This window comes from Polyodon spathula, chromosome 1, assembly GCF_017654505.1.
Source record: "Polyodon spathula isolate WHYD16114869_AA chromosome 1, ASM1765450v1, whole genome shotgun sequence".
Classification (NCBI taxonomy): domain Eukaryota; kingdom Metazoa; phylum Chordata; class Actinopteri; order Acipenseriformes; family Polyodontidae; genus Polyodon; species Polyodon spathula.
In genome coordinates, this window is record NC_054534.1 from 109,005,475 (window position 1) to 109,077,563 (window position 72,089).

The 72,089-nt window shown below is 41.8% G+C and overlaps 1 protein-coding gene across 2 annotated transcripts; it reads left to right on the forward strand.

The window, feature by feature from the left end:
- The first annotated feature begins 23,539 nt into the window (after positions 1 to 23,539).
- On the forward strand, positions 23,540 to 58,400 carry LOC121313251 (cytochrome P450 26B1-like). Of its 2 annotated transcripts, none has more exons than XM_041245716.1 (7): positions 23,540 to 23,598; positions 24,596 to 24,835; positions 43,495 to 43,719; positions 49,453 to 49,728; positions 53,120 to 53,275; positions 57,138 to 57,419; positions 57,836 to 58,400. In XM_041245716.1, exons 2-7 carry the CDS (start codon positions 24,632 to 24,634, stop codon positions 58,226 to 58,228), a joined length of 1,536 nt encoding a protein of 511 aa, XP_041101650.1. In that variant the 5' UTR covers positions 23,540 to 23,598; positions 24,596 to 24,631; the 3' UTR covers positions 58,229 to 58,400. The 2 variants fall into 2 exon arrangements, with proteins under 2 accessions (XP_041101650.1, XP_041101567.1); XM_041245633.1 differs by lacking the exon at positions 23,540 to 23,598 and adding an exon at positions 24,359 to 24,391 and having other exon boundaries at positions 24,599 to 24,835.
- Positions 58,401 to 72,089: the final 13,689 nt, after the last annotated feature.

Here is a 72,089-nt window from a genome sequence, read left to right on the forward strand (position 1 = left end):
CTGATTACAGACTATTAGAAAAGATCAAGCCTACAGTACTTACAAAGTGGTCAGATAGTCACAGCAACATTTAATCTAGCTTGTGTGACTGGTAAGCTCAAATATATAAAATATCAGTAAAATGAAAACAATTTTACAGCATAAAACTAGCAAGTTCTGTAACTGTCCAGATCTCTATTTTAACTGCTCCCTCCTGATACAAAGTTATTTATTGCTAGTTTTATAGTTCCTTAACTCTTCTCAGCAAATTAGCTTGACATTCTGTATTTCTAACAAAAACCCTGAATGTGGCTATGTTTGCAGAAGAGATTGTAACATTTTGTACATTGTCAGAAACCGTAACTCATTACTTCAAACACTACTATCCTAAGAAAGGGGACTAATCTGTAAGAAAGGGGACTTTTTCTTGTCAACACTAGTAAGTGCCATGCTGGGACTGTTCACTAAGGAATTAGAATCTTCCTTTACTTTGCAAGACCAATACAATATGCAATTCTAAAGCTCATTCATTGGTAAGAATGTAAAAACATAAGAAAATGTATAAAGAGGAGCCATTTGACCCTTCATTGCTCATCCGGTTCCTAGTAGTTGATTGATCACAAAACTGTGATCTTACATAAAGGATCTCAATGACTCAGCATCAACTACATGACAAGCAACCCATGCCGTACCCTCACCATTTGCAATGCCCTCTGATCATGGTTTCTGTTCTGCCTTTAATGGATTGGCAAGGGTAAATTTTGTTAATTCTTTTTGTAATTTTATACTTCAACCAAGTCCCCCCTAATTCTTCTTAAATTCCCTCAACCCAAAAATGATTTATTTAAGTCTTGGGATAAGTCTTTAGTGCTGGATTGTCAGCTTTACTTTAAGTTCCCCCATGAAGTGTAACCTTGCTTACAAGGAGTCAAGTCTTGGGTGGGGAAATGCAGGGAGGCAGGCTACTGTGTTGCAGTGAAGCAGAAGAGAGTCCACACGCTTGGACAGCCACAGCAAACATTCTGACGTGGTAATGAAGATCAATGAGGGGGTCTTTCCCAGACTTGCCTCTCTCTGCAGCCTTACTCTCCTTATTGATGGGATTGGGGTGAAAGGCTAAAGAAACAAAGCACTGGTTTAGCCCAAGTCTGCAAGGTGTAAAAGGATTTTCTTTTAAAAGAGCCGCCGCCGCACCAGAAGAATATGAAGAAGCCTGCTGCCTTGCTGTGCTTGAAACAAAGCCACTGATGAACACTTTCCAACTCGGAGGCTTTCTCCATCCTCTTACCATCCATCATCCAGCCATGGGGGAGGCAGGTTAGGGAGAGGGGCGGCAGGGGGAGCCTTTGTAAATGCAAATGGCACTTCCATTGCAACAAAGCAGGGAGCTTCTATTAGTGTCAGGCAGAATGGAGAGGGGTTATCATAATGCCATCTGTCTTGCTTTCTCTTAAGTGAATAAGGTATTCAATTATCCAGAATATTTACTCATTTCCAATGTGCTGCCCGGCCCTGATTTAATTGGGCTGTTGTTGAGAATATCTATCATTATCTATCATTCCTGCATCTATCTGTCTAGATATTTATTTAGTTGTCTGTCTGTCTATATCTCTAGTATCTGTGTCATGCTGTATGTATATGTTGGTGGGTTGAAGACTTATGCCTGAAATAAAAGTTTCAAATTCTACTTTAAATCTGTGCTTGATTGATGATAAGGTTTAGATATGATTTAGAAAGAAATGTCAGGTAATGGCCTTAAACTTGAATTCTGTTTATTCTTTTATTAAATAAGAAAGCACAAAGAGGAAATCATTTGACATTTGCTGCCTGCCTACCTGTCTGCATTGCCAATCTGTCCGTCTGTCTCCATATTTATTCCAAGACTTTCTGTCTTGGTAGATAAAAATGCTGAATCTTTGATTAATTATAATATGATGTCCCATTAATAATAAATATACTTTGAGACAACTAGTGCCAATTGGGGCAAACTGTGAGTACATTTAATATTTTATGTATTGAGGCTACCAAATCAAGACTTCCACTCATGTTCGAAGCCTCGTTCCAGGGCTCCAAAGCATTCAAATAAAATTCCTGTTGTATTGAAAACTTTAGCTTGTGCTAACGTTTGACACTGTATGCATTTGATTAGGCCACGTTATGTTTTAGGAAATGACTCATTAAACATAAGACCATAAAAAAAATTCTGAACGAAAGGAAACCATATGACCCATCAGTTCCTGGTTGACCTCAAAACTTCTATTTACTTAAAAACTCTGGACAGCTAAGCCATTGCAGACCATCAGTACTCTCTTTGTGAAGAAGCCTCTCCTACCCTCTGTCCCAGGTCTGTTTCCTCTTGATTTCCAACAGTGTCCTCTGGATCTGCTTTTTCTGCTGCGTTTCAAGTACTGGCAAAGGTTAACGAAGTCACCCCACTACCTCAATATTTATACCTCGTTCCTTTAATCTTACTAAACAACTTTAAATAAAAGTGTCAAGATTGCATAAAGTGTGAGTTAAAAACTTTGAGAGAAATTATTTTCATAAACCAGTTATCATTGTTCCAGTGCATGGGGGTGGACAGCTGGCCTCTTCACAGTATTGCTTCAATCAGGAAAATCCTGCCCACTGAGTCAGTAGCTGAGATCTGGCTCTCCTGCTAAAACAAGATACCTGTCCAAGTGTTGTTACCATTAGGATTAGTTTGGTGCATTGAAAAGAAAATCACCCTGTGATTCATCTTACAGATAGCTCTGCTTGTATTCCTTTCGTCTTGTAGTTGGTAACAATCACAATTAACACTGAAGCAGATGCATAAACATTCAGCCAACATCGACAATGCAACTTTCATGGCCTGCTCACCAATCATATCTGTAACTACTGCAAAATCACAAAAAAACATAATCCCTTTATAATCCCTTTATAATCCCTTTATATTCCCTTTATAATCCCTTTATATTCCCTTTATAATCCCTTTATAGTCGATTCAAATGGGATTGTTAATTAGTTACTTATGTTGTAATACTCTGACAAAGTTTCAGCTTTCTCAAATCTTCCCAATGTCTTCCAGTGAAATGTTTCAGCTTTCTCAAGTCTTCCCAATGTCTTCCAGTGAAATGTTTCAACTTTCTCAGTCTTCCCAATGTCTTCCAGTGAAATGTTTCAACTTTCTCAAAGTCTTCCCAATGTCTTCCAGTGAAACATTTCAACTTTCTCAAAGTCTTCCCAATGTCTTCCAGTGAAACGTTTCAACTTTCTCAGTCTTCCCGCGAAACGTTTCAACTTTCTCAATGTCTTCCAGTGAAACATTTCAAATTTCTCAGTCTTCCCAATGTCTTCCAGTGAAACGTTTCAACTTTCTCAGTCTTCCCAATGTCTTCCAGTGAAACGTTTCAACTTTCTCAGTCTTCCCGCGAAACGTTTCAACTTTCTCAATGTCTTCCAGTGAAATGTTTCAACTTTCTCAGTCTTCCCAATGTCTTCCAGTGAAACATTTCAACTTTCTCAGTCTTCCTGCAAAACGTTTCAACTTTCTCAATGTCTTCCAGTGAAATGTTTCAACTTTCTCAAAATCTTCCCAATGTCTTCCAATTAAACTTTTCAACTTTCTCAATGTCTTCCAGTGAAACATTTCAAATTTCTCAGTCTTCCCAATGTCTTCCAGTGAAAGGTTGTTTTTTTTTTTACTGCATGTATTACATGTTCTCTCATTGCACATTTTATAATTACATTCTCTTTCTAATGAAGAAAATAAAAACATGTTTTACATCTCAACTTTGATTGAAATGTGCGCTGACGTTAACGCTGAAGAGACTTGTCAGTAAACAGAGATAATAGCTCAATTAATACTGCATATTTTACATGGCTGTGTTTGCTTAGGCTAAGTGGCGGCATGATTCACATAGTTCTCAATGAGCTAATTCTAAAAGGGGCTCTTAAAGTTAGAGTAATGAGTAAATGAGTATGTGTCGGCCAGTTTTTCTCATAACTGCTGCCATATGTTCAATATTAGAAGTAATCCCCTTTCATATAATCCGGAGCCCTACCAATACAATAAAAATGCTTTTCTCATAATTGTTTTTGTTAGATGCTAGTTCAGTGATGGGGTTGATCTCATTTTCAAACAGTTCTATTGCATTAAAATGTCCAATAATATTGCACTATACGTTTTCGTGATTTATTAGAACACTGTGTGGGTGATGTAAAGCATGGCTTGCTGTAGATCACATGTTACAGCTTGGAGCAAAGCTACAGAGTTGATGGATGTTGTTACAATAATAATGTTAGCATCAAGATCTCGTAACTCACTCACTCTGTTATGACTAACTGTCTCTAAGTTTTAAAACTGTGTGTCCTGTACAGTGGGAATGTACTGGTAATCTTATGAGAGAAAATGTGTTGGCAGTGTTAAACCAGTTTGCTAGAGGTGACTTTAGCATGAGTAGAGTTGCTAAGACAAATTAGACTTAGAATGATTGAGATGATAAAGCATGTGCAAGAATGTATGAGCAAGGTGGAACTATGGTAAACAGTAACCTTGTAACAGAGGGAAGTTTGTGGTTGGCTGCACTTAAATGGAGTAACAGCTGAATAACTAATTGCTATTATAATTAGTAAGATAGATGAGCTACTAGAGTATAAATATCATGCGTAGAGGTGACACAGACAGAGAAGCTCCCAATACCTGCAGATCATCAGTGTAAATACCAGACACAGAGGAGACACAGACAGAGCTCCCAATACCTGCAGATCATCAGTGTAAATACCAGACACAGAGGAGACACAGACAGAGCTCCCAATACCTGCAGATCATCAGTGTAAATACCAAACACAGAGGAGACACAGACAGAGCTCCCAATACCTGCAGATCATCAGTGTAAATACCAGACACAGAGGAGACACAGACAGAGAAGCTCCCAATACCTGCAGATCATCAGTGTAAATACCAGACACAGAGGAGACACAGACAGAGAAGCTCCCAATACCTGCAGATCATCAGTGTAAATACCAGACACAGGGGAGACACAGACAGAGCTCCCAATACCTGCAGATCATCAGTGTAAATACCAGACACAGAGGAGACACAGACAGAGCTCCCAATACCTGCAGATCATCAGTGTAAATACCAGACACAGAGGAGACACAGACAGAGCTCCCAATACCTGCAGATCATCAGTGTAAATACCAGACACAGAGGAGACACAGACAGAGCTCCCAATACCTGCAGATCATCAGTGTAAATACCAGACACAGAGGAGACACAGACAGAGAAGATCCCAATACCTGCAGATCATCAGTGTAAATACCAGACACAGAGGAGACACAGACAGAGCTCTCAATATCTGCAGATCATCAGTGTAAATACCAGACACAGAGGAGACACAGACAGAGCTCCCAATACCTGCAGATCATCAGTGTAAATACCAGACACAGAGGAGACACAGACAGAGAAGCTCTCAATACCTGCAGATCATTGGAGTCATCACTGTAGCAGCTGAGGCTGCTTCCAGGGGTTCAGGTAATCTGATCAATTGCTTATTGTGAGGTTTAAAAAAAAAAAAACTACTTTATTACTCTGTAAGGATGAGACCACACCATGCTTCCAATTTTAACAAGTTCCAAAGACGCACATTACATTCTACATTGAACGTTGTTTAGATACCTACCCTGCAATGACAGTGTGAGTGTCCATCACGGTTAATGATGGACACTCACACTTACAGTAAATAATTCATACCTACCTGTACTGATTCAGTGCCCTGCATATTACCTATTGCTGGGGGCAGGGTTATAAACATGGTAACTGGAATTTTCCCAATGGCGTTTTAGTCTTTGCCTGGTTAGGTGCGTTTTAGGTGGAGTGTTTGCGGTTTGGATGTCAGACTAGACTTGGCTCAACTGAAATGTTTGTGTCAAGTCAATCAAAGTTGGAAAGGTTCCCATCACACATTCTCGGATTTAAGTGTTATTTATTTTCGTGTTTTCTTTCTAATGTATGTTATGAATCAGGAAGTAGATCAGGGGCTGCATTTCAAAAGGCTGAATCACACTGGAAGCTTACTGCCAGGCATACTGTCTGTAGCTGATATTGAGCAATTGGAATAATACCCTTGCATTCTTGTAAAAGACACTCAAAGCACCTCCTAGATAGGTTTACTACCCACAGCATGCAACATTTTCATGTGGCTTTGCTTCACTTTGCATGCATGTGTTGATTTAATTTCTTGCGAAAGAGGAACCACATCCCCTCCAGTTGCTCAGCTGCCTGAAGAATATGATGGACTGGGTATAACTAAATCATGGCTCTAAAGGTCAGAGTGAAAATAAATAACACCAGATTTGTAATTGAATGTTGCTGTCACACAAACCAGGCTTGATGGATATCCCCAAAAGAGAATGGCATTGGTATCAGTGTAAGTGTCTCGCTGGAGCAGCAGTTTCATAGTTAAGTGACAGGTTGGTAATCCAGCCATCTGTGGACTCGTTATGGAGGCATGGCAACCACAAAGTTTTCATTTCCTCAAACAAAAGAATGTGTGATGATTATAGAGAGAGAGGGAGGGAGGGAGGAAGCATCGTGAAATTATTAAATCTTAACGATATACATACAGTGTATGTGTGTGTGTGTGTGTGTGTGTGTGTGTGTGTGTGTGTGTATATATATATATATATATATATATATATATATATATATATATATATATATATATACTTTACAAAAAATAAACATAGCATGATGACCTACAATGTGTAGTTTTAAAAGAAATACAATTTGATAATGTATAATACAGAAGAATAAAGGAAAATAAATGGATACTCTGCCACGGTGTATAAAAATGTAAATAGAAAGGAATAGTAGATCGTTACATCAGTATATGGTATAAATGACATCACAAGCATATTAATATATTTAAGTGTGGTTACTATGCCATCGAAAGCCTGTAAGTACCTCCATCATTTGTTTTCAAACATACTTTCCCCTGATAATGTTGGCTCTTTTGAACAAAAACTATATATAAGATATTAGATCTTAAACGTGTTCCAGCCAATGAAATCTTTAGTTACCCCAAGATTTTAAAATCTTAAAAGGAGTGACAGTTAGCCCTAGTATCTCAGCAAACTGACCAGGACCTGAGGACACAGTTTTTAAATTAAGTGGGTACAGACATAGGACAGAGGACAGGAGAGTAGTGTGGGATGGGTTATCTATTATTCGTGCATCTATCTGTCTGCATATCTGTTTAGTTGGCTGTCTTTCTACATGTTTTATCAGACTTTATATCTTCCTGTATGTATATTATTTTGACGTTTGCTCAAAATAAAAGTTTAAAATTGGTTGATGATATGGTTTGGAGATGCTAAATCCCTGGGATCCTTTAAGATCTGACTTGACAGAATTTTGGGATCAAATCAGAAACTAGGAACTATATAAGCATTGATGGAGCCGAATAGCCCACCCTCTCATTGATACATATCCTTATATTCTTCTGTATACATGACATTCCCATCTGCTAGTAGTGTCTACTTATCATATGTGGCAACAGTAGACATGATTTGTATTATTAGTTCCTGATGACACTGTTGCCCAGAGTAAAACAATGAACAACACACAGAGATAAATCTAAAAACAGGAGGAGATCAATGAAATAAGTTTTTTATTGATCTGCTGCTAAAAGATTTTCATGCAGCATCCTAATATACCTGAGCAGCTCTCTGTAAGCTATAGCCTGCACCTGGCTGGATGATAGTAATGGATTGTAATATATTGATTTTATCCGCTGTAAACCACTGAACATTAGGGTTTGATTTCACTGGCAGGGCTTCTGGGAAGGGTTAGCGTTACTTGGGTTATATGTAAATAATAAGGCCAAGCCTACATTCCTATTGTCTGTAAATAATACTGACTAATGTCTTTTGGAGTGAGCCCTTTGAATTCTACCAAGAAGCAGGGTGCAGAGGGTTTTGCAAACGATGCTGTGTCTCAATGAAATGTAAGCATGCATTGTGTATTATTGTCAAGCTATTTTAAGATTTTGCTGATAGAGGACCTTGAGCCAGTAATGACCACAATGGCCTAAATTGCTATGTAATGCACACATATTATGGATATCATAAAGAGCCAATATTAGTTAATATGGACTTAGAGTATGTTACACCAATGACTTTTCAGCATTGTGAGAGCGAGATCGTGGATGGTGCAACAATGAATCATGAAAAACTGCCTCATTGGAAAACCTTGAGGTGATGAATATAGGGTTTTTTTTTCCCTTTCCAGCCTAGAATGTATTTTGTGTGCAGCCACCTTGATGCTTCCAGATAGAAAGTCATGCTGCAATAATAACCCTTGATACATTGATAGCTTAGTGGACTTGTCTGTTAAAGGAAAATAAGTGAGCCACGAGGAGCCTACATGAACAACCCACAGGAAAAGACCATAAAGAGTGTGGACAGGTCCGAAGGAAGGCCTAGGCAAACTAGACAGCCACCTAGGGCAACAAATTTAGGGGGTGGCAAAAAAACTAAAAATGAAAGCAAGGAATCTACATTATGTGTGAAGCACCGTTCCAGTGACTATTAGCACTAGGGTAACTGGCAAGGCACTCAGTCTATTATCCATTTAAACAGGCATGTAGGGTTATTTAATTGATCCGTGATAAGCCTTGTGTGTGTCTCAATTACAGCTGAGAAATGTATTAATAATAGTGATAAACTTGCGTAGGCTGTATTTCGTGTTTGTGTATTTGCTGCTCATGCAGACGGGGTTGCTGCATTCATGTTTAATAATAGCCTACGAGCTTACCCTGAAGAAAAGATAAAAAAAGATATGCATCGGGATAAGAACATAAGAACATAAGAACATAAGAAAGTTTACAAACGAGAGGAGGCCATTCGGTTGTTAGTAGCTTATTGATCCCAAAATCTCATCAAGCAGCTTCTTGAAGGATCCCAGGGTGTCAGCTTCAACAACATTACTGGGGAGTTGATTCCAGACCCTCACAATTCTCTGTGTAAAAAAGTGTCTCCTATTTTCTGTTCTGAATGCCCCTTTTTCTAAACTCCATTTGTGACCCCTGGTCCTTGTTTCTTTTTTCAGGCTGAAAAAGTCCCTTGCGTCGACACTGTCAATACCTTTTAGAATTTTGAATGCTTGAATTAGGTCGCCACGTAGTCTTCTTTGTTCAAGACTGAACAGATTCAATTCTTTTAGCCTGTCTGCATATGACATGCCTTTTAAGCCCGGAATAATTCTGGTCGCTCTTCTTTGCACTCTTTCTAGAGCAGCAATATCTTTTTTATAGCGAGGTGACCAGAACTGCACACAATATTCAAGATGAGGTCTTACAAGTGCATTGTACAGTTTTAACATTACTTCCCTTGATTTAAATTCAACACTTTTCACAATGTATCCGAGTATCTTGTTAGCCTTTTTTATAGCTTCCCCACATTGCCTAGATGAAGACATTTCTGAGTCAACAAAAACTCCTAGGTCTTTTTCATAGATTCCTTCTCCAATTTCAATATCTCCCATATGATATTTATAATGTACATTTTTATTTCCTGCGTGCAGTACCTTACACTTTTCTCTATTAAATGTCATTTGGCATGTATCTGCCCAGTTCTGAATCTTGTCTAGATCATTTTGAATGACCTTTGCTGCTGCAACAGTGTTTGCCACTCCTCCTACTTTTGTAGTATGCAAAAGTTGTTTAATTGCAGTGCTGCGTGTAATTAGACTGACAGTATTGGGGAAGGTACTAATTATTATTATTATTATTATTATTATTATTTTTATTATGTATTTATTTGGCAGATGCATTTACAGGTGTTACAGGGCGTGACATCATCTGTGTTGCTTTTTCTGCAGTTTTTGCACAAGTTTGTATTTTCAAAAACCATGGCTCATTAGGAGTGTGTTTGCTTGACAGTACTGTGGCAGTGGTGTGTAGTGTGTTTGCTTGACAGTACTGTAGCAGTGGTGTGTAGTGTGCTTGCTTGACAGTACTGTGGCAGTGGTGTGTAGTGTGTTTGCTTGACAGTACTGTGGCAGTGGTGTGTAGTGTGTTTGTTTGACAGTACTGTGGCAGTGGTGTGTAGTGTGCTTGCTTGACAGTACTGTGGCAGTGGTGTGTAGTGTGTTTGCTTGACAGTACTGTGGCAGTGGTGTGTAGTGTGTTTGCTTGACAGTACTGTGGCAGTGGTGTGTAGTGTGTTTGCTTGACAGTACTGTGGCAGTGGTGTGTAGTGTGCTTGCTTGACAGTACTGTGGCAGTGGTGTGTAGTGTGTTTGCTTGACAGTACTGTGGCAGTGGTGTGTAGTGTGTTTGCTTGACAGTACTGTGGCAGTGGTGTGTAGTGTGTTTGCTTGACAGTACTGTGGCAGTGGTGTGTAGTGTGTTTGTTTGACAGTACTGTGGCAGTGGTGTGTAGTGTGCTTGCTTGACAGTACTGTGGCAGTGGTGTGTAATGTGTTTGCTTGACAGTACTGTGGCAGTGGTGTGTAGTGTGTTTGCTTGACAGTACTGTGGCAGTGGTGTGTAGTGTGCTTGCTTGACAGTACTGTGGCAGTGGTGTGTAGTGTGCTTGCTTGACAGTACTGTGGCAGTGGTGTGTAGTGTGTTTGCTTGACAGTACTGTGGCAGTGGTGTGTAGTGTGCTTGCTTGACAGTACTGTGGCAGTGGTGTGTAGTGTGTTTGCTTGACAGTACTGTGGCAGTGGTGTGTAGTGTGCTTGCTTGACAGTACTGTGGCAGTGGTGTGTAGTGTGTTTGCTTGACAGTACTGTGGCAGTGGTGTGTAGTGTGTTTGCTTGACAGTACTGTGGCAGTGGTGTGTAGTGTGTTTGTTTGACAGTACTGTGGCAGTGGTGTGTATTGTGTTTGTTTGACAGTACTGTGGCAGTGGTGTGTAGTGTGCTTGCTTGACAGTACTGTGGCAGTGGTGTGTAGTGTGTTTGCTTGACAGTACTGTGGCAGTGGTGTGTAGTGTGTTTGTTTGACAGTACTGTGGCAGTGGTGTGTAGTGTGCTTGCTTGACAGTACTGTGGCAGTGGTGTGTAGTGTGCTTGCTTGACAGTACTGTGGCAGTGGTGTGTAGTGTGTTTGCTTGACAGTACTGTGGCAGTGGTGTGTAGTGTGTTTGCTTGACAGTACTGTGGCAGTGGTGTGTAGTGTGTTTGCTTGACAGTACTGTGGCAGTGGTGTGTAGTGTGTTTGTTTGACAGTACTGTGGCAGTGGTGTGTAGTGTGTTTGTTTGACAGTACTGTGGCAGTGGTGTGTAGTGTGCTTGCTTGACAGTACTGTGGCAGTGGTGTGTATTGTGTTTGTTTGACAGTACTGTGGCAGTGGTGTGTAGTGGCTTCTCAGCGGAGGTAATGAAGACACTACTAGGAATTATTTTTGCCTCTTAAAAGTGTCATTTAATACTTGCTCTTTCGTTTGCTCTTTCCTTCACACTCCCCAGCAACAACCTGTGCTTATATAAGATCATGGTTAATGCTCATTGGATGAGGTTACAGTGACTCATTTACATAATCCCCCACCATTCACACAGCACAGCAATCACGCAGGGGATGGCACAACAGGCGGCAAAGAAATTCAGAAACAATAACAGGCAGAAGCAGCTCATACACACACAACATTAAAATAACAGCTGTGAAAATAAACAGACCTACCCACAGAAACGATAATCCCATTCCCCCTGCAAGTTCAACACAGACCACACAAAGTCCCACACCTCGGTCTCGTCTGACCCGATGCTTCCATATTGTCAAGTAAATTCTGTTTTCCCCTTAGATAAACGTGTTTCCCAGCACATTAGATTGTTTCATGGCACATGTTAACGTTAAGTTGTGATCCATAATGTGGGCTGAGTAGAAAATTATCTGCTTAGCTTATTCTAACATTAATATCTGCCCCACAAACTACCATTTTAAAACGGTGGACTATTTCCCAATATTCCCTATATTCTGTAGAATAGTTATTACGCAAAAAAAGTGAATTTGCAATATCAAATGAATGTTAATGCTTTTGCCCAAACATACATTTTCAAGCAGTACATTTAGTTTCATATTAGTTTAAAATGATGTCGTTATTGAAGTCATTTCAAAATCCCATATACCGTGGGAAACCCAGTTTAAAATGTGTGCATGGTCCTTACAATCAAAACAGAAAGCAGGATATGTAGCAGCTAGCACACAGAGGGATTGGCCAATACCTGCTGAGTCAAAACCCTATTGACCTTAAAAATGAAATAAAATACTCATTACCTGACTCATACAAGGGTGCGATGTTAGGCTTTGCTTAGGACGGCAAGTTGCCTGGCCCCGCCCTGGGTGTGCACATCCAACTTCAGTTTATTGTCTTCTGTTTAAAGTCTTACTGTCTGCAAAAACAAGTGTGGTAGACCCATCAAATTGGTAATGTGAATAATTCATTCAGTTTAAAAATACTTTTTTTGGTTTTCTTTAGTTTTTTACACAGATGCATTTTCATAAAGTAATAACATGCACTTGACACTTTTTGTAGCTGAAAAAGCAAATGAAAACTGAAATTGTACTTTAAACACTTCAAATAAAACAAACATGGAAATAACGTTGTAAAATGAAGGGGAGAAAAACTCACTGTTTTGTTCTCGTTAATTACATTCCACATAACAGAAAGTCGCAACAAAAATATATAATTTTGTAGCGAACCTCAGTTCCCGCAGGCAGGCTGCTCACACAGGGAGAGGCAATCCACACACAGGCGGAGGGTGGGCGCGAACCCGGGACCTCTCACACTGAAGCATAGTGCAGATACCGCTGTACAAAAGAGACGGCTCCTTTGCAAGGCGCGTATATCGGGCTTATGTCTTCTTATGTGATTACGTCACCTACCAGCCCTGCTGCTGCCTTCCCCTGTGCACGCTACACTCTCCCCTGCCAGCCTCAAGTTCGCTCCAGACTTACTCACCAGGCTACAGTCTGACGAGTGCATGCCGGGATACCTGTGTCCACTTCTGACACCAATGTAGCGCTCTCGGTTCCCACAGGCAGGCACATCACATCACCCGGGACCTCTCGCACTGAAGCATAGCGCCGATACCGCTGTACAAAAGAGCCCGCCCTCAGCCTGTGTGTGGATTGCCTCGCCTTGTGTGATGTGCCTACCTGCAGGAACTGAGAGCGATACAATATTTTAAAAGTTTCAATTTTTTTTTTAATTGTTTCTTTAAGTATGCATTTTATGTTTATTTTTATAAATCTCTTTTTAATTTGGTGGCCCCTTATTTTTATTTCTGTGTTAAATGTATTGTAGCGAACCTCAGTTCCCAGCTGACAGGCGCATCACACAGGGTGAAGCAATCCACACACAGACGGAGGGCAGGTGTGAACCCTGCCACAGTCGTCTCCCGAGGGTCCGCTGCAGCCATTGCCTCCCAAGGGTCTGCTGCTGCTATCGCTTTCCAAGGGACTGCTGTGGCCATCACCTTCCTCGCACCGCCCAAGGATGCCTGCCTCACACTGCCCAAGGATGCCTGCCTCACACTGCCCAAGGATGCCTGCCTCACACTGCTCAAGGATGCCTGCCTCACACTGCCCAAGGATGCCTGCCTCACACTGCCCAAGGATGTCTGCCTCACACCGCCCAAGGATGCCACGTCCTCATCGCCTGGGGCTACCTGGTGCTCTGCATCACCTGAAGCTGCCTGGTGCTCCACATCGCCTGGGGCTGCCTGGTGTGCCGCATGGCCAGATGCAGTGAGGGCCTGGACTACCTGCTGGAGGTGCTGGGCCGGATCCAGGCTGCCATCTGATGAGGCTAGAGGTTTCACTTCCTGAGCCACACCTGGAGTTGAGGACAGGACTTTGAGCCAGGGGAACTCATGTGGGTGCACTGCCCTAAGAGGAAGAAAGGGAGGGGCCCCAAACTGGATAGCCACTCGGAGGGGCCATGTAAGGTGCTGGCATGTTTCTTTGATGTGGTGTACCAGGTCCAGATGTGACACAGGGGGCAACAGGTCACCTTACATCAGGACTGGTTGGCGCCCTAACGACCAATCAGCCACGACACAGGCCTTTATCTGCCGTGGTGCAAATCCCTCCTATGACCTTGCTGAGGGAAGTAAGAGGGAGAGGGAGAAGATAGATGACTACTTGGCCGAGAGACATGTCCAGAGGAGGCGGCTACAGTTCAGTGTCTGTCTGTCTGAGTGTGTGTGTGTGTGTGTGTGTGTTTTGATCCCTCCCCCATCCTTCTGCCTAACCTGTGCTCTTTTCCCCTCTATCATGTATTTTAAATAAATACGGGCTGCTACATCCCGTTTTCTACAACCACACTGCATCTGTCTGATTCCATTGGGACCTTATCCAGAGAAAAATATATCTTAATGAGAGGAATGTACCGCCTATATAGCAAATAAAGCCTTTTACAGCTGTGGCCAAAAGTTTTGCATAACCTCGTCAGTTCCATGTCAGAATGCCTGGACCTCTCTCCACTTGACCTTGTTCCTCAGGTTGCAGGACTGCCAGGCACAGTTGCTTGCCTGGTCCCTTACTCCGCTCCCCCTGGAGCTGCAGACGTCATGTCATGGGTGTCAGACATTACATGCTCCCCCCTTCCATTGCCCTATTGGTTTTGAGGGTGGGTGGTTATGTTTTAGGGGGGGAGGTGGCAGTGGTATGGCCGGTGTCTTGAAAAGACAAGGGAGAGGATGTGTAGCAGGGCAAACCCTGATAGTGTAAAAATGTTTGTTTTGTGGCAGAGACAGGGTGACAAGCCTCCCTGCCAAGATAATTGTTTTTGTTTAATTTAATTGATTTAATTGTATTATTGTTTGATTTAATTGTTATTTGTTAACTGTTTTTGCAGTTGGCCTTGTTATTGTAAGTTGAAGCCACTTGCCAGGTATAAAAGGAGAGCATCCAGTCTGTTCAAGGCTGCTGCTGTGTGCATTTATGTAAAAGTGTTTATATGTTTTGCATGTCAGGTAAACAGCTTGGCTCTCCTGCATGTTAGTCAGGGACCTGCAAAAGTGTTTAGTTATCTCTTCAAAGTGGAGCTAGGTTTTTGTTTGTTTTGTTTGATTTATTTGTATGTGGCAGGATGGCGAGTGGATAGAGGACCAGAGACAGTCTGTAGTTCAAAAAAATAATTATTTTATTATAAATACACAAAAATAAAAGGGCACAAGGGCCAAAACAAAGCAATTTAAACACTTTTAAAAAGAAAGACAAAAAGCAAAACTAACAAAAATAACAATTTCCAGGCTGGGCAATGCCTTCACTGGATTTATCAAAATTCAAAAATCACACACCAAAAACCACCAACCTGCTTCCTCAGCTCCCTCCTCCCCAATGAGAAGCAGAGGCCTCCTTTCATGTCAGGTGGCTGGGCGCTGATTGATCGTTAATTAACCTAATCAACCCCAGCCACCTGAACATAATAAACCCAGGCAGGTAGGGGAAATTAACCCCATCCCTGCCAATTTAAAAAGGGCAGAGCTGTGCTCTGCCACACACCTCCCCCCCATATACAACGTACACCGGCCGTAATCATCCTTGGCATCCTTGGGCCATATCTCCTCCCTCTCTGGCTCTGGGAGCGGCCGCTCCTCCTCCCTCTCTGGCTCTGGGAGCGACGGCAGCTCCTCCTCCCTCTCTGGCTCTGGGAGCGACGGCAGCTCCTCCTCCCTCTCTGGCTCTGGGAGCGGCGGCTCCTCCTCCCTCTCTGGCTCTGGGAGACGGCGGCTCCTCCTCCCTCTCTGGCTCTGGGAGGGCGGCTCCTCCTCCCTCTCTGGCTCTGGGAGCGGCGGCTCCTCCTCCCTCTCTGGCTCTGGGAGCGGCGGCTCCTCCTCCCTCTCTGGCTCTGGGAGCGGCGGCTCCTCCTCCTCCCTCTCTGGCTCTGGGAGCGGCGGCTCCTCCTCCCTCTCTGGCTCTGGGAGCGACGGTCGCTCCTCCTCCCTCTCTGGCTCTGGGAGCGGCGGCTCCTCCTCCCTCTCTGGCTCTGGGAGCGGCGGCTCCTCCTCCCTCTCTGGCTCTGGGAGCGGCGGCTCCTCCTCCCTCTCTGGCTCTGGGAGCAGCGGCAGCTCCTCCCTCTCTGGCTCTGGGAGCGGCGGCTCCTCCTCCCTCTCTGGCTCTCGGGAAGGCAGCTCACCCCTCTTTATTGGAGTGACCGGGGCATCTCCCATGTCTACCGCCAGGTAATTAACCACCATGAGGGCAACCTCTGGGAAGGACGCTGGGTGGTGTTGTTCCTCCCACTGTTCCCACCTCTCCCCATCTCGACGCCACAGCGTGTTAACTATGGGGAGATCGTGGACGAGGTCTGCCTCAGGGTGCATCAACCAGTCCCAGATCTCCTGGGACGGTGGTGAAGGTGGTGGTGCTGGAGGTAGTGGGGTGGCCCCTGATGCCCGGGGTGAACACTACACCTCTTCCTGGGCCTGGTTGTAGGGGCATCCTGCCCAGTTGTGGCCATCCTCCTCACACCATCCACACCAGTTTGCCAGTGGCACATCTGGGCAGGACCGCCAACGATGGTCCTCCTTCCGGCACCAGGAACACCAGGGGAAGAGGCTGGCCGGGTCCTCCAGCGGTGGCTGCAGCAGCTTACATTTCTTCAGCTGATGTTTGTCCTGCCTTTGCCGCTGTCTGCTCTTCTTTCCCATGTTTTTAAAAAAATAATAATTATCCCAAAAATTTAAAAAAAAATAAAAAAATACTGCTCTGAGCCTCTAGGTGGCGCTATTCCACTCTGACACCAAATGTGGCAGGCTGGCAAGTGGATAGAGGCCCAGAGACAGTCTGTAGTTCAAAAAAATAATTATTTTATTATAAATACACAAAAATAAAAGGGCACAAGGGCCAAAACAAAGTGATTTAAACACAAAAAGAAAGACAAAAAGCAAAACTAACAAAAATAACAATTTCCAGGCTGGGCAATGCCTTCACTGGATTTATCAAAATTCAAAAAATCACACACAAAAAATCACACACCAAAAACCACCAACCTGCTGGTTGTCAGGTGGCTGGGCACTGATTGATCGTTAATTAACCTAATCAACTAATCAACCCCAGCCACCTGAACATAATAAACCCAGGCAGGTAGGGGAAATTAACCTCATCCCTGCCAATTTAAAAAGGGCAGAGCTTTGCTCTGCCACATTGTGTAATAAAAATGTGCAGAAATTAAGTCTCTGGCTCACTTTTTTTATAGAGGCACGAACCCAAGTAAGGCCATTCATGCTGTCTATCCTGTCTATCTATTTCTCTATCTTGTCTGTCTTGTCCGTCTGTCTGTCTGTCTGTCTGTCGTTTAGTAAATACTAGTTCTTCCAGAGAATGGAAAGTCAAAGGAAAGGAGAAAGTAATCACTGAGTAAGGGACGCTTTCCTCATAACAGCGGGGGATTTTAAAACAATAAACAACACAGCAGCAATTTCGTCCAAAGCAAACATGTAGACATGCACTCGACTTGTCAGTTTTTTATTGAATGCCATGGTGATTTATACTGTATGAAGTGTCACACTCTCTATGATATTTCGTGGGTTTTTTGGGATGTGGATAGTGAAGGCATTCTGGTTTAAGAAATAACTTCAGAACTTGGATTTGCTTGAACTCTCGTTCAATAAAAGTGAGAGCTGTTTTACCTGCCTATTAAGCAAAACACATTTGTTCATATATTTTTTTTGCATGTTGTGTTGAATCCCTTGTTGAAAAAATGCCAGCTGTTTTCATAAATATCTGTATTACAATTTTAAATAACATACATGCAATATTATAATACAAACATATTCTCAAATATTTATCTTTAACATTCATGCATGTACAAATCCAACCCTACATCCCACACCCAGACTTTCAGTGATGATAATTATTACATAATAGGATTACTAGGATAATAAGTCACTGTAGTAAGCCAACAGTAATCTATATATAAATATATTTTTGTAATTCATTTAGAAATAGGCCCCACATTTTAATGAATGAATTATTTTTTTCTTTATCTGTCTGGTAGACTCTCTCCTGCTGTACTACACATAGCGCTGTATGTTTCCACACATAATGGAACATAACGGAACAAATGTTTCTTTTATATCTTCAAAATAGTGATTCTTCTTCTTGGCCTAAATGGCTGTATCTTACCAGAGGAGATATAAATACATACATTACAGAAAAGTAAGCTGTATAAATATTGTTATTAAACTTTATATTATTATTATTATTATTATTATTATTATTATTATTATTATTATTATTATTATTATTATTATTAGTCATTCTAAAAATAGAAATATTGAGTGTTTAATGGTTATCTAAGAAAAGTAAAAAAATAAAATAAAATACAAATAAATAGGAAAATAAAATATTGTCTGCAAGCAACTTTGGCCTGCAAACAGTGTGAGCGTATGAATGTTTAATGATTCAGCACAAAGTTGATGTGCCAGTCAGTCCGATTTTAATACCACATTTATTTACTGACTGGCCTGTTATTTATTTTGTGAACCCCTTTTTTGCGTATAGTTATTTTGTATTTGTTTTATTTATTTGGCAATGTCTAAAACAATTAAAACCCCTAAATGAAATGTGTTTAAAACAATTAAAAACCCTAAACGAAATGTGTTTAAAATATAATGCAGAGCTCAAGTATGGGACATTTGGTTTTAAAGAGAGATGGGGTTCATTTAAACATGCCAATGACAGTTTTTTAATGTTTAATCTTTTATATCTTCATTTGATATTCATTTACACCTTCCACAAACAGAATGCTTACCTTATCTACAGTAACTGCTTAGTCTACTGGATGTGTGCGCTGCCAACAGCCCGAGATACACTTAGAAAGCCAACAACCACACTTGGATTCTGTTTAATATTTTGTCATATAGAAAATCAATGTTGTGGATTATCTTGCTAAATAATCGAAACCCTAGACATGGCTTTGTTTGTGTTGGCATAATCCATAACTCATCACTTCCTCGCAATAATTATTAGTTCAGCAAATGTGTTCAAACATGCCAGATGTTATTTATTTATTTATTTATTGTTTTGTTGCATAGATTTTGGGATCAATAAGCTACTAACAACCAAATGTGCAAGATGGGCTGAATGGCCTCCTCTCGTTCGTAAACTTTCTTATGTTCTAACTGCACTAAAGTAGCACAGGTACCCTATGCAGCTGCTGCTACAATTGTTATCTATCATAACAAGTGTGGTTAACTGCAGCTGTGCCATAGTTAAATATAGCATAGAGAAAGCATGGTAAATCCCACAGAGGTATGTTAAAGCATATTAAAACACATGGCAAATCATGCTAATCTATGGTAAAAACCTTGTGAGGATACAGCTATAACATAACTAGTATGTTATGAAAAAGGCACCTCTTTACTCAGAATAGACCTGGCTGGTTGTTGGTGCATTGGTGTTGCACAGTGAACAGCTGAGTGTGTTTCATACAGAAAGGCCTGTTTTAATAGATATCGCAAATGCATTGTAACACACACGGAGACAAGAGACAGTTTACAAAGGAAATGGAAAAGGTAGGGAAATAAAGAATGGAAGAACAAGGATGTTCAAAATTAATAATAAATAAATAGAAATTACAAACAAAAGTGTACAAAGAGGAAAGAAAACAAAGCATTATTAAGTTAGATAAGAAACAAAAGACAATGATTCATAATAAGTTATTGGAAAAAGAATACAATTGCTGTATTGAATGAAATAAATAAACCCTGTCCCTTTTAAGGTTTTACTGTTTTCCTTTATTATTTCAAATTATTATTATTATTATTATTATTATTATTATTATTATTATTTATTATTATTATTATTATTATTATTTTACATAGTACCAAATACACCTTGTGGCGCAATATTGCAAATGCACAATTAAATAAATATATGTCCATGTTTATCTCATAAGGAGCATTTTAAATGAAATCACAGTTTATACTGGATATGACAGTGTCATGCTTTGGATTGAATCCTGATTGCTAATGATCCAAGGGGATTTTGTAAACACAATTGAAAGTTTAAAAGACAGTTTTATGAATGCAAGAGCTCTCCCCTCAAAATAGGCTTGATTCCACCTTAAATGAATGGTGCCCTCTAGCTGCAGTACCCACCATCCAGCTGTAAAAGCTTTCCTGGTGCAGTGCATGGCATTCACCTACAGTACAGTGCATTGCATTCACCTACAGTACAGTGCATCGCATTCACCTACAATACAATGCATAGTATTCACATGCAGTACAGTGCATTGCTTTCACCTACAGTACAGTGCATTGTATTCACCTACAGTACAATGCATAGTATTCACATGCAGTACAGTGCATTTTATTCACCTACAGTATAGTGCAGAGTATTCACATGCAGTACAGTGCATTGTATTCACATGCAGTACAGTGCATTGTATTCACATGCAGTACAGTGCATTGCATTCACCTACAGTATAGTGCAGAGTATTCACATGCAGTACAGTGCATAGTATTTACATGCAGGCAAATCGTTTTTTTTTTTAATGTATTTTATCAGTACTGTTTTCTGTAAAATGTTACCCTTTTCGTGTTTTTAGAGCAAGGGCAGAGGAGGGGAGGGGGGAGAGGGAGAGAGATGGGGAGGGAGGGGTGTTCTGTCTGCAGGTTAACATACTAAACAAACTGGGGAGCCAAACAGGTCTGGTTTCAACAACAGGGAATCCCTGAACTGAATCTAACTTGATTTTGGAACTGCACAACTTGAATTGTATTTAGTTTAGTCGCAGATTTGTTAGAAAAACAATACAATACTAAATAAATAAATCGTGACGGTTTTTTCAGCAGCTGCTGTAAACCCCTGTAACTCGAGTCGTTCAGCAGGGGTGCACCGGTATACGTCATTTCTGGAGAGCACTGGGTTTTTAATGAACTTGAGAAAAAAACAAAGTGCCACAGAAATGATATGAATTACATGCGCAAAACAGGGAGAACGTGGAACGGGGGTCGTGGAAATTTTAAAAATGACAAAGCATTGCTCATATTCATTATACAGTTATGAACAACTTACAAAATCTGCGACGCACAGGCTGCGTTGTTGCGTCCGCCTATATTGCAGTAACTAGTTCAAAAGTGCAGAAGTTGTTTTGTAAGTCAATGCGGGTAACCTTGGGCTGAGGTAACAGCAGTGCTGCAATGTATTTCATCCACTACTCTTCTTTCCGACTGGCACTTTTACACGACCAGCTTTAAAGAATAATGTACTTGTAGTCTGTTTAAGTGTCGGTTACATGTAGGGTTCCAAATGACTCAGAAGCCGCAACAAATTGGGAACAGGTGAATCACAGTTAAAATGAAACAATATATTCGGGAATGTTTCATTTTAATTAACACAAGTACAACTGAGCTGTATTGCCGTTTATATTTTTATCATCCAACACAACAATTGTGAATAATGATATATATATATATATAAACACGCAACATGGTGATTTGAGGGGTGCGTTAACATAATCACCTGTGACAGTTTTATTGTAATACAAGAATTTATTTAGTATACAAATATTTTTAATATAACGATACTGATAAACTGCTGAATCGCGGTACCTGAGCCGGTTCACTGCACAGACTGATTGATTCGTACCATTGGAGTTAAACTAAGCGATTAGGACCACTTTTCATATAGAGTTCTGCAAAGAACAGCTGCCGAGTCGTAGAAAAGAATAATACTCTGACTTGTTTGAGTTTTCTAATGGGGCAGGCAGATGGTGGAGGGGTAAACCTTAACTAGCAGCACACAGAGATCTAGGATAGTAGCCGATAATAATAATAATAATATATCTATCTATCTATTTGTGTGGCCTGGAGGAGAAGCATTTGTAGGAGATTCTAAACAATTCCCTAAAACCAGAGAACGAAAGGTATGAGTTTCCACTTTCATGCTATGATGGATGCAATCCACTTCTTCGGGAGTTTACATGAACAGGAAGATCAGTATGCAATATAAAGGTTAATAATTATAATTGGTGAAAAAGACGTGCATGATCTTCGGTTTCATTATAAAAGTAACAGCAGATTGTAAACACGGGTAATTCTTCTCACGAATGTTGCGATTGTGTGCAGTTTAAGCGCATATAAGCGCCGCAACATGATTACCTACCTGTTGATATTACAAGACTGCTATCTCGAAATGTCCGCAAGGAGGCATTTCAGGGTAGAGAGAAAGAGGTTTCCTATTACTGTAGTGGAGAGCAAAAGTCTTTCTCGGAAAAAAAGGGGAGACGGGAATCACAAGCGCTATTCGGTGCAAACACGGGGCACATTTACTTTGGCAAAAAACTGACAGAGAACTAGAGAGAGAGAGAGCGAGAAGGAAGCGAAAATCCCAAGTTACCACAGACAGCGTTAAAGAAACAGTAACAGTCTTAGAACGGGCTCCACCATTCCATGCATTCGTTTGGATATTTGAGGAGCTGTTACTGTTAGTCAACAACTCCTTCTATCTGATTTCACGAATGAAATCTAACCACGTTACGGCCTTTCTGAGCAGCGATGTGCAATTCCCCTTGATAGCGGCTCATTCTGGAGGATATAAATCCATGTAACAAGAGTCGGATCATTAAATATCTTCCTGAACTGAATTACTAATCGAGTATGGCTTGATTACAGCTGCTATCGGACAGGCTTCCTACACTACAATGATCTGAAAAAAAAAAAAAAAAAAAAAAAGCTTTGCAATTTAATTGATCAGCAAACAAACATGACATGACACATAAACAAAATAATAATAATAATAATAATAATAATAATAATATATAATTAATATTATATAATATACATAGTTTTCATATATCTATATAACGTTTATACTGGTATACGCTCATACTGCTTTTTAATACAAAATTACATTGGAAATCTACACCAATTATAATGACTATTTAATGTAATTTCATAACAATATTGTTTTCCACATGTACTTAACTATATATATATATATATATATATATATATATATATATAATATCGATATATATATAATATATATATGCGTGCATATGAGACGCACTATTAGCATACTCTCGCACTATTAGCATGCTGTGCATAGGCGCTACGCATTTTAATAAACTAAATATGGCTATTAGATGTAGGCAATAGATATAGGCTATATAACCGCTACATGCCTTTAAAAAGAACACTGTGGTATATTATATATTAAATGTTGACGTGTATCCCGTTACAAACTATATTAACAATGCAATGCAGTAGTAGACTACAGCGGGATTTACAGCAAAGTTGCTGTGAGCAAATGTCTTCTATACTGCTTCAAAGTTGGTGATTTGCAGGTAAGAAGTTCTCTGTCTCTCTCTCTCGCTCTCTCTCTCTCTCTCTATCTCTCTCTCTCTCTCTCTCTCTCTCTCTCTCTCTCTCTCTCTCTCTCTCTCTCTCTCTCTCTCTCTCTCTTTCTCTGTTGGGCCGGAGTCCAGGTCCCGCACGCTCCAGCACCCGGCCTGTTCAGACTTTTCACCCCGCCTCAGAGTGGGGGGAGCAGCCAGGAGCCTGGCCGCTTGCCCGCCGCGCAGCCTCTACTATATAAACACACATTGGAGTCTCGCTTTGCGACTCGAACTCACATTGAGAGACCGTGTGTGAAAAAGAGAGAGAGGGGAAAAGTGAGTGAGTGAGAGAGAGAGAGAGAGAGAGAGAGAGAGAGAGAGAGAGAGAGAGAGAGAGATCTTTAACTTTATACCTTCAGAAAAATGCCAACACATCCACAATACTTCAACTCAGGGCAAGCTGCACGGGAGTTATTATAGCTGGGCGATAGGAGTGCTACTGAATTCTGCGAATATATAAGATGTGTTTTTTTTTTTTTTAATTATATTTAAAAATACACAGGTTTTTTTTTTATTATTTTTTAGCAAAGCAAATTATATATATATATATCTATATTATATATACTATATATATATATATATATATTATATATATATATATATTTAAAAAGACTTTTCTGAGGAGTCAAAACTTTTTATATATAATAAATTTAACGTTTGCAACAAGTGCATTCTTTGAAAAAAACGTTTCTTTTTTTTGTATTTGACTTAATATGGAAAATAAATACTCATAAAGCAACTCATTTAATAGATACCGTTTGCTAGTGTATACAGTTATATATAGGTTATAAAGCAAGATTTCGTTTTTATAAAGAAGAGCTTGTACTGAGTTCGACTCACTACAAAGATGTTATTAATAATACAGCTTACCGCGTTCGCAAGGATCTGTAGTAAAATTTTGGGAACCCTACTACTTAACTTTGACTGAATTAACAACATTATTATTGTCTAATAATTTCGTGAAGCCCCCTGGGGTGTGGTGGGGGGGGGGGGTAAGATTTGTTTATTGTGTAGACATCATATAATAAATCTTACTCTTACGTTTTTCATGAAGAATGCAAAATACAAGGTGACTTTTTTTAAAATACACGTGTGTATATATATATATATATATATATATATATATATATATATATATATATATATATATATATATATATATATGTGTACACACACACACACACACACATATTTTTGCTATGTTGCTTGTGGTCTCAGGTATTTTGACGCTTTTTTAATGCTTTGAAATCCCTTTTTTGTGACATTTTTAATCAAGAGAAGTGAACCAGGATCCTCCGCCAGCGTCATTATGCTTTTTGGAAGTTTAGACCTGGTGTCTGTCCTGGCTACCGTTGCCGCTTGTTTGGGGTCAATGGCTCTCCTGCTAGCGGTATCTCAAAAACTGTGGCAGCTTCGATGGACATCCACTCGGGACAAGAACTGCAAACTGCCCATCCCGAAGGGTTCAATGGGCTTCCCCGTCATCGGAGAGACCTGTCACTGGTTCTTCCAGGTAAGAAGGACGTCCTTTCTTACAGGCTCCTCTGCGCTTCTGTGTTGAGTCGCTGCCTGTCTGCCCGGTTGACTTTCTCGACTGCGCCGCAGCGGCGGCGGCGGCAGTGGCGGCGGCGTGTTGCACCGCACGCTGGTTTATTCTGCCCTAGGTGGTCCCGGTCGGCTTCAAAGGGATGCGGATTGTTGCCACATGCAATTTGTTAGCGGGAATAGTATATTGATTTCTGCTGCGGGTAAAACCGTCTCAAAGATTTAATGTTGTGTAAAACGAGTTAAGCCCATCTCGTGGTTGTCTGTAGTGTTTAGTTCGCACATGTTGTTTTCTGGTTTAATTATTTCTGTCAGTTAGCTAATTTGTCGATTTAAATTGAGAATTTGTTTTCGTATAATGCGTATGTACTCCTGTGTTGTGCGCGGATATTTACTGTACTTAATTTCCAGCACTATTCATTTAATTAATAATTAAGTAAATGTGTGTTATATTAAGTGAACGTCAGCTGTACGGCTTAGATGCCTGTCTGCCTCTAGTTTTGGGTGAGTCAGAAACGCTAGGTTAACATTGACAGTTGTTACAGATTTGCAGCTAATATTGCATATGAGTTATGCTGCTTGATGTAGCCCACACCTGACGCATGTGGTGACGCAGTGTTTACATTTCGCGCAGGTTCTGAAGATTAAGATAAACAAACACAGAGCAATATAAACGATATTTATAAGCCGTGTAGTGTTTATAGGTACTACGGCATGTGTCAGGGTTATACAGTAAAAATGAACATCACCACGCATTAGCTGTCTGTGGCGGTGTAGCGATTGATATTGAACCCTGGTTGTGGTAACCACTGCGTTTAGAAGGGCATTGTTAAACTCTCTGAACTGTCGGCCAGTTCGCACGCTTCGCATGGGTAGGGTACGATCTATCAGGTGTGTACTGTATTTAAAGCGGTTTTTAGCCCTCTATTTATGTGAATTATATTACATAGTAGCCTGTGTATGTGTTATGTATGTATACAGCTATGTATAATTTATTACACACAAAAAACGATATGAACATAATTCTGAGCTTTTATTTAACATAATGTAATCAAACAAGCTACAAAATGATATCGCCAAACCCTACCGGAAGCCATAATGGTAGTACAGTATTTAGATTTCGAAATGGCACATTTGTCAGTTGTCAGAATTTTACAGCGCCATGTAATTCAGTCTGTTAACGGAACATTATTCAGTCGATTTCATTCGAAGCAGAATGGTATGCATGTATGCATATATGTATGTAGTGTGCAGTGTATAATAGTAATTTGCTTTTGTATAACTAGCTGCTACATTAAAGTGTTTCAAGTTTGCCTAGGTAAGATGCCAGTTTGAATTATTTCGCTTATTTACATTCTTCCACAGGAGTGGCCCTGCTGTAAGGCAGTATGACACAGACCCTGTATGCTCATGTTCTCATTCAGAGTACTTCAAGTGTTGCCTGGAAAGTACAGTATTACAACTTCCAAGGTAGTTAGGTGTACCTTACAATAAAATGACATGTGCCTATTAAAGGAGTGGCCAAGTAGTTGTTAATGGGTTGACATAACCATTAATTTGCTAATTCCCGGAAGTCTTACCTGAAAGATTTTCAGCTCCAAAGAGCTGCCCCAGCTTTGATTATTGCTCAGAGTCATGATTCCCAAGCAGCTGCAGTAAAATGCAAATCAAATAAAATGGTTCAGGTTTCACAGAACACACATTGCAAATATAAACCAGAGAAAGTCCTAAAGATGTACTAAAGCTAATACAAGCTAATACAATCTAAAAACCCTGTGAGTAATTTCACATTCAGGGTTCAGTCTGCAGCATTATCATCTTGGTGTGTTTTTTTTTTTTTTCTTTGACAGTGGCCAGGGTATGCATGGTATTTCTCAACCTTCCTGTATTCGATACACGCTGAGTACAGTCAAACCGACAAGTGTACAGTCAAACCGACAACGTTCTTTGATTTATCATTGCATTTGAATTGTAATGAGTTTTTTTTAAGATGTGACATCTGATTTACAAAGTCATTCTTGAAATAAAATGTGTTTCAGTGCGGTACCCTGCTGCATTATTTTCTACCTTTCCTACAGATTGTTATTTTAAGTGCTTTTTAAACAGGACTACCTGCCGTGATGATCATTAATGAAAACCTGTACTGTTAGACATCAAATACATACAACATATCTGTGCTTCTATTTAATCTTGTTTCCTTTAATGCTGACCTCATTCTGAGACCCTCTAGTATCCAGTGAGGAAGAACGGGTTATTTATAGAAAGACAGGAGGACCATGTGGGTCTATATTGAAACCCCAGGATAGTGTAGAAACAGCAGTGTTAACGGAACAGGCATTCCAAAATATCTGCTTTACATATAGGGAATGCATATTTCACACACTCACACTATTCCCAATTCAGTTAGACCACCACTTGCTTGCACTAATCTGGCTCAATTCCCAAAGTGTTTGTTTCTAGCGGTCCCCAGCACAGTGGAGCGTGGTCTCCATCACATTGTAATCACCACCTTTGCAGACGCTATTATGTTTGTTTGTTTTACAATGAAGCACTCCCGCTTGAAGTTTGTGCTAATGCTGGGTTGAACCCACTGAACCACAAGCCTGAACCCTTGTCCCCAGCTTGTTAGGCTAGGAGTAACTGAAGCTAATTTAGCGACATGGCAAACCTCCAGATCTTGATTGCAGGCATTAAGCAGCCACGGTCCATTAAGATGCAGCCTGACTTGTAGTCCTTGTGTGGGAGGTTACTAATAGCAGCTCCCTCTCAGCAGCCAGCCAGACAGGCAGATTGCTGCTGATCGACAGGGGGGTTCACACAGGGTTTATCTCCAATTTTATGAATGAGCTCTTCATCCATGCTGAGGCTCAATAGCACACTGGGGTCTGCTTTGGAAAAACACCTGAGATGTTTGACACCCATTTGAGACTGTACATTTTATGTTGCTTCCAAAATGTTTGAAACCGTACTGGGTACTGGGGATAAGTAGATGGATTATCCGCAGGCCAGTGAGCTGTGATTTATTAGCATACTGAATAAACTTTGGCAACAAACCCAGTGTGTTATTATACCCACTCACATCAATTAGGATCAGTGCTTATGCTTTTTCCTCTGTTGCAAAAATACAGTGCACAGCCATCTATACGTACATCTCTTGCAAAGTGATGTTGAAAAAGTGCCGCCTAAGAACCTGAGAATAACGTTCCTGTTGATATTCTAATGATTTATGAAAATGGCACGTGTAAGAGGCTCATACCTCTAGTCTTGGGTTCAGTCTGTGGCCAGGGTTGATTGAGCTTAAAGCACCATGGCAGGGTGGCCCGGCCTGCTGCCCAAGGGGTTGTCGATTCCGGCTGGTTATTAATTACACCGCCGTATGGATCCTGGGCTCCCCTGTCACTAGCGCTGGGAACCCAGCTAGAGTCTGATCGCACTGCCCCTGCTAGCTCTGTGTGTGGCACAGGAACAGACAGCTCCTCTGCTGGAGGAGGGGACGCTGTCACTAGCGCTGGGAACCCAGCTAGAGTCTGATCGCACTGCCCCTGCCAGCTCTGTGTGTGCCACAGGAACAGACAGCTCCTCTGCTGGAGGAGGGGATGCTGTCACTAGCGCTGGGAACCCAGCTAGAGTCTGATCGCACTGCCCCTGCTAGCTCTGTGTGTGCCACAGGAACAGACAGCTCCTCTGCTGGAGGAGGGGACGCTGTCACTAGCGCTGGGAACCCAGCTAGAGTCTGATCGCACTGCCCCTGCTAGCTCTGTGTGTGCCACAGGAACAGACAGCTCCTCTGCTGGAGGAGTGGATGCTGTCACTAGCGCTGGGAACCCATCTAGAGTCTGATCGCACTGCCCCTGCTAGCTCTGTGTGTGCCACAGGAACAGACAGCTCCTCTGCTGGAGGAGGGGATGCTGTCACTAGCGCTGGGAACCCAGCTAGAGTCTGATCGCACTGCCCCTGCTAGCTCTGTGTGTGCCACAGGAACAGACAGCTCCTCTGCTGGAGGAGGGGACGCTGTCACTAGCGCTGGGAACCCAGCTAGAGTCTGATCGCACTGCCCCTGCTAGCTCTGTGTGTGCCACAGGAACAGACAGCTCCTCTGCTGGAGGAGGGGATGCTGTCACTAGCGCTGGGAACCCATCTAGAGTCTGATCGCACTGCCCCTGCTAGCTCTGTGTGTGCCACAGGAACAGACAGCTCCTCTGCTGGAGGAGGGGACGCTGTCACTAGCGCTGGGAACCCAGCTAGAGTCTGATCGCACTGCCCCTGCCAGCTCTGTGTGTGCCACAGGAACAGACAGCTCCTCTGCTGGAGGAGGGGATGCTGTCACTAGCGCTGGGAACCCAGCTAGAGTCTGATCGCACTGCCCCTGCTAGCTCTGTGTGTGCCACAGGAACAGACAGCTCCTCTGCTGGAGGAGGGGATGCTGTCACTAGCGCTGGGAACCCAGCTAGAGTCTGATCGCACTGCCCCTGCCAGCTCTGTGTGTGCCACAGGAACAGACAGCTCCTCTGCTGGAGGAGGGGACGCTGTCACTAGCGCTGGGAACCCAGCTAGAGTCTGATCGCACTGCCCCTGCCAGCTCTGTGTGTGCCACAGGAACAGACAGCTCCTCTGCTGGAGGAGGGGACGCTGTCACTAGCGCTGGGAACCCAGCTAGAGTCTGATCGCACTGCCCCTGCTAGCTCTGTGTGTGCCACAGGAACAGACAGCTCCTCTGCTGGAGGAGGGGATGCTGTCACTAGCGCTGGGAACCCAGCTAGAGTCTGATCGCACTGCCCCTGCCAGCTCTGTGTGTGCCACAGGAACAGACAGCTCCTCTGCTGGAGGAGGGGACGCTGTCACTAGCGCTGGGAACCCAGCTAGAGTCTGATCGCACTGCCCCTGCCAGCTCTGTGTGTGCCACAGGAACAGACAGCTCCTCTGCTGGAGGAGGGGACGCTGTCACTAGCGCTGGGAACCCAGCTAGAGTCTGATCGCACTGCCCCTGCTAGCTCTGTGTGTGCCACAGGAACAGACAGCTCCTCTGCTGGAGGAGGGGATGCTGTCACTAGCGCTGGGAACCCAGCTAGAGTCTGATCGCACTGCCCCTGCTAGCTCTGTGTGTGCCACAGGAACAGACAGCTCCTCTGCTGGAGGAGGGGATGCTGTCACTAGCGCTGGGAACCCAGCTAGAGTCTGATCGCACTGCCCCTGCCAGCTCTGTGTGTGCCACAGGAACAGACAGCTCCTCTGCTGGAGGAGGGGACGCTGTCACTAGCGCTGGGAACCCAGCTAGAGTCTGATCGCACTGCCCCTGCCAGCTCTGTGTGTGCCACAGGAACAGACAGCTCCTCTGCTGGAGGAGGGGACGCTGTCACTAGCGCTGGGAACCCAGCTAGAGTCTGATCGCACTGCCCCTGCTAGCTCTGTGTGTGCCACAGGAACAGACAGCTCCTCTGCTGGAGGAGTGGACGCTGTCACTAGCGCTGGGAACCCATCTAGAGTCTGATCGCACTGCCCCTGCTAGCTCTGTGTGTGCCACAGGAACAGACAGCTCCTCTGCTGGAGGAGGGGACGCTGTCACTAGCGCTGGGAACCCAGCTAGAGTCTGATCGCACTGCCCCTGCTAGCTCTGTGTGTGCCACAGGAACAGACAGCTCCTCTGCTGGAGGAGGGGATGCTGTCACTAGCGCTGGGAACCCATCTAGAGTCTGATCGCACTGCCCCTGCTAGCTCTGTGTGTGCCACAGGAACAGACAGCTCCTCTGCTGGAGGAGGGGATGCTGTCACTAGCGCTGGGAACCCATCTAGAGTCTGATCGCACTGCCCCTGCTAGCTCTGTGTGTGCCACAGGAACAGACAGCTCCTCTGCTGGAGGAGGGGACGCTGTCACTAGCGCTGGGAACCCAGCTAGAGTCTGATCGCACTGCCCCTGCTAGCTCTGTGTGTGCCACAGGAACAGACAGCTCCTCTGCTGGAGGAGGGGATGCTGTCACTAGCGCTGGGAACCCAGCTAGAGTCTGATCGCACTGCCCCTGCTAGCTCTGTGTGTGCCACAGGAACAGACAGCTCCTCTGCTGGAGGAGGGGATGCTGTCACTAGCGCTGGGAACCCAGCTAGAGTCTGATCGCACTGCCCCTGCTAGCTCTGTGTGTGCCACAGGAACAGACAGCTCCTCTGCTGGAGGAGGGGATGCTGTCACTAGCGCTGGGAACCCAGCTAGAGTCTGATCGCACTGCCCCTGCTAGCTCTGTGTGTGCCACAGGAACAGACAGCTCCTCTGCTGGAGGAGGGGATGCTGTCACTAGCACTGGGAACCCATCGACAGTCTGATCTCATTGCCCCTGCCAGCTCTGTGTGTGTGCCACAGGAACAGAGAGCTCTTCTGCTGGAGGAGGGGACGCGGTCACTAGCACTGGGAACCCATCGACAGTCTAATCGCACTGCCCCTGCTAGCTGTACAGCTTGACTTAGTAGTGAGATTACTGCTGTACAGCCTGATTCAGTAGTGAGATTACTGCTGTACAGCATTATGGATATTCACCTTGGGGCCTCCGTTTGTGAAAAGCCTGTAACTGTGCCAAGCAGGCCTCACTGTGTGGCTGTTTTGTCTTTTGAAACAAGAGTTGTTTGAGGAAACTTTGGTTTCCAGAAGTGAACGCTGGGGCATTGGACTGCTGTGCCAGCCAATTCTTAATCTGGTCAATCTTTTAAAGAAAGCAAGAGTTGCTCTCTCTTCCTGTGGCACACACACAGAGCTGGCAGGGGCAGTGCAATCAGACTGTCGATGGGTTCCCAGTGCTAGTGACAGCATCCCCTCCTCCAGCAGAAGAGCTCTCTGTTCCTGTGGCACACACACAGAGCTGGCAGGGGCAGTGCGATCAGACTGTCGATGGGTTCCCAGTGCTAGTGACAGTATCCCCTCCTCCAGCAGAAGAGCTCTCTGTTCCTGTGGCACACTCATAGAGCTAGCAGGGGCAGTGCCCCTAGTCCTGGCACACTCACAGAGCAGCAGGGGCAATGCGATCAGACTGTCGATGGGTTCCCAGTGCTAGTGACAGCATCCCCTCCTCCAGCAGAAGAGCTCTCTGTTCCTGTGGCACACATAGAGCTAGCAGGGGCAGTGCGATCAGACTGTCGATGGGTTCCCAGCGCTAGTGACAGCATCCACTCCTCCAGCAGATGAGCTGTCTGTTCCTGTGGCACACTCACAGAGCTAGCAGGGGCAATGCGATCAGACTGTCGATGGGTTCCCAGCGCTAGTGACAGCGTCCCCTCCTCCAGCAGAGGAGCTGTCTGTTCCTGTGCCACACTCACAGAGCTAGCAGGGGCAGTGCGATCAGACTGTCGATGGGTTCCCAGTGCTAGTGACAGCATCCCCTCCTCCAGCAGAGGAGCTGTCTGTTCCTGTGGCACACTCACAGAGCTAGCAGGGGCAATGCGATCAGACTGTCGATGGGTTCCCAGTGCTAGTGACAGCGTCCCCTCCTCCAGCAGAGGAGCTGTCTGTTCCTGTGCCACACTCACAGAGCTAGCAGGGGCAGTGCGATCAGACTGTCGATGGGTTCCCAGCGCTAGTGACAGCGTCCCCTCCTCCAGCAGAGGAGCTGTCTGTTCCTGTGGCACACTCACAGAGCTAGCAGGGGCAGTGCGATCAGACTGTCGATGGGTTCCCAGCGCTAGTGACAGCGTCCACTCCTCCAGCAGAGGAGCTGTCTGTTCCTGTGGCACACTCACAGAGCTAGCAGGGGCAATGCGATCAGACTGTCGATGGGTTCCCAGTGCTAGTGACAGCGTCCCCTCCTCCAGCAGAGGAGCTGTCTGTTCCTGTGGCACACACACAGAGCTAGCTCTCCCTACTGAGTCAGGCTGTACAGCGGTAATCTCATTACTGAGTCAAGATGTACAGCGGCAATCTCATTACTGAGTCAAGATGTACAGAGGTAATCTATAATGAGTCAGGCTGTACAGCGGTAATCTCCCTACTGAGTCAGACTGTACAGCGGTAATCTCCCTACTGAGTCAGGCTGTACAGTGGTAATCTCACTTCTGAGTCAGGCTGTACAGCGGTAATCTCTCTACTGAGTCAGGCTGTAATCTCCCTACTGAGTCAGGCTGTATAGCGGTAATCTCACTACTGAGTCAGGCTGTACAGCGGTAATATCGCTACTGAGTCAAGATGTACAGCGGTAATCTCGCTACTGAGTCAGGCTGTACAGCGGTAATCTCGCTACTGAGTCAGGCTGTACAGCGGTAATCTGTACTGAGTCAGGCAAAATGCTGTATTGATACTGAAAAACTATGGCAAGTGGTCTTTTACATTTTTTTTTTTTCGCTGAAAAACATTGATGGTGTGATACGTATGAAAAGTACACCCACACATTATTGTTGGTAATCAATATTTTGAAAAGTCCTGGTGGGATTATCGATATAATCATATTGTACCAGTTATACAAAAATAAATACATTCTAATCAGAAAAATCCTAAACCTGATCCCTATTTTACAAAGTCAGTCTCTGAATTTGCCTTTCTTAAGACATAGCTTCATGGTATTTGTGCACTTTTCAGAATCTCAGAATAATATACTTAAACTGGACTGAGTAAACACAAACATAGACACACACAAACACACTAGTACTATATGCTGTAATATCATACAGTAGCAGTATTCTTCAATGTGTATACTATACCCTTGATCACCGTGATTCCACAGTGTATCTGCTTCACACAAACCCGGGCTGTGAACTCCTATGTTAAGGTAAACCCTGGTACTGATCTGAATAAATATAATGAAAGTACTTTTTTGTGGTGCTAATAAAAGGGTCATTTGTACAACATTTCCACTGCTGCACAAAGGCTACCTTTATGTGGTGGGAGTTTCGACCGGTGTCCAATTTATACAAAAATTTGTATTTTTAATCTTGGACTCTGTTTGGAAGGAGTCTATGGAAAAAAAAGTAACCCCTTTATGGCACCCCTTAAAAAACTAAAAGAACGATTGAGTGCCGTATCTTAACCCTGTCAGTGCCTGGCAGCCTTGCCCCGGCACAAGCAGGGCGTTGTTATAGAAGGCTGGGGATAGTTTTTCAGTCCCGGCACAAGCAGGGCATTGTTATAGAAGGCCGGGGATAGTTTTTCAGTCCCGGCACAAGCAGGGCATTGTTATAGAAGGCTGGGGATAGTTTTTCAGGCAGTGTTTCTTTTGCTAAAGCCTTTGCAATTGCATCTTTCTGATTGTCTGTCTGTGTTTGTTTATCTGTCTGCATATCTGTGTAGCTGTCATCTGACTATTTACCTGCCTATATATATGTCTGTCTGTATATCTGTTTGGCTGTTTGTTTGTTTATTTATTTATTGCATTTACACAGCGCTTCTTATACAAAAGTATTGCACAGCAATGTACAGTACATAGCAGAAAAAATAAAACATTTTAAAGTTATATTAAAACCCACCAAGACAAGCCATTTTATAAAAGTGTGTTTTTAGTCTTGGCTTGAAAACTGTAATGGTCCCAGCTTCCCTGACAGATGCAGGCGGAGGATTCTATAATTTAGGGGCTGTAAAAGAAAAGGCCCTTCCTCCCACAGTGATTCCGCTGATCCTAGGAATAACCAGCAGCTCTGCATCCTGTGATCTCAGAGTGCGGTTTGGAAGATACAGGGTCAGTAACTCCTGCAAATAACTGGGTGCTAATCCATTCAGGGTCTTGTAAGTTAACAGCAAAATCTTAAAATCAATTTTATACTGCACAGGGAGCCAGTGTAAAGGGGTAATATGTTCACTTTTCCTGGTTTTAGTCAGAATTCTAACAGCGGTATTCTGAACAAGCTACATGTTCACCTGCATATCAATGTATGTGATGTCTGGCTGTTAATCTATCTATGTATGTATCTGTCTGTCTGTCTCAGTGATCTTAAGACCCATGTCTTTATATTCTGTCTTTAAATGAAACCATTCTGAACAAGTCTCGTTCTGTTTAAGAATGTCAAATAAATACATTCCACTAATGCCAGTTAATTCAATTAGCATGGGTGGGATGAGATGAGATTGTGGAGACACTATTGTGTTTCATGTATTCATGTGTTTGTTGCTTTATTAAACAAAGAGAAAACTTATTTATTTCTCTCGTTGGAGGGAACCAGTAAAAATTGCTTTAAATCGGTGACCCATACCTTCATACCTAATAATTTAATTCTGGATTTGTTATAGAGCATTGTGTCAGGATGAGGCCAGTTTGAGAGGCTTATGCAGTAAATTATGCAATGCCATTCTTGGAATGCGTTGTTTCGACTTGCGATGTTGCTGTTCTAGTTTTCATCAGAATGTATGACTAAGTGATTGACGTTATGAAGGGTGCACATACAAAAGGGTTGTCAAGGGCTGTCTGCACTGTACTGTATGCTGCAGCCTTAAACATATCATTTAACACATTAATGTACAGTCAGATGTAGGGCATGATTCACTAGTTTGGGCATGGCAGGGGGCAATCCCAGACAGGTTTTTGCTGTAAAATGTCAAAGGGAAATACATTCAGATCAGTAAACTAACTGGAGGAGGGAGGAAGGGAAGGTGACTGATAATGCAGCAGAATATAACAATCCAAACATTGCACGTCTCATAATAATTAAGTGATTAAGCACAATACTGAGCATTCAGCTGAGAGAATTGTGTTTAATGTGATTGGTGTTAGAGAAAAGCAGTAGCAAGTCTTGTTAACGCTATCAGAAAGGTGTTGACTGGAGGTGAACATCGTTATGTGGTGGAACTGGCAAACAATGCGTGTGTTTATCTCAGCGGGAGTCCGACCAGTGAGAGAGGAAGCAGGGTTTGCAACTCAGCCAGACAGACTCGGCTTACTAGGAAACTAGCTTTGACTTGCTGATGCATTATCACTTCCTGTGTTCCGTGTCAGTTTCAATCCAATGTTCTAGTTGCAAACGGACCCAATGACAGTAAGTCATTCTGTAACGAGAATTAGAAAAACCAAACAATGACAAAATAGTTTAATCGCAGTGGAAATGTGAACCAGTGATAAGGTTGATAAGTAAGAACACCATAAATCTTGGTTTTTACCTTCTATTTCGGAGTAAAAAGCTTTGAAAGTAACCCACTACCAGTATGTGTTTCATTGCATAAGGAATCACTGTCAGGACTAGTTATACTAACTTATACTAACTCTTTCCAGTGTGTCAGGACTTTGCTGCACTGTTTCCAATGTGTCAGGACTTTGCTGCACTGTTTCCAGTGTGTCAGGACTTTGCTGCACTGTTTCCAATGTGTCAGGACTTTGCTGCACTGTTTCCAACTTTGCTGTGTTTCCAATGTGTCAGGACTTTGCTGCACTGTTTCCAATGTGTCAGGACTTTGCTGCACTGTTTCCAATGTGTCAGGACTTTGCTGCACTGTTTCCAATGTGTCAGGACTTTGCTGCACTGTTTCCAGTGTGTCTGGACTTTGCCGCACTGTTTCCAATGTGTCAGGACTTTGCTGCACTGTTTCCAGTGTGTCAGGACTTTGCTGCACTGTTTCCAATGTGTCAGGACTTTGCTGCACTGTTTCCAATGTGTCAGGACTTTGCTGCACTGTTTCCTGTGTCAGGACTTTGCTGCACTGTTTCCAATGTGTCAGGACTTTGCTGCACTGTTTCCAGTGTGTCAGGACTTTGCTGCACTGTTTCCAGTGTGTCAGGACTTTGCTGCACTGTTTCCAATGTGTCAGGACTTTGCTGCACTGTTTCCAATGTGTCAGGACTTTGCTGCACTGTTTCCAATGTGTCAGGACTTTGCTGCACTGTTTCCAATGTGTCAGGACTTTGCTGCACTGTTTCCAATGTGTCAGGACTTTGCTGCACTGTTTCCAGGACTTTGCTGTGTCAGGACTTTGCTGCACTGTTTCCAATGTGTCAGGACTTTGCTGCACTGTTTCCAATGTGTCAGGACTTTGCTGCACTGTTTCCAATGTGTCAGGACTTTGCTGCACTGTTTCCAATGTGTCAGGACTTTGCTGCACTGTTTCCAATGTGTCAGGACTTTGCTGCACTGTTTCCAATGTGTCAGGACTTTGCTGCACTGTTTCCAATGTGTCAGGACTTTGCTGCACTGTTTCCAATGTGTCAGGACTTTGCTGCACTGTTTCCAATGTGTCAGGACTTTGCTGCACTGTTTCCAATGTGTCAGGACTTTGCTGCACTGTTTCCAATGTGTCAGGACTTTGCTGCACTGTTTCCAATGTGTCAGGACTTTGCTGCACTGTTTCCAATGTGTCAGGACTTTGCTGCACTGTTTCCAATGTGTCAGGACTTTGCTGCACTGTTTCCAATGTGTCAGGACTTTGCTGCACTGTTTCCAATGTGTCAGGACTTTGCTGCACTGTTTCCAATGTGTCAGGACTTTGCTGCACTGTTTCCAATGTGTCAGGACTTTGCTGTGTCAATGGACTTTGCTGCACTGTTTCCAATGTGTCAGGACTTTGCTGCACTGTTTCCAATGTGTCAGGACTTTGCTGCACTGTTTCCAATGTGTCAGGACTTTGCTGCACTGTTTCCAATGTGTCAGGACTTTGCTGCACTGTTTCCAATGTGTCAGGACTTTGCTGCACTGTTTCCAATGTGTCAGGACTTTGCTGCACTGTTTCCAATGTGTCAGGACTTTGCTGCACTGTTTCCAATGTGTCAGGACTTTGCTGCACTGTTTCCAATGTGTCAGGACTTTGCTGCACTGTTTCCAATGTGTCAGGACTTTGCTGCACTGTTTCCAATGTGTCAGGACTTTGCTGCACTGTTTCCAATGTGTCAGGACTTTGCTGCACTGTTTCCAATGTGTCAGGACTTTGCTGCACTGTTTCCAATGTGTCAGGACTTTGCTGCACTGTTTCCAATGTGTCAGGACTTTGCTGCACTGTTTCCAATGTGTCAGGACTTTGCTGCACTGTTTCCAATGTGTCAGGACTTTGCTGCACTGTTTCCAATGTGTCAGGACTTTGCTGCACTGTTTCCAATGTGTCAGGACTTTGCTGCACTGTTTCCAATGTGTCAGGACTTTGCTGCACTGTTTCCAATGTGTCAGGACTTTGCTGCACTGTTTCCAATGTGTCAGGACTTTGCTGCACTGTTTCCAATGTGTCAGGACTTTGCTGCACTGTTTCCAATGTGTCAGGACTTTGCTGCACTGTTTCCAATGTGTCAGGACTTGCACTGTTTCCAATGTGTCACTGTTTCCATGTGTCAGGACTTTGCTGCACTGTTTCCAATGTGTCAGGACTTTGCTGCACTGTTTCCAATGTGTCAGGACTTTGCTGCACTGTTTCCAGGACTTTGCTGCACTGTTTCCAATGTGTCAGGACTTTGCTGCACTGTTTCCAATGTGTCAGGACTTTGCTGCACTGTTTCCAATGTGTCAGGACTTTGCTGCACTGTTTCCAATGTGTCAGGACTTTGCTGCACTGTTTCCAATGTGTCAGGACTTTGCTGCACTGTTTCCAATGTGTCAGGACTTTGCTGCACTGTTTCCAGGACTTTGCTGTGTCATGTGTCAGGACTTTGCTGCACTGTTTCCAATGTGTCAGGACTTTGCTGCACTGTTTCCAATGTGTCAGGACTTTGCTGCACTGTTTCCAATGTGTCAGGACTTTGCTGCACTGTTTCCAATGTGTCAGGACTTTGCTGCACTGTTTCCAATGTGTCAGGACTTTGCTGCACTGTTTCCAATGTGTCAGGACTTTGCTGCACTGTTTCCAATGTGTCAGGACTTTGCTGCACTGTTTCCAATGTGTCAGGACTTTGCTGCACTGTTTCCAATGTGTCAGGACTTTGCTGCACTGTTTCCAATGTGTCAGGACTTTGCTGCACTGTTTCCAATGTGTCAACTGTTTCCAATGTGTCAGGACTTTGCTGCACTGTTTCCAGTGTGTCAGGACTTTGCTGCACTGTTTCCAATGTGTCAGGACTTTGCTGCACTGTTTCCAATGTGTCAGGACTTTGCTGCACTGTTTCCAATGTGTCAACTTTGCTGTGTTTCCATGTGTCAGGACTTTGCTGCACTGTTTCCAATGTGTCAGGACTTTGCTGCACTGTTTCCAATGTGTCAGGACTTTGCTGCACTGTTTCCAATGTGTCAGGACTTTGCTGCACTGTTTCCAGTGTGTCTGGACTTTGCTGCACTGTTTCCAATGTGTCAGGACTTTGCTGCACTGTTTCCAATGTGTCAGGACTTTGCTGCACTGTTTCCAATGTGTCAGGACTTTGCTGCACTGTTTCCAATGTGTCAGGACTTTGCTGCACTGTTTCCAATGTGTCAGGACTTTGCTGCACTGTTTCCAATGTGTCAGGACTTTGCTGGTTTCCAGTGTGTCAGGACTTTGCTGCTTTGCTGCACTGTTTCCAATGTGTCAGGACTTTGCTGCACTGTTTCCAATGTGTCAGGACTTTGCTGCACTGTTTCCAATGTGTCAGGACTTTGCTGCACTGTTTCCAATGTGTCAGGACTTTGCTGCACTGTTTCCAATGTGTCAGGACTTTGCTGCACTGTTTCCAATGTGTCAGGACTTTGCTGCACTGTTTCCAATGTGTCAGGACTTTGCTGCACTGTTTCCAATGTGTCAGGACTTTGCTGCACTGTTTCCAATGTGTCAGGACTTTGCTGCACTGTTTCCAATGTGTCAGGACTTTGCTGCACTGTTTCCAATGTGTCAGGACTTTGCTGCACTGTTTCCACTTTGCTGCACTGTTTCCATGTGTCAGGACTTTGCTGCACTGTTTCCAATGTGTCAGGACTTTGCTGCACTGTTTCCAATGTGTCAGGACTTTGCTGCACTGTTTCCAATGTGTCAGGACTTTGCTGCACTGTTTCCAATGTGTCAGGACTTGGCTGCACTGTTTCCAATGTGTCAGGACTTTGCTGCACTGTTTCCAATGTGTCAGGACTTTGCTGCACTGTTTCCAATGTGTCAGGACTTTGCTGTGTCATGTGACTTTGCTGCACTGTTTCCAATGTGTCAGGACTTTGCTGCACTGTTTCCAATGTGTCAGGACTTTGCTGCACTGTTTCCAATGTGTCAGGACTTTGCTGCACTGTTTCCAATGTGTCAGGACTTTGCTGCACTGTTTCCAATGTGTCAGGACTTTGCTGCACTGTTTCCAATGTGTCAGGACTTTGTGTCAGGACTTTGCTGCACTGTTTCCAATGTGTCTGGACTTGGCTGCACTGTTTCCAATGTGTCAGGACTTTGCTGCACTGTTTCCAATGTGTCAGGACTTTGCTGCACTGCATTAAATGTATTAAATGCAAGTGGTTCAAGAGTTGGTTATCCATTTATTATAATTTATAAGGAAGTGGAAATGTGGTGTAAACTGGGAGCTATTCTCGTTACATTGTTTCAGTATGTGGTAGATACATGTATCATACATGGCAATTGAACCACTTGTTGAAATATTTAGAAATGCAGCTGTTTTTTAAAGTGGTTGTTTATTTTCAGTACTGTTTTAGAAAGATGCTGCCCCAAAATGTATCAGAATTGACAGTGTTGGCAGGATTGCAGGTCAGCTTGTGCAATCGACAGGATTTCACGAGCTGTCAGCTGAAGCTCTCATGGTGTCGATGCAGTAGTCCTATAACATTCATGAGGACTAAACTGACAACATTTTAGAAGCAAAACAAATGATTAGTGCATCGGTGTTTTCATAACTACGCAGAGTGCAGCAGGATTATAAAAAGACTGGGCGTTTGACATTGGAGTGTCGCTTGTGTTGCCTGGTTCCCTTTGAAACATTTGAAGCATTGTTAGCTACTTGTTACATCCCATTAGACGCAACCATATTGTATAATTTATTACAATCGGATTATCTCAGTCTATGTGAAGTCTTGGCACTCTGCCAGATAATCAATAATGCACTGAAACTCGGAGTGCTGAGGCATGCATTGTCAGGATTGAGAAAGGTAAGGTGTCTGGATGCTATTGTCAGGAATGAGAAAGGTAAGGTGTCTGGAAGCTATTGTCAGGATTGAGAAAGGTAAGGTGTCTGGAAGCTATTGTCAGGATTGAGAAAGGTAAGGTGTCTGGATGCTATTGTCAGGATTGAGAAAGGTAAGGTGTCTGGATGCTATTGTCAGGATTGAGAAAGGTAAGGTGTCTGGATGCTATTGTCAGGATTGAGAAAGGTAAGGTGTCTGGATGCTATTGTCAGGATTGAGAAAGGTAAGGTGTCTGGATGCTATTGTCAGGATTGAGAAAGGTAAGGTGTCTGGATGCTATTGTCAGGATTGAGAAAGGTAAGGTGTCTGGATGCTATTGTCAGGATTGAGAAAGGTAAGGTGTCTGGATGCTATTGTCAGGATTGAGAAAGGTAAGGTGTCTGGATGCTATTGTCAGGATTGAGAAAGGTAAGGTGTCTGGATGCTATTGTCAGGATTGAGAAAGGTAAGGTGTCTGGATGCTATTGTCAGGATTGAGAAAGGTAAGGTGTCTGGATGCTATTGTCAGGATTGAGAAAGGTAAGGTGTCTGGGCTATTGTCTGAGAAAGGTAAGGTGTCTGGAAGCTATTGTCAGGAATGAGAAAGGTAAGGTGTCTGGATGCTATTGTTGAGAAAGGTAAGGTGTCTGGATGCTATTGTCAGGATTGAGAAAGGTAAGGTGTCTGGATGCTATTGTCAGGATTGAGAAAGGTAAGGTGTCTGGATGCTATTGTCAGGATTGAGAAAGGTAAGGTGTCTGGATGCTATTGTCAGGATTGAGAAAGGTAAGGTGTCTGGATGCTATTGTCAGGATTGAGAAAGGTAAGGTGTCTGGAAGCTATTGTCAGGATTGAGAAAGGTAAGGTGTCTGGAAGCTATTGTCAGGAATGAGAAAGGTAAGGTGTCTGGATGCTATTGTCAGGAATGAGAAAGGTAAGGTGTCTGGATGCTATTGTCAGGAATGAGAAAGGTAAGGTGTCTGGATGCTATTGTCAGGATTGAGAAAGGTAAGGTGTCAGCTATTGTCAGGATTGAGAAAGGTAAGGTGTCTGGATGCTATTGTCAGGATTGAGAAAGGTAAGGTGTCTGGATGCTATTGTCAGGATTGAGAAAGGTAAGGTGTCTGGAAGCTATTGTCAGGAATGAGAAAGGTAAGGTGTCTGGATGCTATTGTCAGGATTGTTGAGAAAGGTAAGGTGTCTGGATGCTATTGTCAGGAAGCTATTGTGAGAAAGGTAAGGTGTCTGGATGCTATTGTCAGGATTGAGAAAGGTAAGGTGTCTGGAGCTATTGTCAGGATTGAGAAAGGTAAGGTGTCTGGGCTATTGTCAGGATTGAGAAAGGTAAGGTGTCTGGATGCTATTGTCAGGATTGAGAAAGGTAAGGTGTCTGGATGCTATTGTCAGGATTGAGAAAGGTAAGGTGTCTGGATGCTATTGTCAGGATTGAGAAAGGTAAGGTGTCTGGATGCTATTGTCAGGATTGAGAAAGGTAAGGTGTCTGGATGCTATTGTCAGGATTGAGAAAGGTAAGGTGTCTGGATGCTATTGTCAGGAATGAGAAAGGTAAGGTGTCTGGATGCTATTGTCAGGATTGAGAAAGGTAAGGTGTCTGGATGCTATTGTCAGGATTGAGAAAGGTAAGGTGTCTGGAGCTATTGTCAGGATTGAGAAAGGTAAGGTGTCTGGATGCTATTGTCAGGATTGAGAAAGGTAAGGTGTCTGGATGCTATTGTCAGGATTGGGAAAGGTAAGGTGTCTGGATGCTATTGTCAGGATTGAGAAAGGTAAGGTGTCTGGATGCTATTGTCAGGATTGAGAAAGGTAAGGTGTCTGGATGCTATTGTCAGGATTGAGAAAGGTAAGGTGTCTGGAAGCTATTGTCAGGAATGAGAAAGGTAAGGTGTCTGGATGCTATTGTCAGGATTGAGAAAGGTAAGGTGTCTGGAAGCTATTGTCAGGATTGAGAAAGGTAAGGTGTCTGGATGCTATTGTCAGGATTGAGAAAGGTAAGGTGTCTGGAAGCTATTGTCAGGAATGAGAAAGGTAAGGTGTCTGGAAGCTATTGTCAGGAATGAGAAAGGTAAGGTGTCTGCTTTGTTGAGTCCATCCACATTTTAAATTGTTAAAGGAAAATGCATACAGTACCTTTGCATCCCTACATTCATATGAGTCCTACCCATCTGACTGGAAATGCTTGCCCCTAACCCTAACATATTCCCATACCCTAACCCCTTCCCATACCCCTACCCCTAACCCTAACTCTAGTCCCTTTTTTACTTTTATAACAGAGACAACTTTATTGTCCTTTCACAAAATACAGCATGTTGCATTTGTAACTTACTTTCTGGAGTAAACATCTTGCTCCTTTTACAATATTTATTCCGGATTTCCGATAGAATTACTACATCATTTTAATAATAATAATAATAATAATAACAACACATGCATAAAGTAGTTTTGTGGCCCTATTTGTGATTGCAATTTTTATTTTCAATGAGACCATATTTTCTGTTCTAGAAGAGGTCCATAGAATATTGATATTAACTGCCCAATCTACACATTGGACATGGCACTGGAGTTCTGGTGGTCTGTGCTGGAGACCTGCCGCCTCGTTCCGGTTGTGTGTTGCATGTTGACAGTCACCACATGCTGTTGTGCTGTGGCTGTTGACAGCAGTGTCTCTGTCGCTTTGTTCAGGGTTCTGGATTCCATTCCTCGCGGAGGCAGAAGTACGGCAATGTGTTCAAGACGCACCTGCTGGGCAGGCCGCTGATCCGCGTCACTGGGGCCGAGAACATCAGGAAGGTCCTGATGGGAGAACACAGCCTGGTCAGCGCCGAGTGGCCTCAGAGCACCAGCACACTGCTGGGGCCCTACAGCCTGGCCAACTCCATCGGGGACATCCACCGCAACAAGAGGAAGGTAGGTCGGGAGGAACACAGGCGTGGGGAGTATAATGCATATTATAATCATGGGCAAAGTGTGTGTTAAATCAAATCATAGTAAACTATTAGAAGGGCTTTGCTGCTTATACTTTATATGAATAATTATTAATACCACTCTTTAAGGAGCTGATCTATGTGTTTCTGATTCAGAAGAGGGGTACTACAGGAAAAATACAAAACAAGCGCAACCCCATCAAGCAAAAAGTTGATGAAACATATACTGATTTTTCATACATGAGACTTGAAAATAAATTCATTATGCACTGAGCGGTAAGGTGTTAGGATTGACTAAGAAAATTGATTTGAGAACCGCAGTGTGTCCAATGAAATTGAAGCAGGACTGGGAAAGAAGCACTGCAGATCCCTGGAGACCCCTCTCCCAGTAGGATATACCTGTGCCTTAACATTTCAAAGACATGACATCTCTATCACAAGCATCTCTGCAGGTGCCGTTGTGTAGCTGTGAGAAACCGCGCTCAGTCGCAGGTCCAAAACAACAGTGTTGCTGACAGAACCCTCCTGTCTCTCAGCCAGTGTGTGGAATCCGAGAGGGTCATGTTTCTCCTCACACACCTGTACCATTGAAACTTGTACCATGTTTCTCCTCACACCTGTACCATTGAAATATAAATAGATTGTGATCAACAGCTAATCCCTTCTTTACAAAAATCTATCACACAGCGCCTAATGATAGGTAATTAGTACTGTAACACTTTTAGTACAGAATGTCCTATCCCCAGCCATTGAAATAACATTTCTTGGATCCTACTGTGGCACGGCAATGTGCTGACTAATACTGAGCATGGTGAATAGGATCATGCAGTATCTGGGCATCGTGGTTAAAGTATCCAGGCTGGTAATAGTGAAAGACAGAGCTGTAAGTTTAGGCTGAGGGAATACCACTTTTTGGCTTGGATCTTGGTTTCAAGGGAGTAGGTTTCAGGCCACTGTAGGACACACCAGAGGAGACTGTTTTTTTTGTTTTTTGGCTGCTGACCCTCATGCACTACACTGCTTGGCAGGGATCTCAGTTTATTGACATATGTCTCATCCAGTCATATTGGAGAACCTTATTGTTTTGTCACTGCTGCTGCAATATGATTTGATGTGTATGATTATGAGTAAAATGTGGGAGCCAATGTAAGGCGAAGGACTGGAGTTAGCTACACCCTTCATTTTCATACAGCATTCGTAGTGATTGAAGGGTCTGAGATATAATGTACAGTATATTAAATAATAGGTCCAGCAAATGGAATAGAAATAGAAAGTGCTCGTTTAACTCTTCGTGTGGCTGACAAATCTGCTCATTACTAACTTGCACAAAGGTAGGAATGCTTCATTATGTTTTAGTGTCATACTGATGGTCATGTGGTGTTTAGTTGGGGGTGGGGGGGCAGGGTAAGTCTGTTACTTATATGATAATCCTTTACTTGCATGTATGACCCACCCCCCCCCCCCCCCCCCCCCAGTGTCCCCCCCCCCCCCCCCACCCCCCCACCCCCCCCCCCCCCCCCACCCTCCCCCCCCCCCCCCCCCCCCCCCCCCCCCCCCCCCCCACCCCCCCCCCCCCCCCCCCCCCCCCCCCCCCTGAACAGTTTCCAAATGCTGGCAAGTATGTTAATGTGTTTTCGGTCCTTTACATTGTAATTTAAGCACCAGATTCAAGTCGTTGAACCTAACTGACAAACTTTTTTGATGAATTGATGTGATGAATTCCCTTAACATCAAGGGAGCAGCATCATCAGTGTCTCTCTGTTGCCCACAGTTCCCAAAAGGCCCAGTAGAGGGCAAACCTATTTTGTTCTACAGATAGCTAACTGATCCAAAGGCTTGCATGAGGCCTTGTGTTACTGCCTGTGTGTGGAGAAAGAAAAATAAATTCTACAGAAAAACAAAAAATATCAGAGGCCCTGAACATTCTAATAGGGTTTTAAAACACATGGGAAACATCAATGGGCGTTTAAGGTCACGTTTTGTAATTAAATTCATTTTAATCCTCTGACAATACATGTTTTTATGCATTCCTTTGAGGGGTGAAATTCTCAACAAAAAAGTGCAGGTACTCATATACACAGCCAGGTGTAAACATTTAAAAAATCTGAGTGCCAGTGAATAAATACTTAAAAAATGTATACATATTGGTGCATGATACATTTATAAATACAAAATTTCAAAAAAGATCTGATCAATTATAATCAATTCACCGTAAACAAAGAAGCTGAAAATACTGAAAGCTTTGTACCCTCTGCTTGCATCACTCAGTCATGCACTGTAATATTACACTTCAGATAAACCTTAAATGACAAGCATTGAGAAATATTACATTATGCAGAAACTGCTGTAGAGAGGGAGTTTTGTTTCAAGAGATCCAAAAAAGGGATGATTTTATAAAAAATAACTGCTATGAAAAAATGATACAAAAAGGTCAAAGTCAAACAATAGGGGCTAAAATATCTTTCAAATGTATTATGCAACAGGCACTACTACTAATGATGATGTACTTGGCCATTTTAATCTCCACATTATTCTCTGAAATCATCCCCATACTTTCCAGACCCTGGGTACTCGCCTGCAACAGGACCTGGCCATGCTACAACAATAGCCTTGGATTAGAACATCTATCCCTGTTTCTTTTATTTACTCTGTACTTATTACTTATCTTACAATAATATGTTCTGTGTGCTTCTCTGTTGTGTTTCTGTGTAGATTAATTACTATGATCTATTCCAGAAAAAGATTTCAGGCAGAAACCATATAAAAGTAGACTTTTTATTTTATCCCTGATATTGTGGTCTATGCACAAGAAACAAAGTGGCAAAAGACACATTTTCATAAAGTAATAATATTACTGTGGCTTACTTCTGCCTTTTTTAGATGTGCATGCAAGTGAAAACTCACATTTAACTTAACTTTAAAAAAAAACACCTCACCGTTTATTACAGTCCTCATAACAGAAAATACTAGAATCAAAACAAAACGTTGATCACTATGCTTAACATTTAGCTTGCAAGTTGGGTTAGTGTTTTAAAAGCGTGACGCACGCCTCCGTCTGTATCCCGACTCTGACTCGCGCACCAGGTCTGAAGCAGCACTCTGATCCTGTTTTTTTTTCTGTTGTTGTTAATCCCTACTGTCTCACACATCACTTGCCATTTTAGAAAATGTCACTCAAATTCTGGCAATGTGGTTAATCGGTGCAAGGCAAAACACGTTATGGTAATTATTTCTAATATTTATCGTGTAATTTATGGCAAACACTGAAGTGGATTTTTGCATTCAAATTCATGTGCAGCAATGTTAGTTTCGAATATTTCGGATAGTTTCTCCACCACGCTAAAGAAAATAACTATGACTTCATAATAATGATAATTACTCCATACTGCTGTTTCACTTTGCACTGGTAAAGATTTCTCTTGTTGATCAACGAATGAGCACTGACACAAAGCGAAGAGAGAGAAACAGAGAGAGAGAGGGAGAGAGGGAGGAGAGAGGGGGGAGAGAGGGAAGTCAGTTCACAGGCTTAGAACTACTCTCTGTTTTACAAGTTAGGAAAAGCTTCCTTCACCATGGTATTTGGAGGTCAGGTCATGCTGGGATCTCGTATACAAAGTGCTATTGTTAACCTTCAGAGCTAAGGTTTTACGGGAACTTGGATGTTATTTTACCAAACAAAAGAAGCACATTAGAAATGTGCAGCCCAGGCCAGGAAAATCTTACCTTTCTCTGGACAGCTCACAGCAAGAGAAACCACCAAGCTCAGTGAGCTTGCTTTCAGTTCTATGCCATGTGTTGGCACGAGTAATATAATTTAAGTTTTTTTTCTGTTTTTCTTTTCATAAATCAATTGACACTGAGCATTTCAGACATGCGGACACATGTTGCCCTTTTAACGAGTGCAATAAGAAGTTAAAGAAATCTGTTCTTCAAGCAGGGGATATCAGCTTGCAGGGAGATGCAGTGACTTTCAGGGTGATACAGTGCTGAACCAACATGCAAATCCAAACCCCTTTGAGCCATCACTGTCATGATACATGCAGGAAATGTTAAAAAGCCTTCACGTTGTTGAACACAAAGTCCAGTTAATGTAAGCTTTGGAAACTAGCTCCACACTATGAACAGGCTGTGTTAATTCTATCCCAATAGCAGGGGGCAATCAAAGATGACATTCTGCTTCACAATTAAAACATTTCATAATGTCTGTAGTGGCAAACACAACATAATCTCTGCCATCAACACTAAATTTCCATGCAACATTTAGCACATTATCAGGGTTGTACAGCAACACAAACACTTGCCGCCTAAACAACCTGACTTGTTTGATTTCCTCTGTTTTGCAGCCCAGCGGAATCAATCTTAGTAGGGGACATGATCTTTCCATAGCAAACAATAATTCCATCTCTGTAATCAGGGAATTGTGAACTGAAAACCCCTCCTCTACTCTGTGATTTACCAATCGCTCCTGGCTCAAGAAAACAGTAAGGGCCTTATTCATCCTCAAAGCAGATTTAACATTATCAAACCCAACAATTTCCCCCCACCATAAACAGCACCTCTTCTTCTATCAGGAATAACCTGAAGCCGCGTCTCTCAGATAAACCACCCACCCTGCCTGAGTGGGAACCCATCACGTTCTGCAAATCTACCAATCTATGGTATATTAAATAAATAAATAATATAGAAATAAAGCTGAAGTTTAAAAACTCAATATAATGCATTGAGCGCCAACTGGCAACAGCTTACACACACACGCTCCCAGACTCACAATCCTGAGAGAGGGAGAGGGAGAGGGAGAGGGAGAGGGAGGGAGTGCAGGTTTTCCATGTTGAAACATAAGAGGCACGTTCAATGAAATGTTCACTTGGCATCCGAATATGAATGAACGGTAAACACACTGCGGTCTGCATGTGCTTGTGTACTCGGGGGGGGGGGGGGGGGGGGGGGGTGGTCTTGGCAGACGTTTGTAAGCACTTGCTGGAAGGGGATTTTACTGCATTTCTACATTAACCCACTGGAGGGCACTGATGAGGAAACATGAAACCTGGTTGGCAACTACTCATCTTTACAAACCATTAGGAGGGAAAAGGGACCTTTCCAAACCTGAATGATACCTGTCAGTAGCAGATATACCAGGTGGATTTCACGGTTTACATTGTTAATGGAAATGTGCATTGCCTTATGTTCTGTACACACTTTTCATGAAGGTTTTGGTACCACAGTTCAGACTGTCACACAGTACTCAATTCCCAGCTGTCAATTCACTGACACCCTTTTCCTTTGTCAGGGAAAAGACACAAAATGTTCCTGTGAACCAAATTCTTTAATCCCCGCCCCCACCCACACCAGTCCTCTCGCCTCCACTTTCTTTTTAAGAAACGGTTAAATCTGTTGTGCACTCAAAGAAAAAGGATAAAGGATTTTTTCGACTGAAAAATCTAGAGTTTCTTGTTCTATATGGCTATACACAAATAGTACTTGAAAGTTAGCGATAAAAAGAAAAAAAAGTGATTAACTTGGTAGACGACCAAGCCTAAAGAACACTTCTGACAACACCACTCCCTCACATACACTGAAGCGTTGACAGAGAGAGGTTGGGCCATAGGCAGGATTGATATCTGGGGCAAACTTTGTCTCAATCCAATGCAGAAAGCACAAGCAGAATTTTGCAACAAACCAGCCACTGACTTCTCCCATCTCCCTTCTGCCACCCTAGGTGTTTGCGAAGATATTCAGCCACGAGGCTCTGGAGAGCTATCTGCCGAAGATCCAGCAGGTGATCCAGGACACTGTGAGGGTGTGGAGCAGCAAACCGGAGCCCATCAGCGTGTACCGAGAGTCCCAGCGGCTCTCCTTCCACATGGCCGTGCGCGTGCTTCTGGGCTTCCGTGTCTCGGACGAGGAGATGAGACACCTCTTCAGCACCTTCCAGGACTTCGTCAACAACGTCTTCTCCCTGCCCCTCGACCTGCCCTTCAGCGGCTACCGCAAGGTGAGCCTCCCAGTTCATTTTGCTTTCTTACAAACCTGCCATTGCCCTTGAATGCATTCCGTTTAGCAGAATGATTCTTCTGAGAGTTGCCCGGTGACTGCTTTGTCAATGTTGTAATATTCAAATTTAGGGTTAAGGACGCACAAGGTGTGTCTTTGAAAATAGGGTATTAGTTTTAAAATAAGAGGCAGGTGGAGAATTTAGTTGTGTTATTGATTTTTGTTACAGTATTTGAACTGCATGCATTTGCCTCACACTTCATCATGTCCACACTTACCAGTTACTTTCTGTATATATCAGAGAACGTGTATCCACTTAGGGCAAAAGTAGGGTAGCCTGACCGTCCGTATCCGTGGTGTGTGTGTGTGTGTGTGTGTGTGTGTGTGTGTGTGTGTGTGTGTGTGTGTGTGTGTGTAATGACAGCTGTCCAGACTGCGTGTGTTATTCTTCTCCTTCAGGACTCAACAGAACAGGACTGTGTATGTGTGTGCGTGTGTGAGAGAGAGTGTGTGTGTGATAGCAGCTCTCCAGATTGCGTGTGTACACTGTTGCAGCAGCAAAGGCCATTCAAAATGATCTAGACAAGACTCAGAACTGGACAGACATATGGCAAATGACATTTAATAGAAAAAAGTGTAAGGTACTGCACGCAGGAAATCAAAATGTGCATTATAAATATCATATGGGAGATACTGAAATACTAGGAGTTTTTGTTGACTCAGAAATGTCTTAAGAACATAAGAACATAAGAAAGTTTACAAACGAGAGGAGGCAATTCGGCCCATCTTGCTCGTTTGGTTGTTAGTAGCTTATTGATCCCAAAATCTCATCAAGCAGCTTCTTGAAGGATTAAGGGTGTCAGCTTCAACAACATTACTGGGGAGTTGATTCCAGACCCTCACAATTCTCTGTGTAAAAAAGTGTCTCCTATTTTCTGTTCTGAATGCCCCTTTTTCTAAACTCCATTTGTGACCCCTGGTCCTTGTTTCTTTTTTCAGGCTGAAAAAGTCCCTTGCGTCCACACTGTCAATACCTTTTAGAATTTTGAATGCTTGAATTAGGTCGCCACGTAGTCTTCTTTGTTCAAGACTGAACAGATTCAATTCTTTTAGCCTGTCTGCATATGACATGCCTTTTAAGCCCGGAATAATTCTGGTCGCTCTTCTTTGCACTCTTTCTAGAGCAGCAATATCTTTTTTATAGCGAGGTGACCAGAACTGCACACAATATTCAAGATGAGGTCTTACTAATGCATTGTACAGTTTTAACATTACTTCCCTTGATTTAAATTCAACACTTTTCACAATGTATCCGAGTATCTTGTTAGCCTTTTTTATAGCTTCCCCACATTGCCTAGATGAAGACATTTCTGAGTCAACAAAAACTCCTAGGTCTTTTTCATAGATTCCTTCTCCAATTTCAATATCTCCCATATGATATTTATAATGTACATTTTTATTTCCTGCGTGCAGTACCTTACACTTTTCTCTATTAAATGTCATTTGCCATGTATCTGCCCAAGATCATTTTGAATGACCTTTGCTGCTGCAAACTTTTGTGTCGTCTGCAAATTTAACAAGTTTGCTTACTATACCAGAATCTAAATCATTAATGTAGATTAGGAATAGCAGAGGACCTAATACTGATCCCTGTGGTAATGTGCTGGTTACCACACTCCATTCTGAGGTTTCTCCTCTAATCAGTACTTTCTGTTTTCTACATGTTAACCACTCCCTAATCCATGTACATGTGTTTCCTTGAATCCCAACTGCGTTCAGTTTGAGAATTAATCTTTTGTGCGGGACTTTGTCAAAAGCTTTCTGGAAATCTAAATAAACCATGTCATATGCTTTGCAATTATCCATTATCGATGTTGCATCCTCAAAAAAATCAAGCAAGTTAGTTAGACACGATCTCCCTTTCCTAAAACCATGTTGACTGTCTCCCAGGACCCTGTTACCATATAGGTAACCATGACTGTCTTACGCTGTTTATAGGTTTCCATTTTGGATCTTATTATAGTTTCATAAGTTTGCATATAATAGAAGTCAGGCTTACTGGTCTGTAGTTACCTGGTTCAGTTTTGTTTCCCTTTTTGTGGATCGGTATTACGTTTGCAATTTTCCAGTCTGTCGGTACCACCCCTGTGTCAAGAGACTGTTGCATGATCTTGGTTAGCGGTTTGTAAATTACTTCTTTCATTTCTTTGAGTACTACTGGGAGGATCTCATCCAACCCGGGGGATTTGTTTATTTTAAGAGCTCCTAGTCCCTTTAACAGTTATGCTAAAGTTATTTAAAACTGGATAGGAACTGGATGACATGTGGGGCATGTTGTCAGTATCTTCCTTTGTAAAAACTTGTGAAAAGTAATCATTTAACATATTTGCTATTTTTTTTTCTTCCTCTACGATTTTGCCATTTGTATCTCTTAAACATTTAATCTCCTCTTTGAATGTTCTCTTGCTGTTGTAATATTGGAAAAACATTTTGGAATTGGTTTTAGCTCCCTTAGCAATGTTCATTTCTATTTCTCTCTTGGCCTTTCTAACTTCCTTTTTGACTTGCATTTGCAATTGTACTCTTTCTGTGTACTTTCTTTTTGGTCCTTTTTAATGCTCTGTAAAGTGCCTTTTTTCGCTGAATATTTTTTTTTTAATTGATCTTTAAAACTGGTCATATTGTAATTGGCTAAAAAAGGATATTTGTCTACTTTAGGGATTTAATTGTTTTGCGCCTCTAGTACTACATTTTTGAAGAACAACCATCCTTCTTCTGTGGGTGTTTTCTCTATTTTACTCCAATCTACTTCTGTTAGTCTCTGTTTCATGCAGTTTGCTTTTCTAAAATTGTAAACCTTAGCTTTAATTACTTTTTGGGATTTAAAAAACACTTCATGAGACCATGTGGCAGACAGGCTAACAAGAATTGAATCTATTTGAAAAGTCTTGAAATCAAAGTAATGTTAAAACTGTACAATGCGCGGCGACCTGAATTCAAGTTCAGTTCTGGTCACCTTCAAAAAGGATATTGCTGCTCTAGAAAATTCTAAAAGTTACTGACAATGTCGACCCAAGGGACTTTTTCGACCTGAAAAAAGAAACAAAGACCAGGGGTCACAAATGGTATTGACAGATTAGACAAAGGGGCATTCACCTGAAAACAGAAAATAGGAGGCAAAGGGGCATTCAAAACAGAAAATAGGAGGCACTTTTTTACACAGAGAAGTGTGGGGGTCTGGAACCAACTCCCCAGTAATGTTGTTGAAGCTGACACCCTGGGATCCTTCAAGAAGCTGCTTGATGAGATTCTGGGATCTAACAAGCAAATGAGCAAGATGAACCGAATGCCCTCCTCTTGTTTGTAAACTTTCTTCTGTCATTCTCCTCCAGGGTATACGAGCCAGGGACACCCTTCAGAAGGGCATCGAGAAGGCGATTAGGGTGAAGCTGCAGAGCACCCAAGGGAAGGACTATGCTGATGCACTGGACATCCTCATTGACAGCGGCAAGGAGCACGGCAACGAGCTGAGCATGCAGGAGCTCAAGGTACACCTACTGCAGTCGTATAGACAGGTGGCTTCTTCAGTGTACTACTTGGGAACTATACATGTCTGGTTGTGTTGTTATGCTTCGGGCTCAGAGGATGAGTTAGTTATAGTTAGTTAAATGTTGACTTTCTTTCTTAGTAGACATATCTGAGCAAAGGACCCACAATCCCTTCACCAAACACACTAAGGTCCTAGGTTTTTGGTGTTTCGGGGTTCAATTGATTGACTAGCTCTGGGCTGCTCAGAGGGTTAATCCCCACGTCCCTGTGGTTATCGGACTGGACGGGTAAACCTGCCAAAACATAATCAAGCCATGTCTTTTGGATCAAAGGATATATGTAGGAAAATCAGCTGCAACGAATGTGCAGTAAAATGAGTACAGACTGCTGTTGCAGAGTAGTGGTACTCGCAGTTCATCCCATTCCAGGACCTTGTTCCATGCACGTTCTCTTGTACTATAATACAGTGTAACCTGGTAGATTCAATTGAATACGTAAGGAGGTTCCTTCGTATTTGTTGACCTCTGAATTTTGGCTCGGATATCGAATGTATTGGAATGTATTTCTCAGCACTGCTATATGGTTACTGATATGGTATACTTGAGAATTGTTTAATTAAGGTTAAAAAGGGTGCTCTATGTGTTTTTATTATTTATTTAAACCTCACAAACCTGCCGAATATTTCCTTTTTTCCACAAAAAGAAATGTTGCTATTCCAAACAGTCATATACATTAGACCTTTTTCAAAGGCTTTCTCTTCAAACTAGTGTGTTTAAAATAAATTAAACAGTTTTGCTCACCTGCAATTTCACATTCCAAAATTCAGCGCAACTACAAATAATAGCATAAGAACAAACCCATAATAATAATAATAATAATAATAATAATAATAATAATAATAATAATAATAATAATAATAATAATAATAATACATGATTAGAAGTATTTTGGGGCACATCCTTAAGTTTTAATTTTTAGTTCTGAACAATTATATTTGTATTTCAGCCTTTTTGTTAAATCCCTCAAAACAAATGTATTGAACCCACAGTATACAAGTTGAAAGATTTATTTGTGTACTGGCTCACCTGGTAAAAGCACAGCTGTGTGGTGTGCAGGGTAGTTATACAGTTTGGGGGAGTGCAGGTTTGTATCCTGGTTTTTGCAAAGTCGGTGGTCTTCGCTGCGGATACCAAAGGTAGCATCGCATTGGCTCTGGTACTCACACGGGATAGTAAGGCAAAACCAGCAGGGATTGTTTCACCTCATTGCGCTACAATGGACACTACTGGCCAGGTGCCTAGTAAGCTCAGGCTGACACTTGTAGGACTGGCCTTTACTCCAGAGGCCGGTAGCTCGCTGACATCCACTCTCGAGTTCCTGGGTGTAAAAGAGGAAGCTGGCTCGGTCGTGGGATCGGAGGATGTCCACTTAACCTTCAGTTCTCCTGAACTGTGTGGGGAATTGCTACCGTGAGGAACATAATTGGATATTCTAAATTAGGAAGGAAATCAGGGGTAAGCTAATTAGGCACTCAAAAAATTACCACATTGTAAACACCTTTACTGTACATACTAGCCTTTTTAAAACCAGTTGGACCATCTCCCTACTGTGCCAAATAAATAAGTATTAATAATAATTTAAAACAGTAGCAAAACAATTGAAGAATGTAAAACACCCACAAGGCTGTCAGTGAGTGTGGTTTGCCAAAGTGTTTGTGAATTGTTGGCAGGTGCAAAACAATGAGTGTTTTCAGGTTTGTCCTGAAACAAGTTCATTTCTGTATGTGTCATCACTTAAATCAGTTCAGACAGAATAAAGTAAAATAAAATAAAATAAAACCCTCAGGAGCCTTGCAGGCCATGAATGGGACTCGTGGCTAGGGGTGTACAGCACAAAGGCCCATTCCTGCTAATACATCCACGAGTAACAACACATTTAGATCAGGTTTCTCTTAGAAATAAGGCATCTGGTAATACCATTAGCAGATAAAGACTCTTAGCTCTTGTTTCTCAAAACCAAAACAAGCTTTCAAAAAACATGGAGGTAAAAAGTTCACCTCAGTAAATGTGCACTGTAATTTTGCAGTTCTTTCCATGCTTTTCCCATGCCATGGTTTTGAATATGCTTTACCATACAGTGTGGTCTTTGCTGCCTCTCATGCTGTCACATTTGATTGGAAGAACCCTAATAAGCATTATTTCACATTTTTCACATACCTTACCTCTCTGTCCTTTGCAATGCATACCTATGCTTTACCATGCTTTATTAGACTTTGGTGTTCTTTTACTGTGGGGAACTTTTATAAGGAAGTAGCTTAAACCTAAAGGCAGTGTGACAATCTAAACTCGTTTTCACAGCAGCCCTGTCTACCTTTCAATAGCATCTTGATCATCTGATAGCAATACAACAGTAAGATTTCTTTCTAGAAAAGCTGTCCTGCGCAGGTATTTCCTGTTTGTTTCACCACCACAGACAGGACACACATCCTAAAATGAGCGACTTTATTTCTAAAGCATGGCACTGCAGTGGTGGTGCTGATGACACTGCATGCTGCTCTGCTTGAGTTCATGTTCAAATCCGAAGGAAGGTGAATGATGCAATAAACTGTTATTTTGTTACTTTTATCTAAAACTTATTGAAAGAGCATTTTAACCTCCTGAGCTTACAAAGTAATCCGTTCACAAGTAATCCTGAAATCTCTTTCTGTGCTTAGCTGGTTAAATATTTGAATAAACTGTCATACAGGTCTTAGTATGATGAACTAAGCAATCACAAGATTTAGTCATTTGGTTTTGCCACATTACACATGGTTTAAATTGAATTACATAAAAGATTTTAGAAAGGTATACCATAAACCCACAGCAGAGTCTTTGTCTGTTTAGTTCCTTGGGCTTCACAGTGCTTGCCTATGCTTTATCATACCTCTCTGGGCTTCTCAATGCTTGCCCTTGCTTTATCATACCTCTCTGGGCTTCTCAATGCTTGCCCTTGCTTTACCATACCTCTCTGGGATTCACAATGCTTGCCTATGCTTTACCATACCTCTCTGGGCTTCACAATGCTTGCCTATGCTTTATCATACCTCTCTGGGCTTCACAATGCTTGCCTATGCTTTATCATACCTCTCTGGGCTTCACAATGCTTGCCTATGCTTTATCATACCTCTCTGGGCTTCACAATGCTTGCCTATGCTTTACCATACCTCTCTGGGCTTCACAGTGCTTGCCTATGCTTTACCATACCTCTCTGGGCTTCACAATGCTTGCCTATGCTTTATCATACCTCTCTGGGCTTCACAATGCTTGCCTATGCTTTACCATACCTCTTTGACCCTAAGAGTTACGAACGGGAACGAAATGGTATGGAGAGACCCTCAAGTGTTACGAACGATACGAAGTCTGGGCAGACCAGAAGCTTCACTAACGGGATAGGAAATGGGTATGGAGAGACCCGAAGTTTTACTAACGGATACGAAACCTATGGAGAGACCCAAAGTGTTACGAACGGATACGATGCGGTTACACCAATGTGAAAAGTGTTACGAACAATGAGCAAATACGCAAAAAACGCTACGAATAACGAATAATACGAAATAATTACTATGTAAATACATGGTAATTAGAGACACTTAATGTAAAGTGTTCATTTCTTTTATGAACTAAAGGCCTTTGAGAATATAGCCCTACCTCTCTCAAAGAGTATAGCCAACATAAGACTAATGGATGATCTGGGGGCAAAACAGAACTGAAGAACCCTTTCTCAGGGGTTCTTTAAAATATCCCTGTAAATGTTACAGAGCCTTTTAAACATTCCACAGGGAGCCCTTTGTGATAACATTCTGCCCCTTCATTCCATTGTCAGGAATCCACTATCGAGCTGATCTTCGCTGCCTTCGCTACCACAGCCAGTGCCAGCACGTCCCTCATCATGCAACTTCTAAAGCACCCGGCAGTGCTGGAGAAACTGCGCGAGGAGCTGCGGAGCCACGGCATCCTGCACAATGGCTGCCTGTGTGAGGGAGCGCTGCGTCTCGACTCCATCTTCAGCCTCAAGTACCTGGACTGCGTCATCAAGGAGGTACTGCGACTCTACACACCAGTCTCAGGAGGTTACCGGACTGCCCTCCAAACCTTCGAACTTGACGTGAGTCCAAACAGGCACACTACACGCTGCATTTATTGCTGACCTGAGCTTTTAGGCAATGGGAGTGGAGGGTTTATTAAAAGTGACACAGAACCAAAATCGTTGATTACTGACTTGTGAATTATCGAGGGAGAACTGTACTTGTAAGGCTATAGTTGTAAATCATACAAATGAATCTGCAGTGAATGTACTTGGCTAGCATTTGCTATCCAAATGGGTACTACTGCTTACAGAATAAAGCAGCTGTTATAACTGTATGTCAGGTCAGGTTAAGTGTTGTTAGTCACACTAATAATGGGCACAGATCAATAGGCCCTGCTGTTTCTCCAGCCAGAAAGGATTTCAGCACTTGTGTGTCATCGCCTGTAGCAGCAGGGACAGGACTGACTGACTGTCTCTGTCTGTTCCCTTGCCAGGGTTTCCAGATTCCGAAAGGCTGGAGCGTGATGTACAGTATCAGGGACACCCACGACACGGCCTCGGTCTTCAAGGACGTGGACACCTTCGACCCGGACCGCTTCAGCCAGGAGCGCAGTGAGGACAAGGACGGCCGCTTTCACTACCTTCCCTTCGGAGGGGGGGTGCGGACATGTCTGGGTAAGCAGCTGGCTAAGCTGTTCCTGCGGGTGCTGGCCGTGGAGCTGGCCAGCACCAGCCGCTTCGAGCTGGCAACTAGGACTTTCCCAGGCATCATCACCGTGCCTGTCGTGCACCCCGTGGACGGATTGAAGGTCAAGTTCTTTGGACTCGACTCCAACCAGAACGAAATCATGGCCGAGACGGATGAAATGCTGGGGGCTACCGTCTGACCAGGAGGAAGGGGGGCATGGGCTTGCAGGGCAAAACTCGAAAACAAACAAACATCCTGGACTTCTGAATGCTAACTTCATATAAAAAGACAAAACAAGCAAACATCATGAAGCTGCAAAAATGTATAGATTGCATTTATATATATATATATATATATATATATTATAGATATATATAATATGTAAGTATAGTATATATATATAATCTCTATATATCGATACACCCCTCCCCCATCCCTATGTGGGGAGGGGGTAGATGGGAACTGATACTTTACAACCACAGAGAATAAAACAAAAGTGATGAAGGTGGACAGATTATATTTGTGTATTAAAAACAGTGATGAAAAGCTAAAACACCTCTTTATAAAGAAGCGGTGGCAATCTATGGAATAAAGGAAACAGGGTGAAGAAATATTAAAGACAGGAAAGGAGAGAAAAGAGATTGAGAGGAGGAGAAAATAAGAAAGAAAGAAACAAAGATAGGGTAAACACAGGGTCACGTAATGGACGAAAAGACGTAAGGATAATAAGAAGTGGGAGAGTATGGACTTGCCTGACTCTATAGACTGATGGATTGGTATTACCGGTCTGTATTTACTGTGATGGATTTGATTTATTTGGCAGGCAAAGCACTTTGGAGCATCTTTTATATGCAGCAAGAAAGAGCGCAGACTGAGAAACCCTATTCTGCTTGTGTAGTCCCTAGGAGAGCTCTCGGCATTAAATACAGGAATATAAAAGTAATTGGATAACATGCTGGGTAAGGTTACATTGCTTTCCTTAGCACAAACGTTTTTTAACACGATCTGTACAGCGAACCTGCTGATTGAAAAAAAGGAAAAGAAAGGGTGAAGAAAATCTGAATTTCATGTCTTTTTTTACATGCTGCTAAGAAGCCATTCATGAAAGTCTCTGTGCAGATTTGCGTTGATGTAATATTTTAACTGACTTTATTCACACTGTGGTTATTGCATCATAGTTGCTATTTTCCAGTACATGCTTATTTAGCACGTAGGATGTATACTTTACAGTGCCATTATATGTGTAATTAAAATTTTTGCCTCAAAGTTATTTTTCTTTAAAAAGGCAGAATAATTAAAAAATTCAGTGTTACAAGAAAGTTGCATCTGCTGCAGTGCTGGCAAGAAACATCGTGCTCTTGTTATGTAATTAACCGGAAAGCAGCCAATAGCATTCCCTTGTCAGAACAAGTGTGGAAATGAGTGTTCATTTTCCAAAATTAGAGCTCGATAAGGAGCCCCAGCTTTGCATACAACTCGCTAGCTGATCAACTGAAGCCATCCGAGCAAGGGCAGGCAATAAGAAGCTTAAATGGGAGGATATAGAACTCTTGGTCCCAGTTTTCCACCACCGTTTAGATCAATAGAAAATATCAGAATAACGCTTATTATTAATGTAGCCCAAAACGTCAGGTTTTAAAAAGGTGACTTCAGATGGCACAGATTGCTTCAGTTGTTAAAATAAATTACCCAATGGTGTGAAATATCTGAAGCTGGGAATACACTTTGTGGCTTGGATCTTAGTTTCAGGAGACTAGGTTTAAGGCCACTGCATTGCACACCAGGGGAGACTTGCCTCAAACTAAGTCTCCCGGTCTCCTGGAACCAGATTTCAAGCCACTATTCCTGAAAAAGTGTCTTCATGTTCTCTCAGCTTAAGGATTATGTAACATACACACAAGGTTATAATGTAATTGGAATCTGCGTAGAGGAGAGAGCCATGGGGGGGTGAAGGGGAAGAAGCAATGTCAGGCTCATGTTAACAAGAAGCAGCCTTACAAGTTTGCATTGTTTGTCTTTCTAATAACCTAATTATTATTATTATTATTATTATTATTATTATTATTATATTATTATTATTATACATATTGTAATAAATATTATTTTTAAGTGCTATTTTTGTTAAATTTCAGAATAGAGATTTAGTATAAAGATTGTTTTTGGTAAATATTATTTTATTTAGTATAACATGGATTTCTTTTTATTGTAAACAGTGTTTAAATGTTAATATTGTTTTTATTATGTTCGGTCGATATTAATTATAAAAGCACTTGTGAGTTTTTGTTAATATTTGATGCCATGTGACCATGTGTTTTCTGTGTTGTGGTTAGATGTGTGTGTGTGTGTGTGTGTGTGTGTGTGTGTGTGTGTGTTTGTATATAAATAATTATATTTCTTTATACAGATCAACATTTTACTTTGTTAAAATATGAATGTTGTGTTTTTTTGTGATCTTAAAGTAATATACTTGGCAATTTTATAGACTCCTTTAATAAACAAAGTAAAACCAGATGGTGTCTTTTGGTCTTTCTAACATGGTCAAGCATAACACCACAAAGTCTTTTTTATGGAAGAATACTTTCTCACTAAATAAATGAATCAGAGCCATCCTAACTTTATTGCACCAATCACAAAGCTATATTACAGCGAACTACCATGACAAAATTCAGATTGTGTCTAGCTGTAAATAAATGTGAGATTTTAAATGTTGAATATAACAATAAAAGGTACTGTTTACCAGTTTATAATGGGAATAAAACCTTGACCGTCGAGCATTGCTTTGGTAGCAGACAATGTGTGTAGAGTAGTGCCCTTTAATCAGTTATATTGTTTAAATATAACCTCTGGCTTTGGTAGATCAGTCAGAAATTATATATATATATATATATATATATATATATATATATATATATATATATATATATATATATATATATATATATATATATATATATACTGCCAGGTAAGGGCCATGGGCAAAAACGGGCAATAAGCGAGGGTGGTGTTATAGTGAGGGTCAAACACACACACACACACAACCTTCTATGTTTGCAATAAATTCAATTTTTTTTATTTTTTTTTTTTTTGTTATGCAATTACAGTTACTTTTGAGGAACAGTTTATGGTTAAAAAATAAATAAATAAATAAATAAATAAACACTCATTTAATGTCTAACAATTCCATAAAAACAAAAAAGTGTACTTTTTAAAATTGATTTATTTATTTTTTACTGTACTGGTGACTTTACTGCTCGTGGCACTACTGTAACCCTGCTGAATACTATCCCCCGTTGAAAGATGCCATCTATTTATTTCACAAAGCAATTTAAGCTCAACAGCATTCCTTTTTAAGCATTTAAAAAAAAGTTGAATATGTACAGGCAAAAACATTTTTTAAACAAAGTTAAAAAAAAATAAATAAACTATTCTGCTGTTTGCAAAACTGATGCTTTAGTTTAAGTCAGCCTTCATTTTTGCAAAACTTGCACGTAAACAAATAAACCTCTTACCGTACTTCTGTTAAACTAATCGACCAATTCCATCAAGATAAGCCATTTGTTTTTATCCATCAGAATGACTCTGATTGTCCTTCAATTAATAATATATGTCTCACTTACAATAGAGAATAGCTGGCGGTATGCGAGGGTGGCATTATAAAGGGGGGCGGTATAACGTAACGCGGGAAAACATATATATATATATATATATATATATATATATATATATATATATATATATATATATATATATATATATTGTAGCGATCTCAGTTCCCGCAGGCAGGCGCATCACACAGGGCTAGGCAATCCACACACAGGCGGAGGGCGGGCACGAACCTGGGACCTCTTGCACTAAATCATAGCACCGATACCGCTGTACAAAAGAAACGGCTCCTTTGCAAGGAGCGTATATCGGGCTTATGTCTTTGTATGTGATTACGTCACCTACCAGCCCTGCTGCTGCCTTCCCCTGTGCATGCTACATATATTATATATATATATATATATATATATATATATATATATATATATATATATATATATATATATATATATATATATATATATATAGGGGTATTATTTATATATAATATATATATCCGGTATTCAGACCCCTGACCAATTCTCTCATATTACTGAATTACAAATGGTACATTGAAATTTCGTTCTGTTCGATATTTTATTTTAAAACACTTAAACTCAAAATCAATTATTGTAAGGTGACATTGGTTTTATGTTGGGAAATATTTTTAAGAAAAATAAAAAACTGAAATATCTTGCTTGCATAAGTATTCAACCCCCACTCGTTAATATTTGGTAGAGCCACCTTTCGCTGTAATAACAGCTTTAAGTCTTTGGGGGTAAGTATGCACCAGCTTTGCACACAGTGTCGGAGTGATTTTGGCCCATTCTTCTTGGCAGATTTGCTCCAGGCCCAGTCAAAGTCTTGATCTCAATCCCATTGAGAATCTGTGGCACTATTTGAAAATTGCGGTCCACAAGCGTCGTCCAACCAACCTGAACAACCTGGAGCAAATCTGCCAAGAAGAATGGGCCGAAATCACTCCGACACTGTGTGCAAAGCTGGTACATACTTACCCCAAAAGACTTAAAGCTGTTATTACAGCGAAAGGTGGTTCTACCAAATATTAACGTGTGGGGGTTGAATACTTATGCAGGCAAGATATTTCAGTTTTTTATTTTTCTTAAAAATATTTCCCAGCATAAAACCAATGTCACCTTACAATAATTGATTCTGAGTTTCAGTGTTTAAAAATAAAATATCAAACAGAATGAAATTTTAATGTACCATTTGTAATTCGGTAATATGAGAGAATTGGTCAGGAGTCTGAATACTTTTGCAAGGCACTGTATATATAAACCATAGCCTTTTATTAAAAACTTCCATTGCTGTAGAATATGCAATGTTACACTAATGCCTTTGGTTTCAATAATGTATGAAGTGGAATAAGAGTAAGCAACAAACTAAAATAAATACAAATCTGTCACTACACAACCATGGATACTACTGCAGGGTAAAAAGCAAACCTTTCTAGATGTATTCAAGTAACTGGTAAAGAAAAGCAAAACAAACAGCACAAAACGCGTCTGCAGGTAATTTAATGTAAAGTAATGGTGCAATAGCGATGGCTGGATTTTAAGTGATGTGAAGGCAAACATTCCAAATTATTAAATGAAGAATTTGGAATGTTTATTATTGGCTACACCTAAAAACAAGTCATCACTTAAATGTAAATTTAAGGAACATATAGCCTTGTCGATTCCAAGCAAACCACTGCTCATGTAACTGGACAGTGCCTGGGCACGGATTAGCGACCCCATGCACTGAATGCGATCGTCTAAATAAGTGCAAAAGAGCTGGGCTCGTCCTGCATTCCACAGGACAAGATATAATCCGTAACGACAGTGTATCACACAACACTGCCCATTCCACTCTTCCTTACATTTCATCACCCTGTGTCACCCACATGGTAAGCACAATCATAACCTTAATGATAGTGCACCATGCAACCCTGCCCATTAGAGATAAGTGCTCACTTTCTTGAAATTGCTTCATTTGGAATGCTTTCTGTTTAAATATTTGTATTAAGATTTCAAAGTACATTGGATGCAAGTTATATTGTAATGTATTTTTATACATGAATAAAAATTAACATAAGGACAACTGAGAGGAGGCCTATCAGTACTTGTCCACTTCCTAGTAACTGGTTGAACCCAAATCTTTGTCAAGACGGGTTGTAAAGGATCCCAGTGATTCTGCATCAACAACATGGCTAGGCAGCTCATTCTATCCCCTCACCACTCTCTGTGTGAAGAAGTCTCTCCTACCCGCTGTCCTACATCTGTCTGCACTCGATTTCCAGCCGTGTCCTCTGGTCCTTTGCTATGATTAAAAGTATTGGTTAGGGTTAAACTTGTCCATTCCTAAGACTTCAAAACCTGCAGTCAAGTCCCCCTAACTGTCCTTTGTTGTAGGCTAGATCAATCCAGTTCCCTCTGTCTGCTGTCACAGCTCCTTCTTTAAGGCCCTGGGATTAGTCTAATTGCTCTTTGTTGGACTCTGCATTGTGGGGACAAGAACTGAACAAATGCTTGAGGGAGAAGGGACAAGGGCCTCGCATTGATCAGTACTTCTTACGAAGTCAGTCAAGTCAGTCCAATGAAATCCAGCGACAGGAAGCAAACGTTCGCAGGATATCAGCACCCCTGTCATAGACGTGAGGAGGACTTTCGTGGATACAACTAGTGATGAACCCAATGATCCTTGCGAACCTGGTCAGACGAACCAGCGTAAGAGAGAAAAGAACCTCAATGGGCACAAGCCTGGAGTTAAATGGCCAAGAGCTTGTGAGAAAACTGCGTGGGACACAGTAAACACAGATCTCTGTTTTACTTTGGAAAGGTTAAATGGAACAGTTGAAAATAAGCTGGATAAATTGGGGACATCATCTACGCATACGGAAGCGAGAGGTTTGGAATTGAAAAAAGGAAGGAAAAAGTACAAACTATTCCTGAAAAGTTTAGACGGCAGCAAGAGATTGAATGATTAGTTAGAGAAAGGAGGCAGTTGAGGAAGCAATGGAGAACAGCAGAACAAAGTCAGAAGGAGGGACTCAATCTGTTACAAAGGGTGATAAAAGATAAGCTTGCAACATTGTGCAGAGCTGAGCGCCTATGGAAACACTACAAAAAGAAGGAGTGTGCGAGACCTAACTTTTATAAAGAGCCATTCAAATTTGTAAAGAAGATATTCACCAGCGATTTCAACTTCAGAATTCAGCACTACCTGGCAATGCCTAGAGGTTGGAATAATGGGAGGATGTACCATTTCTCCACTGGCTTTTACCATGGAAATGGAAATAATTATTAGGGCATCAAAATGGGTAGTGGGAGGAAAGTGCTCGGCTTCTGGAATTTGATGACATGACAACAACGACTACAACAGTAGCCTGCACTAATCGGTTATTGGGTAAATTAATCAATAACATTGAATGGGCATGAATGCAATTCATGCCCACTAAATCAAGGATTAGAATCAAGGAGCATCTGTATAATTATGTAAGAGAAGCCAATGAAAATTCTAGGGAAATCGTAGGACGGGGATCTAAAGGACACAGTTCGTATGGAAGAAGTTAGACAACAAGCAGTGGAAGGGTAGAAGAGCATAGACAGCAGCGCTTTACCAGGCAAACTGAAACTCTGGTGCTTTCAGTTTGGTCTACTGCCAAGACTGCTGTGTCCACTGACTGTGTACAAGGTTTCCTTGACAACAGTTGAGAAGCTGGAAGTTTTAATCAGTTCATACGTCAGGAAATGGTTAGGAGTTCCACGCTGCCTCAGCAGAGTGGGACTTTATGGTAAAGGAATACTGCAGCTACCAATCTCTGTTCTAACCAAAGAGTTTAAGTCTGCCAAAGTCCGACTGGAAATGACATTAGCTGTGGAAGATTCTATGGCTGCCCTTCGAAAACCAGAGATATTATGGGGCAAGTTCAGCATGGAAGAGGGGGTCTTGGTCTCAGTTCAGCTCCTCCTACATGGCACAAGGCAACCCCAGCTCAACGGAGGAAGCTGATAGTCAATGAGGTGCAAAAGCAGGAGGAGAGGATCAGGTGTGTAAAGGCTGTTTCCCAGGCCAAGCAGGGAGAATGGATAAGATGGTAGAGTGTGGAACAAGGGAAGATCGGCTGGCAAGACCTATGGAAAATGGAACAGAACAGGATCAAGGCACATTTTGACAGGATGTAAGGTGGGTCTTATCCAAGGACAGTTTACTTGGCTCCATGACCAGGTGCTGCAATGTTTGGCCTTAGCATTGGAAGACAAGCGTAACCTGACCAATAAGTTGCTGCCAGTTCCATCAAAGCATTACACACAAAAGACAATATTCCTCCGTCCAGGAGACCAACCACCAAGAAAAGGTGTTAAAACCAAGCCTCGCCCAGGACAACTGGAAGCGGCTAGAGACTGGAAGATGCGGTCAACAGCTTATTTTGCCACCACTAACCTTTGACCAGACATTGTCGTGGTCTGGATCAGCACACCTTCTTCATCTGGTAGAATTAACAGTGCCATGGGAGGATGCTGTGGAGGAGGCGTATGAGAGGAAGAAACTTCGGTATGCTCAACTAGCTGCTGAAGTGGAACAGCGAGGATGGAGAGTCTGAGTTTATCCAGTGGAGGTGGGTTGTCGAGGATTTGTGGCACACTCTACAACCCGGTTTCTCAGTGATGTTGGGTTCAGTGGCCAAGAGTTGCGTCGCACAGTGAAGAACTTATCTGAAGCAGCAGAAAGGAAAAGCAACTGGCTGTGGTTGAGACAGAAAGATTCTGGATGGGGATCTGAAGCATAATAGAAAGAAATCAACGCTGATGTACAGGTAAGTAAGCTGGGCTGAGCTGAGTGGGGGATGGAGGGGGGTGATGCTGGGATGCCAGAATCACTGTTGAGCCCTCTTGAGGTGTCATCGGCTAGTCGACGAAACACTGAGGATGGAAGGTGCCCACTTGAAGACCCCAGAGCTGTACCCTACTTAGCTCAATCCAGACCACACTGGGTTGATCCCCGGAGCCAGCATCGTAGCCATTGTGTGTGCTGATGTGCTGAGGAGGCAAAATAAGCTGATCCCTGGAGCCAGCATTACACTTCAGCAATCAACACCAGACAGAAGGATATCTACATCATCAGATGGATGGAGATGAGGATGGATCACATTAGTTTACTGCAAAGCTACATCTTAGTTGGTGCTTATCTTGGCAAGAGCTGTTCAAATCAGCATGAAGTTTAACATCTACTCTCGTGAATTGGAAATCTTAAACCCTGTCTAAACCCCTTTGATTTGTGCTCTACACTTGTGACAATTTGTCTAACTATACTGCCTTTTTAATTGCTTCCTGGTGCTATCTGGTTGCTGACAGGTCTATCTGGTTGTCTATTACAACTCCAAGGCCTTTATATATACACAAATATAAATATGTAAATATTCGTAAATGTAAATCTAAACTTGAAATCCAAGCTGCAGGATATAATTATAATATAAAAGAATGGGATTGCAGAAAATAAAAAAAAAAAAAAAAAAAAAAAAAAAAGACTTAAAAGCAGGAAAAACAGATTCTCTGGGGAACTTTCTAAAGTGATGCACTTTGCTTGATTAGACCCGCTAACTTCTAAACACATCCTTATTGTGGGATTTCTTTTGCATTGGTTTTTCTCTAGAGAAACTTTAAAAAATGTGTAATTTTCATCCTGGAGCATTATTTTTTGTGTGCTTTTGAAAGGAGATATGTGTACTTGGAAAACGAACAAGGTCGAAGCCAGTCATTACATGCATCCCTACATCATCCTGAATTGATCTTGAGCAGAGATAATCCCACAGATTTGCACAGGCACAGTTTTGCAAGCCAGGAATCCTGACACATCTCTTGAGCTGGAAGTGCCTTAACAGAAGCTGATACGCCAGCAAGGTCATTTATATTCCAGGTGTGATGCAATTGGGCAAAGAGTGTGAATATGAAACTATCTATCTATCTCTCTCTCTCTCTCTCTCTCTCTCTATATATATATATATGAACCAGTGATTGGAAATCCTGGTTAAAACTCCATCACAGAAGGAAAAATAGATTGAACTATTGCCCTGACATTCTTACCCTATCATTCAATGATCTGAATGACCTTTCTCCCCCTGCACTCTGCAAGAGAAGATGGCTGAACACTGATTCTATGAGTTAACAGAAAATTAATTAAAAAATGTACTACAAAGGAAAGATGCTCCAGACACTAAAATGGTGATTAAAAAGTCACTGTTTTCTGACTCTCTGAAATTTAAACAAATTCAGCTTGATGAAAAAAAAGTTTAGCGAGTGGCTGTATAAACAGAGACCATCTCTAGAACTTTGGCTTGAGGTTGTCTCACAAATGAAAATTCACTAAGCTGATCCGAAGAAGATCCGGTACCAGAAGGTCCGACCTTCCCTTCATGTCAAAGTGAGACTACTTTGAACTATTCTAGAGGTGGCCCCAACTGTGTCAAACTAAGCTACTTTGGAAATAAAATAAATAAATAAATAAATAAAAGGTTAATGCACTAATAAATAAGTTGCATGCCTATGCTTTTAAATAACATTATAAAACCATCTCATATTTTTATTTATTTATATATTCATGTAGTTAGTTATTTATTAATATTGCGTGAAACTGAAGGTGATCTTGTATGAAGAGAAATTAAAGTTAACTTACTTTAAGTATAAGAAAGGAAAGTACTGCAATGTATTTAATGTATGCTCATCCATAACTTTACACTCAATTATAAATCTGTAAACTATAAAAAAAAAAAAAAAAAAAAAACTGTGTACAATTCTACTCAAAGACCATGTTTATTTAGTTTGAATCTTTTCATGTAAAAACAAGACTAGTTGGAATTATTTTCTAGTGTAGCCCCAATTGTGTCAAACTATTAAAAGTAAAAATAATAAAATAAATGCATAGCAGACCTAAGCTTTTAAACACAACGATAAAACCATCCGATGTATGTATATATTCACGTTTCAAAAGTACACAAGCAGATCTTCTTTAGATCGCTTTGGGTAAAGTGCATTTTCTGCATCACGATGGGTTCATTCGCCAAGCCAAACACAAAAAGATTTTGGGGGTTCAAAAAATGTGGGGTCCTAACATATCTGCAGTCTTTTTCTCTGCTTAGCGGTATGTTAGCCACTGGAAGATTGGTTGTGTGTGAGTCTGTGCTTGCAATTGGACTATGATGTTTGCAGAACTGGGTACGTAGTCTGCAAACGTGCTTCCGCATATTCCCTTTGCTGGGTATTGGGTGCAACACGCAGCTCAGCGCTGACCGCTGCCAGGCACAGCAGGGTATGTTAGGGATTCAGGGGATTCAGGGGAGTGCGGCGGACAGCGAGCATTGCTTGGTGCGAAGGTGATTACGCTGGTGCAAGGCTGTCAGAGTTGTGGGGCCTGTGTGCTGGCAGTGTTAGTGTTTGTCCGGTTTGCTGATTTGCCTGTGTTGTTGCTGTGCTGAAGCAGCTGTACAACTCTCCGTTCCTGATTATTCTACTTAATAAAAAAATGGCTGTTTTGAACTGCACACCTGCTTCACTCTCCTCATTTTAGCACTTTGCTACATTATATAGATTTCTTCAGAGTATAACAGGAGCCAGGGCTGGCGTCGGGGGGGGGGGCCACGAGGGATGCGACTGCACCCGGGCCCAACCTCTGCGGGGGCCCATACCAAAGACATTCTATAATCTCTTTGCCCATACCAATTTATTTTATTTTTTTCCCAAAGTGCATTATTGAAAAACAAATGTTGCACTGTCAGTCAAAACACATATTATCAAATCAGAGCTACGTAGGTCAGTGTCGATTAAAAAAACAAGACTGTTCACAGCTGCTGTTTATAAAGATTAAAACAAACAGTTTTCTAACAAGGTATATAATCACAAATACTTCAGAAACAAATAAACACATAGGCCTGTCAGCCAACTTTAATTCTCTGTGCGAACTCCCCCATTTTCCATAATAGACTTGCCTGGTAAACAAAATAAAAATAAAATAAAATAAAATAAAACCTCTCTGTGGAAGTAATCTAACTTTTCCACAGTTGTGGTAATAAGTACATAACCTCGAATATGGCATCAATTCACAATTCGGGTTGTTCAAAGCCAAAAGAGCAGAAAAGACAGCTCGAAACTTCCAATAAAGAAGCAGAAAATGTGTGCAGTAAATGGTTTAAAAGTGGGCCGAGAACAGCAGATGGAAGAATAGTGCAGCAGCGGAACTGCCAACCTCTTCCTCGCACGAAAAACAAACAACAGCTGAGCCAGAGGAAAGACCTGAATCAGAGACAATGGATTGGAAATATACAACAACAGCAAATACAAGGTACTGAATCATGTACTGTGAACCCAGTCTTCTACACACTCTTGCACTCTAGTGAATCCTAGCACTGGGCCTGACAGGAGCAGAAAAAGAAATACTGTATCATGGATAAATCGATTGTTCGCTGAGAGCTGCTTGAGATTAACTCCGGCACATATATTAAAATGCACAGTAGCCCACCAAGAATACATTCCCTCAGACATACTGTAAAGCATTAAGACATGTACTGGAGACAGCTACAGCCATTAAGAGGTCTTTCTTTATGCATTTCACGTGACTAACCAGCAAGGCACCCAAGCCTTGACCTAAGCCTTAGAACAGTAACTAGATTGCTACGTTGCCAGATGAAGTTCTGTTCCTACAACCAGCGCTGTCACCAATGACAACATATCGTTTCCAAAATATTGTATTTTGTAATGGAAATTAATGTCACTTAAACGGTATGAACAGCGCTTTGAACTTCTACGTTATTAATAGCATTAACTACATTATATTTGTTACAGTTGTTATATTACAAGCATGTCTACAGCTACTGCTACCACAAACAGGGGTTCATTTGTGCCAGTGATCCCAGATCCGGCACCTTTTTGTCTGACATGTGAGTATTATACAGTTTGCAAATGATGAACAACTTGAAATAAAAAAAATAATAATAAAAAAAATTGCAAAAATAACTATATAAATAACATTTACAATAAAAAAAGAATTAAAGACACGTGTTCTGTAATGATATACTTTAGGATGTAACATCCTTGACTAAGAAAATGACTCGTTTTTGTGTGTTCGGTTTGAATTAAAAATAAGGAGCTGCCTTTTTTTACATTATCAGTGAAACAGATTCATCGTCTCGAGTTACGGGAGACAAAACAAAAGTAATCTTATTATACAATCAATGCTTTTCCTCGAGTTTCATTAAGAAACAGAGTCAGCCCAATAGAACTTTAAGGGGACATCACATGACCCAAAATAAACCCCTACAAGAAGAGCCCTACTTATACAGTATCACGTTCTCGCACAAGTAAGTCAGTTTAAATCAACCAAACAGTGAGACTCTTATAGGGATGAATGGCGCAATGGAAACCTCAGATAGACCAGGCAACCTTTTCTGTTACTCAAGATAACTAAGCAACTACTATGTAAATACACAGTAATTAGAGACACTGAATGTAAAGTGTTACCAAATACTACAGTGTATTTTTGCAACTGTAGTGCTTTTGGATGGCACTGTAGTGCATGGGGTTATTGTTTGTAGTTTTTACTTATTTTGTAGAATATTGCTTTGAGCCATTGGGCAGGATTTTTAAAAATTGGTGATTCCATTCCAATTAAAAAAAAAAAAAAAAAAAAAAAGCTTAATTGTCACAGGTCATGTACATCACTTCCTGTCTCAATGACTAAATAAAGGGAACTCGTTAATCAAAATACATGTTAGCAAGATCATGCAGACTGTACATTTATTTACAACACTTCAAATATAAAATGCTGATTTACATTTATCTGGCGTGTGGTAAAAATCAGTGGCACGGATAAAGAATCATTTTTATCATAAAAATTTGTATTTATTTTTTGGATGGGGCGGGAGGGTAATCTATCAGTCTATATTGGATGGAATTTATTTTCTTTTGTTGACACCTACTTTTGTCTGTATTTTAGTATGTACGATTGTAGGCTATAAATAAATACATACATTTGAAGTGCCATTGGCGTTTGTAGTTGTTAGTTAGCATACAGACGTGTTAAGGGTAGCGTGTACACTGTACATACAGCGTGGTGGGTGTCTGACAATCATTATGTATGTGTTAGGCAAATTCATGTAATGGGTCTTCACAATCATCTTGATCAGCAGTGTTCATGTAATTGGGTTCATGTGCAATCAGGATGTTTTGCTGATGGCAGTAATATGTAATTGGGTGCTGATTGCAATCAGGATGTTTCTCTGATGGCAGTGTTCATTGTAATTGTGTGCTGGTGCAATCAGGATGTTTCTCTTAATGCAGTGTTCATGTAATTGGGTGCTCATTGCAGATCAGGATGTTTCTCTGATGGCTGTTCATATTAATCTGTGTGCTAGTACAATAGCCTATTTACTTTAACAACTTAGGTAAAGGACGGATCATTTCAATATTACTGTTATTGACGTGACA

Excerpts from the sequence above, each read along its gene's own strand:
- LOC121313251 (XM_041245633.1), top strand. The coding sequence starts at position 24,371 with ATGAAGAATGCAAAATACAAG. Across the intron at positions 24,836-43,494 it reads CCTGTCACTGGTTCTTCCAG|GGTTCTGGATTCCATTCCTC; the intron begins GTAAGAAGGACG and ends CGCTTTGTTCAG. Across the intron at positions 49,729-53,119 it reads CCTTCAGCGGCTACCGCAAG|GGTATACGAGCCAGGGACAC; the intron begins GTGAGCCTCCCA and ends ATTCTCCTCCAG.